The sequence below is a fragment of the Acomys minous genome, assembly GCF_964271855.1.
Source record: "Acomys minous genome assembly, chromosome: 15".
Lineage (NCBI taxonomy): Eukaryota > Metazoa > Chordata > Mammalia > Rodentia > Muridae > Acomys > Acomys minous.
In genome coordinates, this window is record NC_140497.1 from 81,495,625 (window position 1) to 81,565,391 (window position 69,767).

At 49.7% G+C, this 69,767-nt stretch overlaps 2 protein-coding genes across 3 annotated transcripts in view; both read right to left on the bottom strand.

Moving 5' to 3' along the window:
• Nucleotides 1-15,024: 15,024 nt before the first annotated feature.
• On the bottom strand, nucleotides 15,025-57,499 carry NOTCH3 (notch receptor 3). 2 transcript variants are annotated; one of them, XM_084759378.1, is made up of 33 exons: nucleotides 57,300-57,499; nucleotides 54,769-54,847; nucleotides 49,688-49,830; nucleotides 49,266-49,604; nucleotides 49,059-49,181; nucleotides 48,727-48,960; nucleotides 47,919-48,074; nucleotides 47,637-47,822; nucleotides 46,002-46,115; nucleotides 45,577-45,690; nucleotides 44,995-45,228; nucleotides 44,718-44,828; nucleotides 43,577-43,769; nucleotides 43,344-43,495; nucleotides 42,697-42,810; nucleotides 42,100-42,255; nucleotides 39,629-39,854; nucleotides 39,113-39,314; nucleotides 38,866-39,013; nucleotides 38,289-38,473; nucleotides 36,389-36,521; nucleotides 36,054-36,311; nucleotides 35,849-35,967; nucleotides 34,964-35,529; nucleotides 31,842-32,174; nucleotides 29,584-29,738; nucleotides 29,055-29,277; nucleotides 27,794-27,878; nucleotides 25,125-25,287; nucleotides 23,548-23,852; nucleotides 21,507-21,654; nucleotides 18,912-19,009; nucleotides 15,025-17,112 (listed from the first exon to the last, which is right to left on the bottom strand). In XM_084759378.1, exons 1-33 carry the CDS (start codon nucleotides 57,415-57,417, stop codon nucleotides 16,072-16,074), a joined length of 6,954 nt encoding a protein of 2,317 aa, XP_084615504.1. In that variant the 5' UTR covers nucleotides 57,418-57,499; the 3' UTR covers nucleotides 15,025-16,071. The 2 variants fall into 2 exon arrangements, with proteins under 2 accessions (XP_084615504.1, XP_084615505.1); XM_084759379.1 differs by lacking the exon at nucleotides 42,697-42,810.
• A 10,338-nt stretch (nucleotides 57,500-67,837) lies between these two features.
• EPHX3 (epoxide hydrolase 3) overlaps nucleotides 67,838-69,767 on the bottom strand; it is a 20,380-nt gene continuing 18,450 nt past the window's right edge. The window contains exon 9 of the mRNA XM_084759414.1: nucleotides 67,838-67,919. The gene's annotated coding sequence lies outside the window, so the exon portion shown is untranslated. The remainder of the gene's footprint in view (nucleotides 67,920-69,767) is intronic.

Sequence of the window (69,767 nt, forward strand, 5' to 3'; positions counted from 1 at the left end):
CCTTCATCCCTCCCTCCTTCCCTCTGTCCCTTCCTTCCTTCTTTCTTGTTAGTGTGGTTCTTGGGTGGTTGGTTGGCTGGTTTGGGGCTTTAAAGGGTTTTTTAAGTTGTTTTTTTCCCTCCACTGGTTTGATTTGGTTTGGGTGTTTGTTTGTTTGTTTGTTTGTTTTTCTAGACAGGGTTTTTCCATGTAGCCTTGGCTGTCCTGGAACTCTGTAGACCAGGCTGGCCTTGAACTTAGAGATCCAGGGCCTCTGCCTCCCTGAGTGTTGGGATTAAAGGTGTGCACCACCACCCCCAACCTTCCCTTCCTTCTTTTCTCGTTCTTTTTAGTGTACGCTTGGTACATGCACCATTTTGCACGTACAGATGCCAAGGTTTAACATTCTCCATCATAGTTTTTGAGACCAGGACTCGCATGGAGCCAGGACCCAGGAGCTCAGCATTGCAGACACGATCACTGGCCACCAACGCACTTCCCAACTTTATAGCCTGATGCTAAAGCTCTGGGCCTCCACTCACAGCTCTTAGCACAGATGCTGGAGATGCTAACGTACCAAGTGCTTTACCAACTGAGCCATCGCCCCAGCCCCACACAGCTCCCTTTATGTAAAATGTCAACAGTGTGTGCAGCCAGAGACCAGAGAGCAGTGGACAGAGGAGTGGCTTCTAGTGAAGAAGGAGTTGTACTCCTGTTTGTTTGCTTGCTTGTTTGTTTGTTTGTTTGTTTGTTTTGAGGTGATAAAATGTACTGATAGGAAGGAGAGGCAGGGCTGGGAGTACAGCTCAGTGGGATGCTTGTCCAGCATGAGCAAAGCCTGAGGCTCCATCCCCAACACCATCATAAAAATGAAAGAGACATGGGCTGGAGAGATGGCTCAGAGGTTAAGCACATTGACTGCTCTTCCAAAGGTCTTGAGTTCAATTCCCAGCAACCACATGGTGGCTCACAGCCATCTATAATGTGATCTGATGTCCTCTCCTGGCCTGCAGGTGTACGTGAGACAGATCACGTCTGTATACATAATAGTGAATAAATCTTTTTTTAAAATGAAAGAGACAATTAGAGGTGATGTTTGCATTACATCTACTTGTATGCATACACTTCAGCGACGGTGAATTGTCTTTTAACCCAGCTAATACTGTTGTATTAACATTGAAAATAGGCATTTTTAAACTATCAAAGTGAATTTGATTAGCTGGACACGGTGATTTAAAAAAAAAAAAACCAACTTGTAATTACAGCACTCAAGAGCTGGAGGCAGGAGGGTCGAGGAGACTAAGGTCATCCTCAGTTACTTCGTGAGTTCAAGGCCAGAGGCGGCCTTTAAAAAGTCTGAGCTGGGTGTGGTGGCCCACAACTTTAAGCCCAGAACTCCTGAGGCAGAGGCAGGCAACTCTTATCAAATTCTAGACCAGCCTCATCTACATAGTGAGTTCAAGACCAGCTAGAATTACATAGTAAGACCCTGTCTCAACAGAACACAAACACCAGCGTGCAGAGATTGCTCAGTGGTTAGGAGCACTGGCTACGATTCCAGAGAGCCTGGATTTAAAGTCCCAGCACCCACATGGCAGCTGACAACCAGCTACAACTCCAGGTCTGGGGAATCTGACACCCTTTTCCAACCTGTGCAGGCATCTGTACACACATGGTGCATGTACATGCAGCAAACATTTATACACATAAAATATAGACAATTGAGATGTAATATGAATAAATTAATAAAATATATTTTAAAAATAAATAAAGATAGATACATTTTGTTAAAAGCATTGCAATTAAGCTTTTCGTTTTTTCTTCCTTTTTTTTTTTTTTTTTTTTTTTTTTTTTTTTTTTTTTTGAGACAAGGTCTCTCTCTGTGTAGCCCTGGCTGTTCTGGACTTGCTTTATAGACCAGACTGGCCTCGAACTCACAGCGATCCGCCTGCTGCTGCATCCCGAGTGCTGGGATTAAAGGCATGTGCCACCATTCCCAACATTGTGCCTAAGCTTTTCAAAAACCTGGCATCTAATCAAAGCTGAGTTGTGTGAGCAGGCATGGACCTTACCCAGCAAGTCACAATGCCAACTCATCAGAAAGAAGATATTTGGGGACAAAAGACAGAAATTTCCAAGTGAGGTGATGGCTTTTTTTTTTTTTTTTTTTTTTTAAGGAAGGGTCTCACTATGTGCTCCAGGCTGGCCTGGGACTTGTGATATTCCTATCCACCAAATGCTGGGGTTACAGACATGTGCCACCTTCCAGTTTCTGAGGGAATAGTTCTTGGCCCCAATCTCAGAGCACGCTGAGAGACTGCCAATTTATAGATATACAGAGCAGTGGTTCGCAACCTCTGGCTCTTGACCCTTTGGGGGGTCAAAACTACCCTTTCACAGGGGTGGAATATCAGATACACTGAGCTCATAACAGTAGCAAAGTTACAGCTATGATGTAGCAATGAAGTAATTTTACGGTTGGGAATCACCACAAATGAGGAACTACATTAAAAGGCCACAGCATTAGGGCAGTTGAGAGCCACTAATATAGAGGAAAGGCCCTGTGTATATTCTCATGGGTCTCTCTCAGGCACCGCTTTAGGGATCTAGCTTAAAAGGAGACTTGGATGAAAAATCTTCCCTCAATATACACTAGGCATAGACGTGACTGTATGCCAGGCTTCACTGGCTCACCTCCACAGATGGGAGGGTCATTATCTAGGAAACAATCCCTTTTGCCTAGAGCAGAAACCGTGTGCTATGACAGACAGGGACAGTGGGGACAGCGAACTGCGTCCCTTGCAAGGGACACAATGATTCCTGGGCAACAGGGCTGTGCCCCTCCGAACCTCATCTGGGAACTCAAAGATAACGCTCATGAACTCACAGCTGAAGAGCAGTGCTGTGACCACATCTCCAACCCAAAGACCAAGAACAGGAAATCCTGCGGGTGGCTGAGCTACCAGCATTCTAGGGCCTTTCATTAAGATGCATGCTCATGATGAGCCGGAACACCAGACTCAAACAGAACTCAGGGTACCAGCATTTTGACAGGTAAAGGAACTTCGCCAGGAGGAAGTGAAAGCACAGGGCCAGATGCCTGTTCCCACCTATAATATAAAAAGAGTACCTAGTCCAAGGAGTCACTTGACGGGACTAGCAATCTTCATCTGCTCACGTGGAGCCCATGAAATCTGCACTCAATAAAAGTCCCAGAACAGTGATTACCTGCAGGGGTTATCTGTGGGTGCTGAGTTCAGGGACCTGCCAGGGTCACCCTCACTGTGACAGCCAGAGACCCACAGTCCTTCCTGAAAAATGTGGGAGGGCAGAGAGCCAGGAGTGCTGAGGAGAAGGTTTGGTCCCTTCTTGCCTATTTCTTCTCATCAGAAACCCCCAAGGCTGGAGCCTCTTCCTTCTAGCTCTTACCATACGAAATTCTGTGTGTGTGTGTGTGTGTGTGTGTGTGTGTCTGTGTGTGTCTGTGTGTGTCTGTGTGTGTCTGTGTGTGTGTCTGTGTGTGTCTGTGTCTGTGTGTGTATCTGTGTGTGTGTGTATCCATGTAGCTCTGGGCTACACACCCAGGCCCACCCATCTCTTTGTCTCACCACCACCTGTGGCCCCAGGGTTCTGTGTCAGCATCCCTCAGAGCTGGAGAGGGCTCCCTCCTCTTCCCTTCTAAGCACATCACAGATTCTTTGGGACCCCACAAACTCAACCCCAAATGCACTCAGACACCTTTGAAACAAGCTCCATGGAAGGACGTCACTACTCAGACAATCTGAGGACTTTTCCCTCCCTCCACTCAGGTTCAGATGGGCAGGTGGCTTCTGCAACCACAAGGTGACTCACCATGGCCAGGAGAGGCTCTCACGTCGCTCTGAGCATCCCTTTCTGACATCTCTCCCTTCCTAGGGAGGGAGGGACTGAGGACCCACACTCTCACTTTCTGGGGTCCCTGGAGCTGCTGTCCCAGAGGCTCTGCAGTCACTAACAAGCCCCCCAGGACCAGGCTGTGTGCTATGAGAAGTTCTCTCTCCTGGAACCAGAGACCCCAGGGTCTTCTCCCCCAGCACCCAACCCTGAGCCTCAGAGTAGGGAAGGATTAATTGGAATCTTCCTTTGGGGACAGCAGGTACAAGGGCCTCCCTCACTCTATCAGTGCTCCTGATGATCTTCAAGGGTCAAGGCTGCTTCCCAAAGACCCTGCCTTTGTGGGAGGAAGGAGTAGATGACTCAACGTTGTTAAGTTGTTCAGGACTAAATTAGGGTACCACAGCCTCCACATGTCTGTTCTTTCTAGCTAGTTTTTAGTCACTAAACATCTGGACTTCAACTGAAAGAGATCCAAGCCCTCTTGCCTCTGGAGTATAGGGATCAAAGGTGTGAACCACTACTGGCTGGCCCATTATTGATTTTGGGTTTTTTTGTTTTTGTTTTTGTTTTTGTTTTTGTTTTCCTTAAGAGTCTCACTCTGGAGCACAGACTTGTCTCAAACTCATAGTAATCCTCCTGCCTCAGTTTCTCCAGTGTTGTGCTGTCATGAATGCATTATCACATTCAAGTTTCACCTTATTATTAATCTAAAAAAAAAAAGGATGAATCAGGTTTGAGTGGAGCTGGAGCCATATTTCAGACAAAGGAAGGAGACAGAACATTGGATTTCCTGGAGCTGTACTTTTAACACGGGTATTGGGAGTTAAACTCGGGTCCTCTGGAAGAACAGCATCTCAGCTAGGTTATCTCCCCAGCCCAAGATGGAAAGTTTTTTGTTTGTTTGTTTTTGTTTCAATTTTTTACATATACTTTTATATTATTACACATATACACAATAAACTACCTATAGCAAGAAGAACCATGAAACAATCAGGAATTATATAAATGTTACATTCTTAGTGTTTTGTATATTTGTATTTGGCAACCTTGAAGAAAACAGCTTTCCTATCTTGTTGCATCTAGAATTCTGAATGTAAATCAATATCTATCATATCTCGGCATTATCAACTTAAAGCATCTATCTAGACCTAAAAACATCTTAACCCCTAAACAACTAAGCTTAATTGTAAAACTAAACTATCTGGTCTTCAACCCCATCAGAGACTTGAGAAGGAATAAAATTGACTACCTGAGTATACAGGCAATGAAGGTTAGTAGCTTCCCAAATGAGAAGATGACAGAGACAATTTGCTACCTGAGAAGTCACCCAAGACTATCTATAAAATTGGAGCATCATCTTCAGCCTTCTGGTCCAATATATCTGACAGGCATATTTGTGAGACAGGAACTATTTTTTTTTGGGGGGGGGGGGCGATTTGCTTACCCTGTCTTGGCAGACTTTGGCCTGCATCCAAGCTTGCCTTTTTTTTTTTTTTTTTTTTTTTTTTTAGGAAGAATTCTGTCTGTGGTAGAAATGAGAACATTTTGCCCTGTGGCTTGTTTGCCATATTTGAAGCCAACTCCATAAGGAGGTTCTTTGATGCTCATCATCCTCTTTGAGGTAGGCTGGGTATTGTCAGGAGTTAACCTGTCTCATTGTCAATGAATCTTTAAAATAATAAAAACACTTTTAAATGCCATATTCTGTATGTCTCTGAGGCTTTTAAAGACCTTATCTAACTATTTTACCTTATTTTTCTATAGAATCATATCTATCTGTTGCACCTAAGATGTATATCCTTGTGAGAAAAATAGACTAGTAATGCCGGGCAGTGGTGACATACACCTTTAATCCCAGCACTTGGGAGGCAGAGGCAGGAGGATTGCTGTGAGTTTGAGGCCAGCCTGGTCTACAAAGCGAGTCCAGGATAGTCAAAGATACACAGAGAAACCCTGTCTCGAAAAAAATAATAATAAACTAGTAATTGATATGACCATGATTTGATCAACTAACAATTAACTTGTATAACTGATTTATCCTAAACAGCCTGCAATATCACTTTCAAAGTATTGGAAGTAAACCTCAACAGAAGCAAGAAAAGGTGGGAAGTTTTAAGCTTTGCTGTGAGGGCAATGGTGAGCCAGAACAGCAAGTGCTGGCCAGCCAGAGTCTAGAATTCTAGAGCCAGTGCAGAGGATGGTCAGGGGGTGGCAGTGGTGGTGGTGCTCCATGCAGTCAGCTGCAGCAGATCACAAGATTAGCTAGCATGGTTCTGGGGGCATGGGGAGAAGTTGGGGAGACCCTGGATGAAAATGTCCACCAGAGACAGGGCGTGGCATTATTGAAGGTGTGGCCTTGTAGGCATAGATGTGGCCTTGTTGGAGGAAGTGTGTCCGTTGGAAGAGAGGGTGACTGTTGAGGTTTCAAATGCTCAAGCCAAGCCTAGCTTCACTCTCTTTTCCTGCTGCCTGCTGATTCAGATGTAGAACTCTCAGCTACCTCTCCGGCACCATGTCTGGCTGCACAAGGTCTTGGTGGGTGCCTGCAATGCTAACGAACTAAACTTCTGAAGTGTAAACCAGTACCAATCAAATGTTGCCCTTTATAAGCATTGTTGTGATCATGGTGTCTCTTCGCAGCAATAAAACCCTAACTAAGATGTTTAGTGACTAAAAACCAGCTAGAAAGAGCAGACATGTGGAGGCTGTGGTACCCTAAATTAGTCCTAAACAACTTAACAACATTGAGTCATCTACTCCTTCCTCCCACAAAGGCAGGGTCTTTGGGAAGCAGCCTTGACCCTTGCAGATCATCAGGAGCACTGATAGAGTGAGGGAGGCCCTTGTAACTGCTGAACCCCAAAGGAAGATTCCAATTAATCCTTCCCTACTCTGAGGCTCAGGGTTGGGTGCTGAGGGGAGAAGACCCTGGGGTCTCTGGTTCCAGGAGAGAGAACTTCTCATAGCACACAGCCTGGTCCTAGGGGGCTTGTTAGTGACTGCAGAACCTCTGGGACAGCAGCTCCAGGGACCCCAGAAACTGAGAATGTGGGTCCTCAGTCCCTCCCTCCCTAGGATGGGAGAGATGTCAGAAAGGGATGCTCAGAGAGACGTGAGAGCCTCTCCTGGCCATGGTGAGTCACCTTGTGGTTGCAGAAGCCACCTGCCCATCTGAACCTGAGTGGAGGGAGGGAAAAGTCCTCAGATTGTCTGAGTAGTGACGTCCTTCCATGGAACTTGTTTCAAAGGTGTCTGAGTGCATTTGGGGTTGAGTTTGTGAGGTCCTGAAGAATCTGTGATGTGCTGTAAGAAACACACTTACAGAATCTTCTATGGTGAGAGCTAGAAGCAGCAAGGAAGGGGCTCTCTGCCCTCCCACACTTCTCAGGAAGGACCGTGGGTCTCTGGCTGTCACAATGAGGGTGACCCTGGCAGGTCCCTGAACTCAGCACCCACAGGTAACCCCTGCAGGTAATCACTGTCCTGGGACTTTTATTGGCTGCAGATTTCATGGGCTCCAGATGAGGACTGCTGGTCCCTATGTTTTCACTTCTGCTGGACTAGGCACTTTTAGCTTTCAGGAAGATGGAACTTGAGTTTGGAAAGATTTGTTTGGTCCTACAGTTAAGAGCACTTGCTGCTCTTGCAGAGGACTTGAGTTCATTTCTATCACCCATAAGATGGCTCTTAACTTATTTGTTAATTCCAGTTCCCTGGAATCCTGGAACCTCTGTGAGCATTAGGCATGCACACAGAACATACACATACATGCAGCAAAATACTCATGCACATAAAATACAAATAAATCTTTTTTAAAAATTAAGATGATTGTAACTTGAATTGTGTGTTTATATCTGGTTTTCTGGGTCAACACATAAGTGTGTTTCTTAATTAAAGGCATTAGGATCTTGGTTGTCAGTAAAACTTCTTTCTTCTCTCTCTCTCTCTCTTTCTCTCTCTCTCTCTCTCTCTCTCTCTCTCTCTCTCTCTTTCTCTCTCTCTCTCTCTCTCTCTCTCTCTCTCTCTCTCTCTCTCTCTCTCTCGTGTGTGTGTGTGTGTGTGTGTGTGTCTCACTCACTATAGGTTGGTTGGTTGGTTGAGAGAGTGTTTCTCTTCACTGTCCTGGACTCGCTTTGTAGACCAGGCTGTCCTCGAACTCACATCAATTTGCCTGCCTCTGCATCCTGGCAGGTGCCACCATGATCAGGTAAAGGTGGGTTTCTTTGGGCCAAGGGTTCAAATACAGGGAATTCTACTTAGAGAAATCATTTCAATTAGGAGTTCTCGGCCAGCCTTGGCTACATACTCAATTCGAGTCCAGCCTGGGCTGCATGAAACTCTTGGGGGTGGGGAGAGAGAGAGAGAGAGAGAGAGAGAGAGAGAGAGAGAGAGATGCAAAAATAACTCCAAAGGAAGAGTAGGTTGCCTCCAAGAACAAGTGTGATTCACTCTCAAAGGATGTACTTCCTTTTTTTTTTTGTTTTGTTTTGTTTTTTCGAGACAGGGTTTGTCTGTGTAGCCTTGGCTGTCCTGGACTCGCTTTGTAGACCAGGCTGACCTTGAACTCACAGCGATCCGCCTGCCTCTGCCTCCCGAGTGCTGGGATTACAGGCGTGCGCCACCACGCCCGGCTGGTCAAAGGATGTACTTCCATCCAAGGACTGTGGACCAGCCTCAAAATGACCCTTATGGAGGGCAGGGAGACTGGGATATGTGTGTCAAAACTGCCGTGCTCTGGTTTGTTGAAGGCTATTCCCGCACATCTCTTTTATCTTAAACACCCTGAAAAGGCTCTCATGGTGCGGGCTTGGCCCCCTGCGCAGCAGCCTTCAAAGGCAGGGCCCTTGAAAAATTATGGGATCCTGAGGGCTCTGACTCATGGGTTGAACTGATGGACAGATGCAGAGAGGGGAGGGGTCTCATTTTAAAAGTGCGCTCTCATCTTTGTTGTAGCCGTTTGCTCTTGTGATTTCTGTTTGTTTTGCTTTTGAGACATTGTCTTTATATGTAGCCAAAGTTAGCCTCAAACTCAGGATACTCCTCCCTCCACCTTGAGTACTAGTTGCAGATGTGCAACAACCACCTCCTCCTATGTGTGTGTGTGTGTGTGTGTGTGTGTGTGTGTGTGTGTGTGTGCACATACATGCATGCATATGTATGCCTTAGTTAGGGTTTCTATTGCTGTGATGAAACAAAATAACCAAAGCAACTCGGGGAGGAAAGGGCTTGTTTGGTTTATCCTTCTGTATTGCTATTCACCATTGGAAGAAGTCAGGACAGGAACTCAAGCAGGACAGGAACCTGGAGGCAGGAGCTGATGCAGAGGCCATGGAGGAGTGCTGCTTACTGCCTTGCTCCTCATGAGTTGAGTTACTCATCCTGCTTTCTTACAGAACCCAGGACCACCACCTAGGGCCCATTACTTTGTATTTTGACCTAAGCAATTAATAAAATAAAAATTTTAGAAATAAAAAAAAAGCCAGAGCTGGGAAGATAGCTCAGCTGGCAAAGCACTTGCTGTAAGAATGAATGCCTGGGTTCAGACCCCCAGATTCCATGCAAAATCTGGGTATGGGCATGTGTAACTTTAGCTCTACAGGGCAGAACCAAACAGATCCTGGGGCTCACTGGGGCCACCCAGGTTAGAAGAAAGTCTCAAGCCCCGGTTTCAGTAAGAGATTATCTGGGGAGGATAGAGGAAGGCACATGACACAAACCTTCACATACATGCATATACAGGTGTACACCCATCCTGCACATACTCAGACACATACATATACTAAAGTACATGAATTGAAAAAAAAATTCACTCTTCTACAAACCTACCCACCTTTACAGTTATCCCACTCCTGCTTGGCAGTGGCAGCACACACCTTTTAATCCCAGCATTGGGGAGGCAGAGGTAAGCAGAGAGCTCTGTGAGTTCGAGGCCAGCCTAGTCTATAGAATTCCAGAACAGCCAAGGCTACACAGAGAAACCCTGTCTCAAAAAAAAAAAATTATCCCACTCCTAATTTTCATCTCCCATGTCCCACTGCCATAGGCATTAGTTAGAGCAGATGGTCCCGCCTCCCACTGCCTCGCTGTCAGGGGTCGAGGATAGTTTTAGTGATCATCGAACCAGACATGTGTTAAAAAAAATCTTACAGTACCCAGTAAAGGATGTTCCGACCCCCAAATGTAGAAAGTGCTGAGGAACCTGACCCAGTTGAAATCAATGGAATGTCAATCCCAAGACTAGAAGTTTCTCTCTGCTTTACAGAGTGCAACTTATCACTTCCATTCATTTTGCTAACACAGAGACGAGCTGGAGGTATATGGGGTTGAGAGCAGACGATCGAGCTGGGCACACTGAGAGAGCGAAGGCAAGAGAAACGCTAGAGAGACAAAGGAAAGTTGAGCCCTCATTCAATTCACTTGAACTGCTCAGCCAAGTCTTCTGTTTATTTTATGAACTAATCAACTCTTTCCTGAGGCGTACAACCAAGAACACACCAGCCAACAGAGGGCGGTAGTAGACATTAATGTGCCTGACTTTAACTCCCCAGGACCCTTGTAAAGCCTTAGCATGCCTGTGAAGCCAGCACTCTTACAGTGAGTCGGGAGGCAGAGACGTGGAAATATCTAGAAGCTTTTCAGCAAGCTAGCCTTGTTTATGAAGTGGTGAAGAAAAGACTCTGTCTCAAATGAGACAGAAAGTGAGAACTGACACTTGAGGCTCTCTGCTGGCCTCTCACATGTGCAGTGTGGCATGTATGGTGCATACGTGCCCCCACCCCAACACACAAACTACAGAGAAAGAGGGAGAGAGGAGATTTTAAAGATTCCAATAAGGTTCAAATTATAGGTCTGGGGATCGAGCTCGGTTGTAGAATACTTGCCTAGCGTGTATAAGGCCTTCTATTCAACCCTCAGCAAGCCCTTTTCAGCACACACACACACACACACACACACACACACACACACACACACACCAACTATCTCACTTACTTAGAGGATCCAGTGTAAACACAAGGCCACCTTTTCATTCACAAGCTATAGAAACCCAGGGCTGGCAAAATGATTCTAGGAGGTGAAGGCACTTGCCACTATGCCTGATGGCCTGAGTTTTCACCAAGTGCAATATGGTGGAAAGAAAGGCGTGGCGAGATGGGTTAGTGGATAAATGAAGGAGAGATAAAGCTGATTTTTAGGATCCCAAGTGCGGGATCGGAACGGTCTTGTGAGAGAACAGGTGAGGTTAATTCACTAGAAGAGCAACCACCTCGTGCAGGAGCTTGATTGTTTCCAGCTGAGAAGATCCTGCGAACAGACTCTGGGAGGAGATATATAAATGAGCCCAGAACTGGAGGCGGGGCTTTTTGGAGACTTGGGATAGTTTTGGCTGTTCATCGCTGCACTTCAAGACACTCCTAGAGAGAACCACTTGAGGGAAGACTTCGGGGCTCCGGCTCCTGCTGAGGTTCTGGGTTCTGGTTACCCCAGGTTCCAGCAGAAGAAATCCTGCGGCTCAAGCCCAGAGAATCGTTCCTCGGAACTGATATCCTTAAGGTTTTGTTATTGTGTCCATTAATCCTCGTTTCCTATAGTTTTGGTTAGTCGGGTTATAAGTGACGTATGCTCAGTCACTAAGTTGTTAATAAAATATATTGGTTAAGAAAATTGAGCCTACAAATAAAGATACTTGTTTTCAAGACTGGTCGTCTGAGCCCCATCACCAGGTTCCAGAGACCTCTGACCTCTGACCTCTGTCCTCTGATCTCCACATGCCTGTGCTGCTCCCCATTTCCCTACCCCACAAAATAAATAAATAATAAATGCCAAAAACATTTTTTTAAAAGATACAGAAACCTGGGGCTGGAGCAGTTAAGAGCACTGGCTGGCTGCCCTTCTGAGAGACCCAGGTTCAATTCCCAGCACCCACATGGCAGCTTACAACTGTCTGTTAACTCCAGCTCCAAGGGACCCCACACTCTCACAGAGACACATGTTCAGGCAAAACACCAAGGCACATAAAAATCAAAACAAATTTTTAAGAAAAGATACTGAAACTCAGCAAAGATGTATATGTAAAAAGAAAATAGTATTTGTTAACGTGCATGCAGGATTGCCTCCAGAGCGAGCTTCATGCAAAGCCAGCATCGGGCACTTAGGACCTAACAGTGCAGGTGGTCCCAATTGTCCCTGTGTGTTCCCTCCACAATTACATGTCTGCTTCATCATCTGTCTGATCCTCAGCACCCACTCGTACCTCCCACTAGTGCAAGGGGGCGGGGGTACAATCAGTGGGAGAACACATACCTAGCATGCACCCTGAGTTCCATCCCTACAGAAGAGAAGCGTTTCTTTTAAAATCTGCAAGGAGGACAGCCATAGCAACTCCCATCCGTACTCGTAGCACTTGGGAGGCCATCTCAGTTTGCTTTCTATTGCTGGGATAAACACCATGACCCAAAGTAACTTGGGGCAGAAAAAAAAAATGTACTTCCACCTTATGGCTTATACGCCATCATAAAGGGAAGTCAGGGCAGAAACCAGGAGGCGGGAATGGAAACAGAGACCATAGATGAGCATTGCTTGCTGACGTGCTCCTCCTGGCTTCTTTAGCTTGGTTACTCATACAACCCAGGATGACCTGCGTAGGGCTGGCACGGCCCGCTATAAGCTCAGCCTTCCTGAATCCTTCATTGGTCAAGGAGATGAGCCCACAAACATGCTGCAGGCCAGTCTAATGAAGGCCGTGTCTCAGCCAAGAGTCCTCTGCCCAGACAGGTCTAGATTTGTGTCATTGACAAAAAACAATCGGCAAAATGGCTAATACAGAAAGAGCAATACAGAAAGAGCAAGCACCCAAGGCCAACTTAGGCTGCATTGTAAGTTCCACGCCGTCTTGAGCTATGGTGTAAAAATCCTCAAAAACAAAAACCCACAGAAGGAAAAAAAGGTGCCCTCTAATCCAAATTGACTACCAGTTTCCCCAGGAACCCAGTACATGGTGCATGCCAGGCAAATGCTCTACCACTGAGCCACATCTCAATTTCACCATTTTTTTCTTTCTCTTCCTATGATCTTAAAAGATACCATGGATAGGGCATGGTGGATTGTGCCTGTACTCACAGCACCAGGGAGGTTAAGGCAGAAGAATGAGTTAAAGTCTAGCCTGGGCTATATAAGTAACACTCCACATCAAACAAAAAACACCAGTTAAGAAACTGGTTTCAAGGCCAGCCTGGTCTACAAAGTGAGTTCCAAGGCAGCCAAAGCTACACAGAGAAATCCTGCCTCAAAAGAAAATAATAATAATTAATAAATATTAAATAAAACACACAGAGAGAATAAGAAAGAAGGAAAAGAAACTTGTCTGTCTGGATGGCTGGTAAGAAATGCTTTGTGGTGGTAAAGGCACTTGCCACCAAGCCTGAGGACATGAATGAGTTCATCTCCAGAACTCACATGACAGAAGGAAAAAACTGACTCCCAAAATGTGCCCTGTGCCCTTCACATGACTCCCATGCCCCCCCCAAAGCCCCCATGTGTGTCCCCTCAGGTTCGTATACACAAATAAAAGAATGAATAAATAAATTTATAGCAAAACACATACTTTTACAATTTTTTCCTCAGGTAATTGAGATGGCTCAGCAGGTGAAAGTGTTTGCCTAGAAAGCCTGACCATCTCAGTTTGCTCCCTACACCCCAATGGACGGAGAGAGCCAGCTCCTAAATGTTGTCCTCTGACTTCCACATGCTCGTGTGTCACACTTCTGCCCACACACATCCACACACATCACCATCATCATCATCACCACTGCCACCACCATCATCACCATCACCACCACCACCACCACCACCACCATCATCATCAAGAAAGCCAGGTATGGTGGCCCATGTCTTTAATCCCAGCACTCTGAAGGCAGATGCAGGTGGCCAGCCTGGTTTATAGATGGAAGTCCAGGACAGCCAGGGCTACACAGGGCTACCCTGTCTCAAAACAACAAACACAATAACGATTATAATAATATTTTTTTTAAAGAATAAAGGAAGGTTCTCAAGCAAGGCACTCTATTGGTTTGTCTAAAGACAGACATCCACCTAAGAGCCAAAACTTGGAATCACCTGGTATTGTTTTTAAAATTATCTGTATTATCTGTATTATCTGTAGGCCCAGCTAGCAATCAATTAAGACACAAAACACTTGTTACATTTTAAAATAGTCTTAGTTAACCTGGGGCAGGGCAGATATCAATCCTCTAAACCACCTCTCATAGTGGGGCAGGAATGGAATCCCTGTCTCAATCCCATGCCATCCATTTCTAATAACTTCTATCACGTTACCTCTCCTCTATAATCCCATATACTTGTTAATGTTCTTCATCTGGGCTGGATTCTCCATCTACGTGTCATGTGCTTTTCCTCCAGCTAACCCTGGCAGCCTTCCTCTCTTCACTTTAGGTCTCTCTCCTTCCTCCTCCTGGTGGTCTTTCTTCTTCTCAGAATTTCTCTCTCCCCTAGCCACACCTATCTCCTGCCCTGCCCAGGTGGACTGGCTTTTTATTAAGCAAAAGTTGGGTCATAGAGACAGCAAGCTGTAATTAGCATCAAAATACATCAGACCAGCCCTGAACAACCTAGTGTGATGGTTCATTTTGACTTGACTGACCCTACACATCACCTGGGAAGTTGTCTACATCAGGTTTGGGTGAGAGCATGTTTTTAGGGGACTGTCTTAATTACCTCAGTTGATGTGGAAAAGCCCAGCCTACTGTGGGTGGCACCATTCCCTAAACAAGGGTTTCTGAACTGTGTAAGAGTGTGCAATCCAGCTGAGCACAAACAAGCAAGTGTATACACATTCACTTCTCTCTGCTCTTGACTGTGTTGTGACTGGCTGTTTTAAGTTCCTGCCTGGCCTTCCTCACAGTGAAGGACTGCAGCGGGCATAAAGGCCTCTCTCCTCTAAATTGCTTTTTGTTGTTGTTGTTGTTGTTGTTGTTGTTAAATGTTTGTTTAAAGCAACAGAAATGAAGCTAGGCACTTCGCCAAAAAGGAATGAAAGGTGGATTGGCAAACCACATACATGACTTTGCCCCAAGATAAGAGTTCAAGTTAGTCCTGTGGAGACAGAGGCCCAGAGATGCCCACTTTTGGACCTCACGCAGAAATCAAAGACACTGAGTGTTAACTATTCCTTTATTAGGTGGTGAGGGAACTGAGGAGGTGAGGGTTGTATAATGCAGGACCTGGGAATTTAGCTACAATGGACTGTGACCAGGTGCCATATTATAAAAAACAGCCTAAATACATTTTCTATCAGGCAGTGAGGCTGAGCCAAGGGAATGACAGGAAGAGGGAGTGCCACTCCCACTTTCCCCTGTATTTACAAGTACAAGTGGAATGCTTACGAAACACATCTCCCCTGACACCCGCCAGGCCCTACCAGGTGAGCCGGGCTCTGGGAAGGGGGCCTGGAGTTGGGGCTTTGGGTGGGAAAGACCCTTTCCTAGTGAGTCTACAAGTCTTATCTGGAATGCAATGAAGTGAGGAAGGAGGGTGGGGAAGGAGGCTCCCAAGTGTCCCCTAACCCCCAGGGGAGGGTGTGCCCAAGGCTGGCTACTTGGTACATACCAGGGCCGCATACTCAGTACACGGACGGGACCCTAGTCATGTCTGTGTACTCGGTACACAGAGTCCGGATTGGCCAAATGGGCCCACAGACTCAGCCCCATGGGGGCGCTGGAGGAATTTACAGCGGGGGAAGGGAGCAACTCCATATATATATTTTGTAAAAAATAATAATAATAATGTTTGTTTAAATGAATTTGTCTCTATACAAAATGTAAAAAAAAAAAAAGAAAAATAATAATTCACTCATGTTGGAGTGCGAGAAAATGAGAAGCAGAAAAAGAAAGAAAGAAGGAAGGAAGGAAGGAAGGAAGGAAGGAAGGAAGGAAGGAAGGAAGCAGGGAGGGGTGGAAACAGGCAGAGAGATCACAAGGAGGTCCCAGACCCCTTAGAGGGCCGAGGTGATAGTAGGTCAGCCCCTACCCATTATAAATAAAGGAAGCCTGGAGGTCTGGGCTGGTGACCAGCTTGGTCACACAAGACAGAGAGGTGCAAGAAGGCTGGTGCAGAGAGAAAGGGACGAGAATAAGAGTAAAAGGGAGGGAGAGAGAAGCCAGGAGTGGTGTCACTTCAACTCCCCTCCAAGATCCAAGAACTTTAGGCCATCACCTGCCTCTTGGGGGTGACTTCTGGCTGGGACCCCAGCTGGGTCTGGGACTGAGGGAGGGAGGGAACGGACATGGGGTGTGGCTGAGCAGGCAGGGCTCCAGCTGCTGTGGCACCGCTGCCAGTTGCTGGGCTAGGCGTTGAGTCGGACCAGTCTGAGAGGGAGGGAGGGGATGGGCTGGCCCAGTGCTCGGGGGACTCGGGAGATGGGGTCAAATAAGGGTGCTCGCTGGGAACCCGCAGGAAGCGGGCCTTGGTGGGGCTGCTGTGGGTCCCTGCGGCTGGATATTCTTCTCCATGTCCTGGGGCTGCCAGATAGGGTGGGGGCCGCTCCTGAGGAGAAACTGGGGTCCCCGGGTTGAGCAGCTGGGGTCCTGGAGCTAAGGGCAGCAGGAATGAGGGCCCTGGAGGGGCAGGTGGAGGCAGCCGGGCCCAGTCGAGGGGAACAGCCACAGGGTTGAGGAGACCCAGGTTGAGCACACAGCCCCCGGGAGGCTGGCGCCCCAGAGGGCCCGCCCGACTTGCACCAAGCTGTGCCAAGGACACCGCAGTGGCCGTGGTAGCATAGGGACCTTCCAGGGGGAAGCCTCCAGGGGAAGCAGGGGGCCCACCAAAAGGCCTTGGGGAGTCCAGAGAGTCCACAGGCGACAGTGTGACAGAGCTGTCTGCCAGGGGGCCTGGGCAGGCCAGCGTCAGCTTTTTGCCCCGACCCCGGGTTCCCTGAGGCCCTAACCCCGACTTGCCAGGTGGTCTTCTGCTCTTCTTGGTCCCAGACTGCACTGCCTTGAGGCCGGGAAGGAAGGCCCCTGGGGGGCAGAGCAATGGCCCCAAACCGTGGGGACCCGGGGGACTGCGGGGGCCACTGGGCTGGTCCAGCAACCGCACGATGTCCTGGTGCAGCCGCTCCTGGGCCACATCCCGGGGCAGCCTGTCCAAGTGATCTGTGATCTCCCGATTGGCAAAATGGTCCAGCAGCAGCTTTGCAGCCTCAAAGCTGCCCTCACGGGCGGCCAGGAACAGTGGAGTCTCCTCCTGGGGTAAGGGAGGGGCAGAACCCACAGACGTCAGTCACTCTGGCCAACATCTAGGTTTCTAATCCCTAGGGCAGGCTGAGAACGAGTTGAAACCCTGAGGATGGATGGAACTGGGTTCGGATGCCAGCTCCGTGGAAGAAATAAGCTCTCCTCTCAACCACATCCTTGCCACAAGTACAGCTGGCCAGGACTTACCTTAGGCACAAAACGTAAAAGGGCACCAAAACCTCCAGTCATCGCAATAAACCACATGCTGATGCAATGGTTTGTAAAATATTTAAAAAGCCAGGTGTAACAGCCAGGAGACAAAGGCAAGTGAGTCTCTATGAGTTCCAGTTCCAGGCTAGCCTTGTCTACATAGTGAGTCTTTGTCTTAGAAAGATAGAGAGAGAGGAGGGAGAGAGGGAAGGAGGGCGGGAGGAAGGGAGGGGGAAAGAGAGAGAGAGAGAGAGAGAGAGAGAGAGAGAGAGAGAGAGAGAGAGAGAGAGAGAGACCAAAAAGCCACATGTGTGGTAACTCAAGCCTATAATCCCAGCACTTGGGAGGCTGAGGCAGAAGACTCACCAGGAGTTTGAGGCCAGCTTCTGCTAAAGTAACCAGAAAGACCCAGTCTCAAAAAGAAAAGGAAACAAAGACTGACGAGATAGCACAGTGGGTAAACACATTTGTCACCAAGCCTGGTCACTTCAGCTCCATCCCTGATGCCCACACAGGCAGCTCACAACTGCCTGGAACTGCAGTTCCGAGGGGATTCAACAAACTCTTCTGACCTCAGGGAACCTGCAGCTCATAGCTACATATCTACACACACACACACACACACACACACACACACACACACACACACACGCTCACAGACACACACATAGATGCACACAGACAAACAGACACATACACAGATGCACACAGAGACACACACACACAGATGCACATAGACATACATATACACACAGAGATGCACAGACATACAAACACACACATGGATACATACTGACATACGTACACATACATACACACACAGAGATACACACATACATACATACATACATACATACATACATACACACACACACAGATGCACACAGATATACATATACAGACACATAGACACACACATATATACACATACAGATGCACACATACATAGATAAACACACAGATGCACATAGACATACACACACAGAGATATACATACACACATATACTCAGATGCACAGAGACAGACACACATACATAACACATAGATATATACAGGCATGCACATTCAGACTTGTGCACACACACAAAGACAGATAAACACACAAACATAAATACACACAGATACATATACACACAGACAAAAAGACACACACACACAATTGAAAAATGCATCATTGAAAAAAACAGCCAGGCATGACAACATAAACCAGCATTTAGGCAGCAGAAACATGAGAATTGCAAGTTCAAGGCCAACCTGGGGTACAAAGCCAGTCTCAAAAAGAAAGACTTCTGACCTCCACACACTTGCTGTGGCAAGTGCACACAAACATATGTGATAAATAAATGTAACAAAATAAAAGAGATTGTGGACCAGCCCTTTGGCAAGTTTGTCTGTCTGTCTGTTTGTTTATTTGTTGTTTTTGACAATCTCCCTAACACTTCCCTTTCCCTGAGAATCTGTCAGAGCTTTTAGGCCAGAATCCCACTCCTGAAAGCTGACCGCAGACAAGATGGATGCCCCAAAAGGCTTATCCCTGACCCTGCTGTGGTGTCACATACAGGGGCTGTGGCAGTGCTGGGCTGGCCCCACAGGCTCACCTTGCTGTCCTGCATGTCCTTGTTGGCTCCATTTTTCAGCAGAGCCAAGGTGGCTTCCATGTTGTTCACAGCTGCAGCCCAGTGTAAGGCTGATTTTCCTGTAGAGAGAGAAACATCCCATCCGGGTTCATGTCAGGTTTCCTAGGACAGGACAGGACAGGCAGAAATGTCTAGCAAACGGCCTGGCAACAGGAAGGACAGTTCCAGGCATGCCCTGAGCATCAGCTCATGTGGCTAGGTCCGGTACATGCAGGTCTATAGAACTCTCACAAGGAGTGCCCTCTGCCTGAGGGTGTGTGTAAAATGCATTAAGAACCAGCAAGAGCCAGCAAGATAGCTCAGTGGGCAAAGGGACTCATAGCACGCACCTGAAGACCTGAGTTTTTAGCTCCAAAACCCACATATAAGAGGGATTTTCAACAACAACAACAAAATAAATAACTCATCCCCAAAACTGAAACTTACTCTTCCAAGGATGCCATCGTGGGCTGGAGAGGTGGCTCAGTGCCTAAAAGCATGTGCTCTTTTGTCATGAAAACTCGAGTGTGTAAACTTTTTTTTTTTAATGTGTGGGGATGTTTTGCTCGCATGCATGTGCGTGCACCATGTGTGTGCCTAGTGTCCACAGAGGCCAGAAAGGACATCAGATCCCCAGCCCCTGGAATTACACACAACTGTGAACCACTCTGTGGTTGCTGGGAACCGAACCAGGTTTTCTGGAAGAGCAGTCGGTGTTCTTTAACCACTAAGCCATCACTCTAGTCTGAAATAACTTGGATCATGTGACTCAAACACCTGCAACTCCCACTACAAGGAACTCGATGTTCTTTCCTGGCCTCTGTGGGCATACATACACTCCTATATACATATATCTTACACAAACACATAGAAAAAAATAATAATGAATTTTTGATTTGTTTTGTTTTCTGAAACAGGGTTTCTCTGGTTGGTCCTGGCTGTCCTGGGACTCACTCTATGAAGCAGGCTGGCCTCAAACTCAGAGATCCACCTGGCTCTACCTCCCGAGTGCTAGAATCAAAGGCGTGTGTTGGCAAGACCCGCCTAGACTGCCTTCACCTGGGATATTGTCTACACTCCTTCCATAGGCATGTGCCACCATAACTGGATAAAAATGAATCTTTTAAACAGGGAAGATTGAGGCCGGGCGTGGTGGCGCACGCCTTTAATCCCAGCACTTGGGAGGCAGAGGCAGGTGGATCGCTGTGTGTTCGAGGCCAGCCTGGTCTACAAAGCGAGCCCAGGACAGCCAAGGCTACACAGAGAGACTCTATCTCGAAAAACCAAAAAAAAAACAAAAAACAAAAAAAAAAACAGGGAAGATTGGAGGCTGGAGAGGTGGCTCGGTGGTTAAGACCACTTGTTGCAAAAATCATCTTGCCCTGAGTTCAGATCTTAATGCCCAAGGAGCTGAGTGTCCTGTGTGTACCTGTAACCCCAGCTGGGGGTGGAAAGTAGAAACAGGTGGATCACTGGGACTAAGTGACTTCCAGCCCAACTGAGAAATGTGATATCTGGGTCCAGGGAGACACCTTGCCTCAAAGCATAGGGAGAGAAGCTGGGTGTGAGGACAGAAGTGGATCTCTGTGAGTCTGAGGCCAGCCTGGTCTACAGAGTGAGTTCGTTCCAGACTGGCTGCCGCCGCCGCGTCAGAGTGAGACTGTCTCAAAAAGCAAAACGAACTAACAAAAATAGGCAGAGAGTGACAAAGATGGACACCTGGCATGAAGTGTTGATGGGAATGCAATAGGCGCGGACACTACAGAGGACACTACAGAGGACACTGCAGAGGACACTACAGAGGACACTACAGAGGGTCCTCAAAAAGGTAAAGGTAGAACTACCCTATGGTCCACTAATGGCACTCCTGGGCTCCTGGGTCTGTACCCAGAAATCTGAGTCAGCATACAATAGAGACACCTGTACACCCATGCCAACTGCAGCACCCACAGTGCTATTTACAGCAGTCACACGATGGAATCAGCTGAGGTGCCCATCAATACCTCGTACAACGGAGTGTTACTCAGCCAAAGCAAAAAAAGCAAATCGAGCTAGGTACAGTGGCCAATGCCTACTAAGTTGGGAAACAGAGGCAGGAGGATCTTTGGCTACGTAGTGAGTCGGAGGCAAACCTAGGTTGCATGAGACCCTGTCTCAAAATGGAGTCAGATGACGCCGTTTTCAAGAAACCAACAGAACTGGAGGCCATCGCAGTAAGTGAAGTAAGCCAGACTCAAAGGCAAGTACTTCAGCTTTGATCAACTATTTGAACTCTATAACGAAGACTAGGAGGAGGGGGGGGAAGAAAGGAGAGGTAGGCTGTACGGGAGGAGGGGACAGAGTCAAGAAGGGGGAGGGGAGGGGAGGGCAAAAGAGGGGAGAAGAAGGAGAAATAAGGACTATGGGGAACCCACATTTTTTTTCTGAACTAGAGGCACCCTATGGGTCCTGTTCCATCCATGTGGGAGCCTTGATGTGCATTACCTGAGCGTATGCTCGGTGTCTGCACAGGTGTGAGTTCACTTTAAGAGGGCAGAAGCACCCACGGGCTCCGCCCATCGCTTTCTGAGCACTTACCCAGCTCATCCACTGCATTGACATCAGCATGGCTGGCAATGAGCTCTTCCACCATGCCCTCCACGGCCAGGCGGGCCGCCAGGATCAGGGCAGTAGAGCCGTCTGCCATACGGGCATCCAGGTCAGTGGATCGGTTCCTGATGAGAATCTAACAACAGCAAAAGCCATGGTAGGACGTCGCGCAAGAGCAGAGGCTACGTATTACGGCAGCGCCTGAGGGCCCCGAACCCCACAGCCTTGGAACCCATGAGCTGCAGATACATCTGGACTTGAAGTGGGGTGATTCCTGCTAAGCACATTGTAAGTCAATAATATCCTCGTTCACAATGGACTTAAATAACAGGCGGCTAGAGAGATGGCTCAGTGGACAAGGACCTGACTTCAGATCCCTTGCAAAAAGCCAGACTTAGCTATGTGTGCCTGTCACCCCAGGAGAAGACAGGAAGATCAAGAGAACTTGCTGGCCACCAGCCTAACTCCAGGTTCAGTGATGGATGCTGTCTCCAAAGAAAAAGATGGAGGACAACAGAGTGGGACATCCACCATCTACCTCCTGGCTTCTGCATGAGCCCACGCATGAGCACACACAGCCGCACATAGGCCACACAATCACGCACAAGCCACACACAATGCAACACACACTCACACACACACACACACTCACACACATACACATACCAGCACTTACACAAAAATCTCAAAACGAAAATAAAAAGTAATGCCATAATAAAACACATCACTCTCTGTATACTAAATTAAGAAAAACAATGGATCTTTGTTTCTGTCTAGGCAGGATCTCACTATGCAGCTCTGGCTGTCTTGGAACTCAACTACGTAGGCTGGCCTCAAACTCAGAGATCCACCTGCCTCTGCCTCTGCCTCCTGACTGCTACAATTAAAAGCATGTGCCACCATACCCAGGCAAAACAATGCGTTTAAAAACCCTAACCTGCTAAACAGCAGAGTGTAGGGTACCCAGGCCATCAAAACAGTCAGTCTACAGTTGAGCAAACTGAGGACGCAGCTCAGCAGTACAGCATCTGCCTAGCATGAGCAGGCCATGGTTCTAGCCCCAGTGAGGAGAAGAGAGGCCGTTTCTAAGTAGGAATGGTAGTGTGGGACCGCAGCATTTGAGGGCACTGAGTCATAAGGATTACATGCTCAATAGTAACCTAGGCATACACAAGACTACCTGGGGGGTGGGGGGGTGGGGGGAACAGAGCTGGGCATCATGTACTTCATCAAATATTTCACTGACTGAAAATGAAAGGGCAGAACAACTGATGCTACAAGTAGAAAAATCTCAGAGGGCCGGAGAGATGGCTCAGCAGGTAAGGGCTTGCTGCCAAGCCTGGAGACCTGAGTTTAATTGATCCTCAGGGTCTACATGATAGGAAGGAACCAACTCTTAAAAGTTATCCTCTAGGGGCCGGAGAGATGGCTCAGTGGATAAGAGCACTGACTGCTATTCCAGAGGTCCTGAGTTCGATTCCCAGCAACCACATGGTGGCTCATAACCATCTATAATGAGATCTGGTGCCCTCTTCTGGACTGCAGGCACACATGTAGGCAGAATACTGTATACATAATAAATAAATAAATCCTTAAAAAAAAAAAAGTTATCCTCTGGCCTCCACCTGTACTGTGGCACATGAGCATACACACACATGCACACACACACACACACACACACTCCACACAAAATGTAATTTTAAAGATATGTAAAAAAAAAAATCTGGTGGTGGCATATGCCTTTAATCCCAGCATTCGGGAGGCAGAGGCAAGAAGATTTCTGTGAGTTCACAGCCAGCCTTGTCTACAGAGTGAGTTCCAGGACAGCCAGGGCTACACAGAGAAACATTGTTTTGGGGGAAAAAAAATCTAGGTCAGGCACTACCTACTCTTGACAAGCAATGTGTCCCAAATATTTCTATTTCCAGATGCCAAAACAAGCTTTGCAAAACGGACCAGGGTTCAAACCAAGGTATGTCTTGATGCCCACCCAGTAGCTCTACAGTCTGAAGAGACAGGCCTGTCTCACCTGGAAGACACCCTGGGCATCCGCTGTCACTGCCGTGTGCAGAGGGGTCCGGCCCGAATGGTCCTGGGCGTTGGTGTCTGCCCCAGCATCCAGCAGCCGCTTGGCTGCATCCGCACGGGCATAGCGGGCAGCCAAGTGCAGAGCGGTCTCGCCCGTGCGGTCAGTTCGTGCCCCAAGCTGGGCCCCCTGGCAGATCAGATCTGATATAATGCTGGCTGATGTGTCATCCGCCTCATCCTCCTCTGCTGGCATCGGCTCCAAGGCTCCCCCACAGAAGGAGGCCAGCATAAGTGGGGTGAAGCCATCTGCAGGGACCAGGAGGGTGTCACAGGCATAGGGGGTCTTCCTGGGGCATACTAGACACCAAGTGGGACACACAGCACCTCAAGACAGACGTAAACTCTCCCAACTGCAAAGCCACCCCACAAAGATTATGTGATTTATCCCAAAAGCAGAGCATTTAGAATAAAGGGAAAGGTACCATTTCCCCTGGTTTTACTTTTCACGCATTCCCCAGTAGCAAGCCCCACTTAGACCAGACAGGCACTGGTTTCTCTGCATATTTTAGCCCCTAGCTATATTGACTGGCCCATTGACAAGTATATGGTTCTTGTCTGCCCAGCCAGAACTACTCTGAGACTTTCCCAACAAGTTGTACAGCTGGAGCTAAGTTAGGGGGAAGGGGGCGGGCGAAATCAAACATCCAGGATCCAGGAGCTTGGCGGGGAAAGGTTCCTGCCACCAAACCAGCTCGCCTGGACTCTAGCCTAGGACCAGACTGTGACAGGAAATAAGCGACTGCAGCAAAGCGTCCTCTGACTTCTGAGTGCACTAGTACACAAATGGGTGTGATTTTTAAATAAACGTGAGAGTAGTGGCACACACATTTAATTCTAGCACTTGGGGGGCAGAGGCAGGAGGATTTCTTTAGTTCACAACCACATCTATGGAATGAGCTCCATGCCAGCCAGGGCTACATAGTAAAATCCTGTTCCAAGAAGAAGGAGGAGGAGGAGGAGGAAGAGGAGGAGAAGGAGAAGGAAGGGAGGAAGGGAATGAAGGAGGGAGAGGCGGGGAAGAAAGAAAGAAAAAAGAGTGAGCTGGGAGGTAGTGGCACACGCCTTTAACCCAGCACTCAAGAGTCAGAAGCAGGCAGATCTCTGGGTTCAAGGCTAGCCTGACCCATAGAATGACAGCCAGGGCAGCACAGAGAAACCCAATCTTGAAAACAAAAAGAAAAAAAAAGGAAGAAAGGGAGGGAGGGAGGGAAGAAATAATAAAGAAAAGAAAAGAAGAAAAGAGAAATTCTCAATCTCATTTTTAAAAAAAAAGTTCAGGATCCAAATTCCTTCAAGGTTTTCAGTTACATGCCAGCTTACGTTCTATTTTACTTGAGCTGCTTTGCACTGGGTTCTTATTACTTACAACCTGAAATCTGGCTTCACACACACACACACACACACACACACACATGCACACACGCACACACACACACCAGGCACTCCCAGAACACAGCCCCATATGTGATCTCTCACAGGTAGGACCAACAAGGGCCCTCTTTGGGGAGGGACACTCACCGGGGCCACGTACGTTGACATCCATGCCATCAGCATCTGCATCACCCTGAGGTGGAGTCAGGGCCATGGCTGGTGCCACCCGGATGTCAGCAGCAACCAGGTGGTGTTGGGTCCACTGGCGACAGTCCACAGGCTCGTCAGCTGCCATGCCTGGCTCCTCTACCTGGAGGGACACAGATGCATGCTCTGGTCTCCCACTTGGTGGTGGGAGAGGCAGTACCAGAAAGGGGGCGGGAAGTCCCACGGGTGTTGTTGATGGAGCTGTATCCAGGTGTAGGAGACAGTTGACAACCACCGTCTCTAAAAAACAAATGGACTTGGGAAAAGAGCTCAGCAGGTAAATGTACTTGCAGATTAGATGTGACCCTCCACACACTGCCATGGCACACATGTGCCCACACACACAAACATGTATACATATACACAAAAATAAATATTTAGCCGGCTGTGGTGGTGCACGCCTTTGATCCCAGCACTCAGGATCTCTGAATTTCAGGCCAGCCTAGTCTACAGAGAGAGTTCCAGGACAGCCAGGGCCACACAGAAAAACCTTGTTCAGAGAAAAACAAACTAATAAATATTTTAAAAAGAAAAAAACCATATATTTTTAATTAAATTATCAAAAAAGATAATTCACCACCAAGCCTGATGCCCTGAGTTTGACCCCTGGAACCCACACAGTGGAAAAAGAGAATAACTCCCACAAGTTGTCCTCTGACCTCCACACACACAAAGATAAGTAATAAATAAATGTAAAATTTTTAATTAACACAATAGAGCTGTCATGGAGGCACACTCTTTTACTCCAGCACTCATGAAGCTGAGGCAGAAGGATAGTCTGCAGCCAATCTGTCCTACATATTAGGACAAGAGGAAGAGGAGGAGGAAGAGGAGGCAGAGGAGGAGGAGGAAGAGGAGGAGGAGGAAGAGGAAGAAGAGGAGGAGAAGGAAGAGGAGGAAGAGGAGGCAGAGGAGGAAGAGGAGGAGGAGAAACACTGGGCATGGTGGTGACACTTTTAATACCACTAGCACTTGGAAGGCAGAGGCGGAGGCGGGTAAGCACACTTGCTGCTAAGCCTGATGACACGATTTGAGCACAGGGGACTCACGTGGTATTAACTTCCAAGTTGTCCTCTGGCCCCCACACAAACACTGTGGTGCCTGTACCCATACATACATGAAATATATAAAATGCGATTTTTTTTAATGTGCTTTAAACTATGTGCATGGGTGTTGTGCTTGAATGTCTCTGTGTCACACGCATGCCTGATGCCTTCAAAGACCAGAAAGAAGGCATCATATCCCATCTGCTGGAACTGGACTTAAAGATATTTGTAAGCCACTGTGTGAGTGCTGGGAATTAAACAAGGGTTCTCTAGGAGAGCAGCCAGCGTTTAATTGTTGAGACATCGTTCCAGCTTCCAGTTTTTGAAAATAAATATAAGTAAGTAAAAAGGGCAAAGTGTTTAAAATTTTTTTAAAAATTAACTGCGGTTCTCCTACTCTGGGAACTACAGGTCCCTAGTGAAAGATATATGGAGGCTGGACGCCATGACACAAGCCTGTAATCCCAGCTGCTGTAGAGGGTTAGGAAGGATGACTTCCTCCTTATATCCAGCCATCAATAGTGTGTGTGTGTGTGTGTGTGTGTGTGTGTGTGTGTGTGTGTGTGTGTGTGTGTGTCTCCATGTATATGAAAGCCAAAGAACCTCCCATCTTTTGTTGCTGCTGCTGCTGCTGCTGCTATTGTTGTTTGAGACCGGGTTTCTTGGGCTGGCCTCAGACTCACAGAGTGCTGGAATTAGGGGCGTGCGCCACCACTGCCCTACCCTGTCCTTTTTTTTTTTTTGAGTCAGGGTCTCACTGACAAGGAACTTGCCACGAAGCTAAGCTAGCTAGGAATTTGCTGGTTTGTAGGTTCTAGGGATCAAGCTCAGGACCTCAGCACTTTACCAACCCAAGACCAGCAGGGGACACTTTCAGGCTGGGCATGCTGGACAAAGACCAGAAAAAGCAGTCACTCTGTAGACCAGAGTGTTCCCTCTACTTCCTCACGGTGTCGTGACCCCTCAACTATAAAATTACTTTCGTTGCTACTTCATAGCTGTACTTTTGCTACTATTATGAATCATAATGTAAAACTCTATGTTTTCTGATGGTCTTAAGTGACCCCCTGTGAAAGGGTAGTCTCACCCCACAAAGGGCTCACACACAACCCCCAGGTTAAGAGCCACCGCTCTAGGGTGACCTAGGCAGGCCTGGGATCAGGAATCTATGTGAGGAAGAACCAGACAGAGAGGGGAACCCCTATCCATCTGGGGACCCACGGCCAATCTCTGTTCCTCCTAACAAGGCAACAGAGCCACATTAAGAAGAAAACGAGGAGCTGGATATGGGTGGTGCACGCCTTTAATCCCAGCACTCAGGGGGCAGAGGCAGGCGGACCTCTGAGTCTGAGGTCAGCCTGGTCTACAGAGTGAGTACCAGGACATCCAGGGCCACACAGAGAAACCCTGTCTCGAAAAACCAAAAAGAAGTGGTAACATAGACGTGGCAATTGTCTGGAGCTGTGGCAGTAGGGAAAACAGAGACTTCCCTGAGCTCTCCAGCTGACCAGGGAGTCCCAACCTGGGACCCTTCAGGGAAAGAGTCGGAGAAGCAGGCAGTACCTTCAGTCGCTTGGCCTCCGGGCACTCTGAGTCCATCCAGTCCGTGGCCACCTCCCCCATCAGACTCTCACCCCTGGCCATGCTCCTTGGGGAAAAACAGGAAGAAAAGGGCGTGAGAACGTGCACTAGAGACCTGGGAGAAGAGACTCAGGATTCGAGTCAAGCAGAGGTCACCGAGGCAGGGAAGTGAGGAGGGTCTTGGGTTGTTGACAAAGATTCCAATGAGGGATAGAAGGAAAGAGATGAAGTGGCAGGTGGCGATCAAGATGTTTTCTTTTTTCCATCTGCGTGTGCCTGTGTGTTTTGGGTGCGCAGGTGTGCATGCAGGTGTGCAGGGCTGGGGCTGATAAGTGAGAATCGTCTTCAGTCTCTCTCTTCAGTCCTGGTCATTGAGGCAAGGTCTCTCAGTCAAATCAAGAGCTCATTGGTACAACTAGTCTCACTGGTCAGTCTGCTCTAGGGATCAGGAGTCCACCTTCCAAGGCAGGCTGCCATGCCCACTGAGCAGTTAGGGACCCAAACTCTGGTTTTCACACCTGCTCAGGAATCACCTGGAGCCCCGAGCCATCCCTCAAGCCCCAGGCAACCTGACCCTCGCGGTGAACTCAGAGTCAGGGGCGCCACACACAACGGAACATGGATATAGGTGAGGCTACGTGAGGCAAGCTGCAGGGCGTAGAGGATAGCGTCAAAGGTCACAGAAGAGAGAGCTCCTCTCATGACAAATGGGATGGATGACCAGGATTGAAAAATGTCACGATGAGGAATCAGGGGTCTGGGAATCATAGGGAAGCATTAACCAGAATATGGTTATAGGTATTGGGGGATAAGTCAAGCTGGAGGGCCTGGGCTTGAGGATTACAGAGGAACTGACAGTGGATTGGATGGAAACCAGGGTCTGAGCTGATGACGAAGGGACAGGTGAGCTGAAGCCAGAGCTGATTACAGGAACATCAAGGATACAGGGACAGATGAGATGATGACCAAGTCCTGCGGTCAGCAGTCATGTGAGAACGAATCAGGATGACCTCTGTGTGGCTAGTTCCAGATAGGGTCAAGGAAAGACATGAGTCAGGAAATGGATAGAAACAGAAAATAAGGTCAAGGGTCAGAAACCAGGGAGCACGGAGTCACAGGTCAAGATGATTAACATGGAAGTCACAGGTGGAGTCTGCAGTTAAAATCAGGTTAGGGTCAGGGGTTAGAACATGACCAGAGCTTGCAAGGGCCCCATAGTTGGGCATATAGATAAGTTTCTCACTTCATGCCCAGTGCATCCTGTCCCACAGGCTCCCTCCGGCCCTTGTGGCCAGCTGCTATGTCCTTGTGTAATGCAAAGCCCTCAGGGAACCAGAGGGTGCTGTGTTCCCGCTTGCGCCTGGCCACCATGACACCCAAGACGAAGATGACCAGTAGAAAGACGGCTCCCGCCACCAGCAGCGGCAGCAGCGGCACGCTCTGCTCTGGAGGCTCCAGCGGCTCTCCTGTAGGAAGGAAAACCACAGATGAGCCTTCAGCCAAGTAGCAGGGCAGGAACAACCGGCTGGTGTTTCAGTCGTGAGTGACGCTAGCTAAGAAGCGGGGCTTTAGCCAAGGAGCAGGGCTAAAGGTAAGGTTTCAGGTTTGAGTGGCTCTTACCCATGGGTTGGCTTATCTATGGGACAGGACTACAGTCATCAGGCTGGGCTTCAAGCCAGCAGATGGGCTTTTCCTCACAGGGCTTCGACGGTAATCTAGGGCTCAACCACTCTCTGGAGCCACAAGCTCTAGTGCTCCTCTCCCCTCCTCACCTCGCACATCCCGAAGCGGGTATGGGAAATCGAGCCGCTCCACTGCTGACAAGGCTCCAAGGTAGTCAGCAGCGCTCTGGGCATCAGGGAAGCAGTGGTCATTCTCAGGTGACTGCAGACAGAGGCGGTTGTCAATCTCCAGCATCACTACCGAGCTGTGGGAACAGAGCAGAGGGGGCCCAGAGGCTCAACAGTTGCCTATAGCATCCTAGACACCAGAGCTCGCAGAGCTACTTCCGCCGTCCCCACTCTCCACGCGTCCACCACCCACCCAGCTCCCAGCGGGTATCCAACCAGCTGGTCTCTAACAACAGGCCTTGCTGGGCACTGGCGCCTCAAAGCTGGGAATTCAATGTCTTCCTTCCCCCCTGGTGGAGCCTGTTGATATAGCCGCTTGCTGGGACAGTCTACCCACGTCATGGCTTCTCTGAAGCTTTCTCCTCTATCTCGGTTTTTCAAGACAAGGTTTCTGTGTGTAGCCTTGGCTGTCCTGCACTCACTTTGTTGACCAAGCTGGCATCGAACTCACAGCAATCCAATTCTACCTACCACTGAAGCTATGCTCTAAAGTCCCTCAATCCTCAGGTCTCTGTGCACCGGAGTCCTCATTTCCTTCTCTCCTGCTTCCTTGAATCTCTCTTCTTGCCTTCCAATGACCTCCAATACCCAGCTGCTGTGTATCTGTCTTCAGCCCTCAGTCATCTCCCGGGGGTGTCCCCTCCCCATATCTCGAGACCCCCTAAGGATAGCAAGCTCCAACGTGCCCTCTGTTTTTCACCCTGTGTCCTCATCACTAAGCCACTTTAGCCCAAGAGGCACATCATGCACTACCTCACCCATCTCCTCCACTTCTGGCTGCATCCAATCAGACCGTGCAAACCACAGTATCCTTTCCCTTGTCAGGGCCCAATCGTCAGGCCCCGGTCCACCCTCGACAAATGCCTCTCCCACTTGAGACTCCCCTTAACCAGGTCACCAGTGAGTTCTTTAACTTTCACAAGATGGGAAGAGGGAAAGGAAGAGGAAGAGAGAGAGAGAGAGAGAGAGAGAGAGAGAGAGAGAGAGAGAAAGAGTGTCAAGGGTGATAGTCTATGCCTGTAATTCTAGTAATGGGGAGGGCCAAGATAGGCGGGTCATGAGTTCAAAGCCAACCTGGGCTACAGAGCGAATTTCAGGCCACTGCCTATAAAATACAAACAAAACAAGGAAGAAGGAGGAGGAGGAGGAGGAGGAGGAGGAGGAGGAGGAGGAGGAGGAGGACGACGACGACGACGACGAAGAAGAAGAAGAAGAAGAAGAAGAAGAAGAAGAAGAAGAAGAAGAAGATGACTAGACTAGCAAAGCAAAACATCCCAGTGAGCAAAGTGCTTACCATACAAGCCCGGCAACCTTATCTGAAGAGCTAGCAATGACACAAAGATTTAAGAGAGAACTGACAGCGCACAACTGTTCTCTAACCTCTACATACCTGCAGCAGCATGAGTGTCGTGGCACTTGGGCATATACACACATACATCATACACACAATAATAAATACTTGGGGAAGGGGGGGGGGTGAGACAGGGTTTCTCCGTGTAGCCTTGGCTATCCTGGACTGACTTTGTAGACCAGGCTGGTCTACAGCACCACCAGGACCAGCTTAATTAAAGCTAAACGCACACATGACCAGGCACGGTGGCACACACCTGTAACCCCAGCATTCTGGGAAGCAAAGGCAGGCGGATCTCTGTGAGTTTGAGGCCAGTCTAGTCTACAAAGTCAGTCTAGGGCACCCAAACCCTGTCTCGGAAAAAAAAAAAAAAAAAGAGTCCGGCGTGATGGCATATGTTTATAATCCCAGCACTCAGGGAGGCAGAGGCAGGTGCAGGTCACTGTGAGTTGGAGGTCAGCCTGGTCTACAAAGTGAGTCCAGGACAGCCAGAGCTACACAGAGAAACCCTGTGTCAAAAACCAAACCAAACCAAAAACAAGACAAAATACCCACCTAGTAGCGCTAGACCTGAGGTGCGATTTTGTCCCATCCTGTAGCCTCCCTACTCTCTCCCAAGGGACACTCTCTTATCTGGAGACATTTCTCATTGTCACCGCTAGGAGGTGCTGTCACCTGCATTTGATGGGCACACCACCACCCACAACAGAGGTGCTGGGGAAGACGCATTGCCAAGGAGCGCTCTCAGCTAAGAAGCCTGAAACACACACAAGGTCTGGGTCACGAGTTCCCTGCCCACTGTACGGAGCCCTGGCCCACAGTTACTCACCCGATCACCTCCGGACCCAGCTCGCGCTGCACCCTGGATTTGGAGACAGGGCTCGGCCTGTGGTAGGGGAAGACCATGGCCTGGCCGTGTGCATCCAGGCGGAAGCGCAGCGAAGTGCGCAGAATAGCGCTGAGCCGCTGCAGGAAGTCAGCGCTGGAGCGCAGCAGCTCTTCAGGCGGCAGAAGAACGGTGAGAACCAGAACTCCTCGTGCCAGAAGGGCCGGGACCTCCCTGGCACAGTCCAGCCCGTCCCAGCCGCACTCCTCAGTGTTGCAGCCCTGGTCACAGCGGCCATCTGCAAAGTGGTCGGCGCAGTACTTCTCGTACACGGGGCTGTGGACAGAGAGCGTAAAGTCAAGAAATTGCCCTGGCCACCTAAATACACACACGGTAAAGAACAGCACTGGCCAGTGCTTGCACAGGGGTTGGGGGTGGGGCTTAGAATGTTCTTGCATAGGTCAGGCTTTCTGCAAACGCAGTCACTGGCTGCCTAAGCACAGGTTCTGGGTTCCTGATTTGAAAATACTTAGGACTAAAACTATTTCAGAGTTCGAATTAATTTGGGTTTTTAGAATGTTTGCATACATCCTTAAATCTTATATACACAAGGAAATGCAATACCTTTTTTATTTTTCTCCAAGATAGGGGTTTTTCTTGAACTCACTCTGTAGACCACGCTGGCCTCGAACTCACAGAGATTAGCCTGCCTCTGCCTCCCAAGTGCTGGGATCAAAGGCCTGAGCCACCACCACTTGTGGCACAAAGATGTATTTATTTATTTACTTTGGTGCACTCTGCCTGCATGTACACCTGCATGCCAGAAGAGGGCATCAGATACCAGTATAGATGGTTGTGAGCCACCATATGCTGAGAATTGAACTCAGGACCTCTGGAAGAGTAGACCTCTCCTGCCCCCGCGATACCTTACAAATACTTTAACATAAGATTTCATGCATCTCAGGGTGGCTTCAAGCTCCCTGTGTTAGCCAGACATCGTGACACACCCCTCTAATCCCAGTACTCCAGAAGCAGAGACAAAGATGTCTTTGTGAGCTTAGGGCCAGCCTGATCTACATAGCCAATTCCTGGCCAGGCAGGGATACATAGTGAGACCCTGTCTTGTTTTGTTTTGTTTTGTTTTTTTAATAAATAAATCTGTGTAGCTGAGGGTGATCTGGAGCTTATCCTCCTGCTGAGAGCTGCTCTCACAGTTTAGGTGGTGCCTGGGACCAAAGCCAGGGCTCTGAGCATCTTAGGCTGAGCTGCATCCCCGGCCCTCTATACGCAGTTTACATAAGGCACCTCAGAGATGAGGCCCCAGTGTAAACACAGAAAAGCACAGGCCCAAAAGTAACTATATATGTTTAGTGTGCCTGAGTTTGGGGTTGTTTTATTTCCCATGCCGGGGATCAAACCAAGGGCCTCGTGCCATCCAGGCAGGTACTTTGCCACTGAGCTACATCCCAGCCCAGCCCAGCCCAGCCTGTGCCTGACTTTTGACTGCAATTTGTCCATGAGGTCAAAGGTAGGATTTTCCCACTGTGGCATCATGCCCATGCTCCGCACAACCCAGGGTTTCGGGTTTGGGATTAGGGATGCTCAGCCTGGGTATCAATATTATCAACGAGTAACTGAGCTCGTGCTGCGTACTTTCATAGGCACGAGGGTCCCTCCCACAAATCCGCGGTGCCCCAGAAGGACTGGCCTCCTTGTGGGTGGAGACAGATGTCATAGGAGACATTTCCATTAGGTGGCAGTAAATGGTAAATATAAACATACACACAGTACTATTTGGAGTTAAATACTAGGAAGCAAGGGAAATGCTGGGGGGGGGTGTTGCCTAGGAGTAGTTAACAGTGTAGATAACGCCATCTAAGCAAAGGCCTGAAGGAAGTGGGAGGAGCTTCTTAGGGAAAGGACAGTCCAGCCAGTAGGAGTAAGCGAAGCATTCCCAGGGAAGCGAGTGTAGGGCATCTGAGGAATGGCAGGGCCGGGGTGACTGTGGTGCTATGAGGAAGGGGAAGGGTGAAATGGAAGCTAATATGGCGACAAAGGAGGGCTGGAGTGATGGCTCAGCAGCTAAGAGCACTGGCTGCTCTTCCAGGACCCCTGGGTCCTCCAATCCCCAGCACCCACACGCTATCTCACAACCATGTACAATGGGACCTGATGCCCTCTTCTGGCCTGCAGGCCTTCATACAGACAGGGCCCTCCTGTACATAAAATAAACTTTAACGTTGAAAAAGGAAATAAGGAGACAAAGGTAGAAGAAGATCCCAGACAAACAGAGGGCCGCACAAGAGGAGGCAGAGATACAAAACGTACGGGACAGAGCAAGGAGATGGGACAGACAGGGGAACAAGGAGATGGCAGGCACACGGAGGGAGACAGAGAATCCACCGGACAGGGGGGAATGACCAGAAGAAAAGGCCGATGGGTGAGCAAGTAGAGCAAAGGAACAAAGACAGATGGCACACACAGAACAGACTAAACTAACAATCAGACAGACGGACGGACAAGAAAAGGTACAGAGGTGGACATACGGATGGCCTAGGACCCACAGTGTGAAAGCAACGGGTAGACTCCTACAAGGTGGTTCTCTGACCTCCCCAGACATGCACGCAAATAAGTAAATGTTTTGCCTTCTGGTTTTTGAGACAGGGTCTCACTGTGTAGCCTTGGATGGCCTGGAACCCACTATGTAGACCAGGCCACCCTCCAGTTCATACAGCAATCTGCCTGCCTCTGCCTCCCAAGCACTGGGATTAAATGTCTGAGCAACTATACCCAGTTTAATTAAAAAAATTTTTTTTAAGCAAGACATATGAACAAGTCTTAAGTGTGGACAAACGGAACACGTAACTGCAGGCAGACAGAAGCAAATGCGCAAGATATGTAGATGAAAATATAAATGGTCAGTGAGGAGGCACATAGATAGAAGCGGGTAGATGAAACTACAAGTGTCCCGGTGGGAGCAGGTGTGAACAATGAAGGGACAGCCCACTAGACAGTCCAAAGATGCACTGACAGCAAACAGTGCACCATATAGATGGACAGAGGGGCGGAGTCTGGAGGGGGTTCGGGGGGGGGGTTCGGGGGGGGGGAAGAGGGGGGATGCTCACTTGCAGGTGCGTTCTCGGCCACCAGAGTAGCAGTCGAAGTTGTCATAGAGGCAGGCTGGAGAGCTGCAGGCTGGGTCGCACTGGCTGTTGTTGAAGAGACGCCAGCACTGCAGTGCCTCACACTGCCGCCAGGGGTCGTCTACGCTCAGAGAGCAGTCACCTCCGTCCCAGCCACAGCCGGGGCTGTTGCACTCGCGGTCGCAGTTCTGGTCCCCTCGCTTGGCCTGGCAAGCGGCTCGCGGGCACCGTGGCTCCTCCGGGACTTCAAGGTCTGTGGAAGGGGTCTCGCAACGAGGGCCAGCCCAACCCGGAGCGCATACACAGCGGAAGAAAGGGGCACTCTGTACAGGCAGGCACGAGCCCCCGTGCAGACAAGGGGAGGCTGCACAGCTAGCGTTAGTAGCTCCTGAGGGTGATGCCCTAGAGACCCGGCAGGAGGGCCCGGACAGGCCAGGAGGGCAAGCACAGCGTGGCCCGCGGGCCGTCTGCTGGCATGGGATACCCACTGGGCACTGCAGCTCTCGGCAGGTCCGTGCCACCCTCTCACAACGCATACCCCAGAATGGCTAGTGATGGGATGAGGGAACCAAAAGAGGAAAAAAAAAAAAAGTGAAGGTTAAAACTTGAGAAATGATGACCCCCACCCCACCCCAAATCTCTCCGATTCCAGCAACCTCCCCTTCCCTCTAATGACCTCACTTTAAAAAGAAGCCATGCCTTTCCTAGGAGGCCAAATGGGCAAGCTACAATTTCATTAAGTCAGACACTCCAAACAATAATTCAGCATCTCTCAGAAGCCTTTTGCCTTCCACTTTTCCCTTATAGAACTACCCTTCTCCTTCCCCAAGCCCCCCCCCACCACCACCACCACCACTCAACACCTACCTGGACACAGTGACAGGTGAAGGTCAGCCCACCACCACGGACTGTGCTGGAACGGCACTGGCCTCCATGCTGACAAGGCTGGGACTCACAAGGGGACAGGGCAGTCTGACAGCGAGGTCCTGAAGAAGCAGATGCAGGAAGCTCAACCACCCCAGCAGATCAAACACAGTCAGGTTCCTGGGCAGTGTGCATGTGTCATACTGACCTGTGAAGCCAGGATGGCAGAGGCAGCGGAAGTGGCCACCTGGATCTTGCAAGCAGTCCCTGGTATGTGCCGCATGGCAGGTACCTGGGCGACACTCATTGATGTCCGCCTCGCAGTGCAGACCTGTGTATCCTGGGGGACAGTCACAGCGGAAGCCACCCACCAGGTCCACGCAGGTGCCATTGTGCAGGCACCGGAGACCCGAGTCCAAGGATGGGCCTGGGCCACAGTCGTCCTCGTTAATCTCACAGAGAACTCCTAGGGGATGGGAAAGCGGTCAGTGGAGGCCAGAGACAGCCTTTCATCCTGTCTCCCTAACCCTGGCCTTGACGTACCCAGTGTGCCGGGGGGACAGGAACAGAGATAGCGGGCCACAAGGTCAATACAGGAGCCCCCATGCTGGCAGGGCTGAGAGGCACATTCATCCACATCGTCCTCGCAACTGTCACCGGAATAGCCAGCTGGACACTGCGTTGAGGAAGAGAGGAATTCACTCAGCCCTGGGGAACACGGACGTGCCTAGGCATAGCTGTGAGGACCCAGAATCCCAGAACAAAAGGACACACATAGACCTTCAGCCACCCAGCCAGTACAGAGGGTAGACTTACCCCAGACAAGGAAACACTGTGTTTGCTATTTTTATTTATTTATTTATTTATTATTATTTATTTATTTATTTTGGTCTGGGAAGAGGGGCTCTCGCTTGAGAACTTGCCTCCTTCTGATTGGCTTGTAGCATGTCTGTGGGCTATTTTCCTGACTGCTGATTGACGTGGGAGGACCTAGCCCACTCTGGGTGACCCCATCCCCCTGGGCAGGTGGGCCTGAGCTGTATAAGAAAGGCAGCTGAGCAATCTAAAGGAAGCAAGGCAGTAAGCAGCATCCCTCTGTGCTCTCTGCTTCCGTTCAGGCCTTTCACTCCCTGCCTTGAGCACCTTCCATGGCATCCCTCAGTGATGGCCTGTGACTGGTAATCTGAAGTAAACCCTTTCCTCCCTCAAGTGGCTTTTGGTCCGAGTGAGACTGGGAAGGCCACCAGCACACTCAGGACAGACTGACATATGCTCCCAGGAAAATACCCAGGTACCCCAAATCACACATCCAGACAGAGACACTGACAAGTCACTCTAACCCCACAGAGAGACACAGCACTGAAGACAGAAGCCCCCACAAGCATGCCCAAATCCACCCACAAAGACATGAGGCTGTGGAGCTGAAAGGGCAGGCGGTTCAGTGGGTAAGAGTACTTGCTGTACAAGCGTGAGAACTCGAGTTCAAATCCCCAGCACCCCAGCCAGCTGTGGTCTTGTGTGCCAGTACCCAGCTGCTTACGTGGTGGGGGCCATGACACACAACAACAGGAGGATCACTGGGGCTCACTAGCTACCAGCCTAACTTGAGGTTCAGTGAGAGAACCTCAAGGGGACAGAGCAGAGTGACAGAGGGGGACACCTGATGTCTTCCTTTAGCCTCTGCACACACACTCCTGTGTGCGCCCAGTGCACATACACAGACATATATCCATAAGAGGAAAAAGAGAGAGAGAGAGAGAGAGAGAGAGAGAGAGAGAGAGATGGCTGCCTGGCTGGTTGCGCACTCCTTTAATCCCAGCACTCACGAAGTAGAAGCAGATACATCTTTATTAGCTCCAGCCGGAGCTACATAGTGAGACTCTGGGGAACACAAAAAAGGAGAAGGAGGAGGAGGGAGGAAAGGGAGGAGGAAAGACTAGAAAGACACGCAGACAGATATGGTGGCGCATGCCTGCCTTTAGTACCTGAGAGCCAGAGGCAGACAGATCTCTGTGAGTTGGAGGCCAGCTTGGACTATATAGCAAATTCTAGGACAGCCAGGGCTATATAAAGAGACCATGGCTCAAAAAACTAATGAAAAAAAAATTACAAACAAGACATGCACCGGGTGTGATGGAGCACGCCTTTAATCTCAGCACTTGGGAGGCAGAGGCAGGTAGATCGCTGTGAGTTCAAGGCCAGCCTGGTGTATGAAAGCAAGTCCAGGACAGGCAAGGCTACACAGAGAAACCCTGTCTCAAAAAAAAAACAAAACAACAAACAAACAAACAAAACATGATATGCAGACAAGGGATGAAGCTCAGTTTTACAGAGTGCTAATCTACCACACATGAAATATTGCTGGGGGGGAGGGGGGGAGCTCGCGCAGGACAAAGAAACACACCGAATTGGCTCCTCTCCCTTCTCCCTAAGATCCACTTACCTCACACACATAGCCCCCCATGTAGCCACGGCAGGTGCCCCCATGCTGGCAGGGCTGGGCTGTGCAGGGGTCCACCTCCCGTTCACAGTGACTACCTGTGCGGCCCTCTGGACACACACAGTAGTGCGAGTGGTCTTTGTCTATGCACTGTCCACCTGCCTGACACAGCTGCTCCAACCGCACCCCTGAGAAGCAGAGAGTGACATCAGGCCCAGGGGTGGCTATGCATCCTTCCCTCTTCCGGCCTACGTCATACATACACCCAACACCCCTGCTGTCATCAATCCCTAGTGTCTCCTCCACACTCCAAAGGGCTCTCAGGCAACCTTGTCAGCTGGCCTGGCCTCCTCCCGCAGCACACGGCGATGCCTCTACCAGCTCAGTCACGTGCACCATTCCAGCCGTCCCACCGTGGTAGATACAACCGCCATCCTGGCCAGCTAGTCTGCAGCCACGCACATACTGAGCCACACACTTCACTGGACCCATGTGTCGTGTGACAACCCCACTGGCCTTATACCAGCAAGAGGTGCGTGCCACCCGTCAAGCCCCCACACGCACCACGCGCTCCCCTCACCCATCTGGGATGCAGCCTCCCTGCAGGGTAGGCTTCGTATGTCACACAGGCGGCCACTCCACCCAGGGACACAAACGCAGTAGGCCCCAGGCTGGACACAGCGACCGCCATTCTGACAGGGTGCCTGGCTGCACCAATCCACTGGGTTCTGCAAAAGAAACCCTCAAGGTCAGTGCTGGGAGAGATGCCCCCACAAGCCCCCACTTTATTTCTAGACTCTTCCCCCAGGACCTCAGACACCACCCACCTGACACTGACTCCCAGCAAAGCCCTCCCGGCAGGTGCATTGAAACCCTGGGTGGGTGGGATGGCAGGTGCCCCCGTGCAGACAGGGCCGGGAGAGGCAGGGGTCTGCCTCATATTGGCAGTGGGTGCCTGTGTAGCCAGGGTGACACAGACAGCTGAAGGAATTCACGCCATCTACGCAGGTCCCTCCATTGAAACAGGAACTAGAGGGTAGGACAAGAAGGTTAAGCTCCACCACTTGGAAGACCGCCCCGACCCTCCCGGATTTAAGTGCTTCCCAGTTGCTGACTCTCGCTGCCCTCGGCATGCTATAGCCTTGTGAAGATCTCACCTGATTCTTTCACTACGGACCCTGCCTCAGTCTGGGCCTCACAAGGACTGGAGTCTGTAACTTCCAACCAGCCTCGGCCTCTCTTCAGCCACGTGCACTCGTCATTCGACCCCTCAGACAGACTCCAAGCCCAGTGAAGCCCTCTCTCTGGTCCCCATTCCATCACAGGCACCATGCCCCACCCACCTGGGGCTGCAGTCTTGCAGGTCACTCTCACAGTGGAAGCCTCCATAACCAGGCGGACAGGCACAGGTGAAGGAGGCCACATGGTCAGTGCAGGTGCCGGGTCCACAGGGACTGCTCAGACACTCATCCACATCCCGAGCACAGCGAGGGCCAGCAAAGCCAGGGAGGCAGGAGCAGGAAAAGGAGCCCACACCATCCTGGCAGGACCCACCATTGAGGCACGGGTCTGCAGAGAGCAAGAAGGAAACCCAGTCATTCCTTGGGTGCCCCTTACCTAGCTGGGCATCACACAGGGGAAACACTCAGGAAGAAGACAGAGGGGAAAGCCCTTTTAGTTTGCTTGCTTGTTTTTGAACCAGGGTCTTACTAATAGCCATGACTGGCCTGGAGTTTACTATGTAGACTAGGCTGGCCTCAGACTCCGAGATGAGCCTATATGCTGTCTGCCTCCTGAGTGCTGAAATTACAGGTGTGCACCACCACACCCAGCCTGCAAGGGACACTCTTGGTCAGAGACCAAAGTTTGTCGCCTTCTGTGGTCAAACCTCCCCCTCCAACTTGTCCTCTGATCTCCACATGAATGCCATGGCACACCTGTGCAACAGACATAAATAAATAAATTTTAAAAATTTTATTTTAAAAAGCCTCTTTGATCTATAGAGCTGGCCCAATCTGTAGGTTCAACCAGCAGATGAAAACTAGTGAACGTCAGAGATTGCATAAGATCGAACATGCACACTTTTTTTCTTGTCATTCCCTAAACAATTGAGTATAAGAAACACATACGTGGGGCCGGGCGTGGTGGCGCACGCCTTTAATCCCAGCACTTGGGAGGCAGAGGCAGGCGGATCGCTGTGAGTTCGAGGCCAGCCTGGTCTACAAAGTGAGTCCAGGACAGCCAAGGCTACACAGAGAGACTCTGTCTCGAAAAACCAAAAAAAAAAAAAAAAAAAAAAAAAAAAAGAAACACATACGTGGCATGTACATTGTGCTTGTTACAGTGAGGTGGCTTAGCAGGTTAAGGGTGCTTGCTACACATGACTGCCTGCCTGAGTTCAATCCCTGAAACCCACATGGTGGAAGGAGAGAACCAACCCCTGCAAGTCGTCCTTTGGCCTCCACGCATCCAAAGCAGCATGTGTGCATGCACACACATGCATGTGCACACACACACACCATACATACATACATACATACATACATACATACATACATACAACAATTTAAATTCAAAATGGAAGTCTAGGTTGGTGAGGTGGCTCAGCATGGTTAAAGGTACCTGCCAGCAAGCCTGACATCCTGAGTTTGGGAGCCCTAGGTCCCACAAGGTAAAAGAACAGAATCCCCAAAAACTGTCCCATGACCTATACACATGGCACTTACACACCCACACCCATACACACAATAAGAGTAAGTAAATGTAGTCAGGAATGGTAGTGCATGCCTTTAATCCCAGCATTCAGGAGGCAGAGGCAGGCAGATCTCTATGAGTTTGAGGCCAGCCTGGTCTACAAAGTGAGTTCTGGGACAGCCAGCGTGGTTATACAGAGAAACCCTGTCTCAAAAAACCTATTATTGTTGTTGTTGTTGTTATATAATTAAATGTAAAAGCTTTAAATAAAAACTTATCTAGAGATGATTTAAATTCTCTGAGAGCCAGGCTTGGTGGCGCACACCTTTAATCCCAGCACTCGGGAGGCAGAGGCAGGCAGACTGATGTGAGTTCGAGGCCAGCCTGGTCTACAAAGTGAGTCTAGAACAGCCAAGGCTACACAGAGAAACCTTGCCTCAAAAACAAAACAAATAAATTCTCTGGGAGGATACACAGAGGTTATTTGCAAACATTAAGTCATTTGATAACAAGGGATCTAAGTACCCATAGAGTCTGGAATCCAATCTCAAAGTACCAAGGAATATATGTCCTAACACTGCCTGCTGTGATTCATGAGCTCGGCACAGGCCTCTCGTGACCAGTGTAGCCACTACTAGCCCCATAAGCTTAATGGGCCCTTGCTATAGCTGCCAGTCCAAACAAGATAAGCTACAAATGTAAAATACATCGAGCAAAATACAAATTTTTGAAGGCTTATAAGTAGAAATGAAAATATCTCTATATTGGCTGACATAAAACATATTTTTAACTTTTCATTACATTTTTGGATTACTATTATTATCATTGTATGGGTGTGCATGGGTGTGTGTGTGTGTGTGTGTGTGTGTGTACATATGGCATTCATGTAGAGTCAGAAGACAGCATTGTAGGATTGAACTCGGGTCATCAGGCTCAGAGGCAAGTGGAATCATACCACCAGCCCGCTGCTTATTTATTTGGTGGTTCTGGGGACAGAACTAAGGCGCTCATACAGGAGAATAACATCTGTGAGGGAACAACACCACAGTGCCAGGTACATAGGATGACTTGATGGGTGGGTTCCCTGCAGAAGCGCCCCCAAGGCTCCCTGTGTACTTACTGGGGTCACAGTCGTCAACGTCCTGATCACAGAAGGGGCCAGTGTATCCCCCGTGGCAGATGCACCGGAAGCTCCCTGGCAGGTTGGTGCAGGTACCACGGGGGCCGCAGGGTGAAGCCTCAGCACATTCGTCCACATCCTGCTGACATCGTGGGCCTGGAGGTGAGAGGGGAGGCAGTTAAGGTTACGGGGTAAGGTGGGCACTGAGGATGCCTGCAGCTCAAGGAGAAGCTGCAGGCTGAGGCAAGGAAGGACAAATACAAGTTGCCCTGGGCACTTGGCACATGCCACTCCTGAACTAGGCTCTGCCTATCTCTTCAGCTGGTGACTACACACTCTGAAGTCACTTCTTCAAAAAGCTGTTCATCAAAGCTCAGGTATCCCAGCATCCTCAGCCCCATATAGCCTCCTCTTATCCAGGCTGTGAAATATCTGGATCCGGTAGTCTTTTCCCAGAATGAAGGACCTTCGAAGGCAGAGCAGGGGTGGGTCCTCTTTGGGCTCCCTAGCATCACCCAATATGGAGTAAGGGAAGAGGAAGAAGGAAGAAAGGAGGGGAAAAGCAGGGGGTGGGGGGAGAGGAGAACACTGGTGTACCTTGCCAGCCTGGGGGACAGGAGCAGACAGTCAGCTGGCCAGGATCAGACTCACAGTGGCCTCCATGCTCACAGAGGCTTGGCGTGCAGGGGGAGAGCACCTCACACTGACGGCCTGAAGGGAACAGGCCGGGTTTAGTCTTAAAAGACTCACTACTCCCATCTCCCCCATCCTAAAGTCCCCACCGTGACAGACAGACAGACAGACAGAGAAGAGAAAGTGGAGGAAGAGGGGGAGGGAGGAAGGGAAGAGGGGGAGGGGGGAGGAGGAGGAGGAAGAAGAAGATGATGATGATGATGATGATGGACAGTAGGGGCTGGACAGATGGTCCAGGAGTTAAAAGCCCCTCACCCCCAATCATGAGGACCAGAGCTCAGACCCTAACATCTATATAACAAACTATAACCCCAGCTGTAATTTGGAAGGAAACAGGAGGTCCACGGGGGCTCACTGGCTTCCAGCCTATCCAAGAAAGCACAAACCCCAAGTTCAGGGAGAGACCCTGCCTCAAAGGAATAAGTAAAATGATAAAGGATGGCAGCTACAGCCTCTACACACAGGACACACGGGACAAAAAGAAGTAAGCAACACTTTTTAAAAAAAAAAATGAGAAACAAGGGTATCAGAAGCCCTGGGGAGGAACACACCCTGGAATCCGGGGGGACAGGTGCAGCGGAAGGCTGTTCCATCACTAGTGCAGGTGCCACCAGCCTGGCAGGGCTGGGACTCACAAGCATCTGGAGCCAGGCTCTGGGTGCAGCGGGGGCCACTCCAACCGGGCTCACACACACAGCGGAACCTGGTTGGGGGAGGCAGTCAGGTGTGGCAGGCGATGGGAGAGACAGGACAAGAGGAGTCAGGAACTGGGGAGGGGCCTCACCCGCCAGGTGCGTCATGGCAGACTCCGTGGCCGCAGGGCTTGTGGGCACAAGGATGGTTTGCAGGTAAGCAGAGTGGAGGCAGGGAGCCAGGTGGGCAGAGGCAGCGGAAGCCATTTTCCCCGTCCACACAGGAGCCACCCTCTCCACATGGGCTGGATGCACACTCGTTGATCTCCACATTGCAGAGGGGCCCTGAGAAATTTACAGGCAACTTTATTCCAGATCAAAGACAGTGGTGCTGACTTCAGGAGGAGATGCACCTTGCTCTATATCACACAGCTGTGTCTCTATATGAGGACCTCATTCTGCTGACAAGGCGACAACTCCATCCAAGTGCAGGGTACCACAAGATAGGGTCATTGTGTTCATTCTCTCTCTCTCTCTCTCTCTCTCTCTCTCTCTCTCTCTCTCTCTCTCTCTCCTCCCTCCCTCCCTCCATCTCTTCTTTCTTTCTCTGCTTTTAAAAACATGTATTACTTATTTATTTTATGTGAGCACTTGCATGTATGTTGGTGCATTGTGATGTGTGCCTGGTGCCCATGAAAGCTGGTGCTGAGGGTGTCAGATTCCTGGGACTGGAGTTAAAAGTAGGCTGTGAGACTCATTAAACATGGAAAAGTCAAACCTGTGACCACACAGAGCCTTCTGTGTCCTAGGGTCTTTGGGACAGGAAAGTACTCTGCATGCTACCAAAAGAGAAACGTACATACCAACCTAGCCACAGATTTTTTTTTTTATCTACAGTGGTTTCCTGTCTTCAGGATGTGCTAGTGCAGTGGTGGCGCAAAGCTTAAGGGAGTAACCAACCAATATCTGATTTGACTTAAGGTCCACTCCACAGGATGGAACCCACACCCAATATTGCTTCAGTGACCAAGAACCTAAGGCTAGATAAGAAAACCCACCCAGAGCCCGGCATGGTGGCGCACACCTTTAAGCCCAGCACTTGGGAGGCAGAGGCAGGCTGATCTCTGTGAATTCAAGGCCAGCCTGGTCTACAAAGTGAGTCCAGGACAATCAGGGCTACACAGAGAAACCCTGTCTCAAAAAACCAAAAAAGAAAACCCACCCAAAAGAGACCTGTGGCTTAATCCCTGTCTTACAAGGCCCACCCCCTCCACGGCAGCCACCTGCCCCCACCTGTGAATCCAGGTTGACAGACACAATCGTAGCGGTTGATGCCATCACGGCAGACTCCAAATGTACAGGGGTTGCTGGCACAATCATCAATGTTGACTTCACAGTTCACACCTGCAGGGAGAGAGACACGGCAAGGAGCAGCTGCGCTATTGCCAAGGACCACTCGCAAACTCATCATGGACATGCACAAACACACACACACACACACACACACACACACACACACACACATACCTCACAAGTACTGTTCCTGTCATAGCCCAGCCCCAAACCCCACCTGTGGTTCCAGGAAGACAGCGGCAGAGGTACTTGTCCACCAAATCTAGACATTTGCCCCCGTAGCGGCAAGGCTGGCTGCGGCATTCATCCACCTGGCTCTCACAGCGTATGCCCGTGTAGCCTGGGGCACAAGCACACGAGAAGCTAGCAATGCCGTCGACACAACTCCCATGGTGGCAGGGGTCCGGAGAGCAGTCGTCCACATTTCGCTCACACAGAGTGCCCTCAAAGCCTGCAAGAACAGGACGTCAGAGTCCACCCACTTGCCCATGGTCACAGTCTCAGCCCAATTCTAGCTCAGCTTTCAGGCCTCATCCCTACCTGGTCTCCATTCCACGCAGCTCCAAGCTCTGCCCCTGGCACAGAACCTCCCCCTTTAAGTCCCACTGCCAACTACACCCTGCCAAGACCTTTGCCTACCTCTACGTCAGCTTCATACCCCCGCTGTTGCTGGTCCTTTCCTGGCCTCATTAAACCCTGCTCTGAGGCTATCCCCACGTGTGTCATTGGTCCTTGATACCCGTCAGCCCGCCAGCCCACCTTCTGGTTCCTGCCACAGCCTCATGCCCCACACCCTCACCCTCTGCACAGCGACACTCATAGCCGTCAGGCTGGTCCACACACTTGGCACCATTCCGGCAGGGCGTGCTTGCGCATTCGTCCACATCCAGCTGGCATGTGGACCCACTGAATCCTGGAAGTGGATGGCGGGTGAAAGGTAACACAAATAGTTAAGCCCTGCCTCATTTGAGTGGGAAACCCCCTTTGCTTTTTTGCCTTAAGTCAATTTCAATGCAGACTAGGCCAGGGAGACAGCTCAGAAGATAAAGGCGCTTGCCAGCCGACCCTGACCACCTGAGTTCAATTCCCAAGATGTATACAGTGGAAGGAGAGAGCCCACATACATGCAAAAAAAAAAAATTATGTATTTAATTAGCTAATTCCTTTCTTGTTTCAAAGCTGGCACCATCTGACAGGCCAGGCTCCCTGCCCCCGGGTCCTCACCTGATGGGCAGGTGCAGCTGAAGCCATTAACTCGATCCTTGCAGATGCCACCATTGACACAAGGACTGCTCTGACATTCATCGATGTCCACTTCACAGTAGGTCCCCGTGAAGCCTGGAAGGGGAGGGCACGGGGCATTGGAAGTTCCCCTCAGAAGGTCTTTTTCACTTTAGTTTCAGGGCTTTTGATTCTGTTGTTGTTTTGCTGGCGATTGGTTCTCGCTAAGTTCTTTGGGCTGGCCTCGAACTAATGACTCTGCTGCTTCAGCTACTCCAGCATTGGAATTACAGGCGTGGACTAAAGTTTATAGGGCTCCCTTCAATGTTATCCCTGCAATGTTCTGCTCTGGCCCTGCGCCTGCCTTATCCAGGGTTACAAGGTTTCACCCAAAAGCACAGAACTCTCTCCCTCTCTCCAGCCAGGAAGCATCACTTTAAACCCAGTCTTGGTTTAAAAGTTGAAAGCCAGCAGGGCGTGGTGGCGCAGGCCTTTAATCCCAGCACTCGGGAGACAGAGGCAGGCAGATCGCTGTGAGTTCGAGGCCAGCCTGGTCTACAAACGAGTCCAGGACAGCCACGGCTACACAGAGAAACCCTGTCTCGAAAAGACAAAAAAAAAAAAAGTAGAAAGCCAAGCCTGTCCTCTCATGACCAAGCTCACACCATTCACTCATCTATACAAGCACACACACACACACACACACACACACACACACACACACACACACACACGCAAACACATGAAAGAGAGAGAGGAACCAATTAAAAAAAAAATATATATATATATATATATGGTAGGTGCAGGGCCAGAACAGAATATATATATATTTACTAGGCACAAAAAGCACATGCTTTTCAATCCAGTATTTAGGAACCAGAGGCAGGTAGAGCTCTGTGAGTTCAAGGCCAGCCTGCTCTACATACTGAGTTTCAAATAGGGTCTCAGTCTTTAGCCCTGGCTGGACTGCTGTTCCCTATGTATTAAAAATATGTGCCACTACAACAGGCTTTAAAAAAATTTTGTGTGTGTGTGTGTGTGTGTGTGTTGCACACATGGGTATCTTCAGAGGCCAAAAGAGGGCAGAGGATGCCCTAGAGCTGGAGTTACAGGCAGTTGTGAACTGCCCCATATGGGTGCTGGGAACCCAACTCAGTCTTCTAGAAAAGCAGGAAGTACTTTTAACCACTAAGCTATCTCTCTAGCCCATTTTATTTTATTTTATATTTTATTGAGACAGGGTCTCACTTTCTAATCCCACTCATCCTGAAACTCACCATGTAGACCTGACTGGCCTCAAACTCACAAAAATGAGCCTGCCCCTGCCTCACAAGGGCTGGGATTGCAGGCCTGTGCCTCCATACCTAGCTTTTTTTGGTTTTGGTTTTGGTTTTGGTTTTGGTTTTTCGAGACAGGGTTTCTCTGTGTAGCCTTGGCTATCCTGGACTCGATTTGTAGACCAGGCTGGCCTTGAACTCACAGTGATCTGGCTGCCTCTGCCTCCCAAGTGAGTGCTGGGATTAAAGACGTGCGCCACCACGCCTGGTCCCTAGCTTTTTTTTTCCCTAAGTACATAAAAATAAACCAAATTCCACCCCTTGGCCTTCAGGACCCACCCAAGGCACACCCACCACCCACCTGCCATGCAGATGCAAGTGAACTGGCCAATTCGGTCGAGACATGTGGCCTGGTTGCGGCAGGGCCCGGATAGACACTCATTGACATCAGTCTCACATCGAGGTCCAGTGTAGCCACGTCCACATTGGCACAAGAATGAGCCCTGTGTGTTCACGCACCGACCCAGATGTTCGCAAGGGTTAGCGCCTGCGGAATGGGGGCACAACCAGTATGGGCATGGCCAACCGTGGCCCCCCACCCCTTCCTGTTCTCAGGCTCATTTCCGGAAGGTGCCCTTCTCACCAATAGAGCACTCGTCCACATCCTGGTCGCACGCCCCTCCAGTGAAACCCGGTGGGCAGGTGCAGATGGCCCGACCACTCACAGGGTTTGTGTCACAGATAGCATCCTCATGGCAGGGGTTGCTGACACACGCATCATCCAGATGACACAAGAGGCCTGAGAACAGACAGGTAAACAGAGATCAAGAGTTGGTCCCCAGGTTGGCCCAAAGTTCCCACCCACCTAGCATTTGAGGAAGATGGTTGGTACTGGGAACGGACCCCAGGACGGTGAAACTCAGGCTGGCAGGCTTACTCAGCGAGCACCTTACCCACTGAGCATCTTGCTGGCCCATCCCTTGCTTCCTGTTTCTTGCTTATGTCACCCAGCAGTGTATTTAGCATTTGTTTTTATTTTTAAGCCATTTGTCATGAACAAAATTGAAACACACAGGGTATGTTTCACATATGGAATACTTGGTTCACTATTGTTCATCTGCTGATCTGCTTCTTCTAAACCATTTGAAAATAACTTGGGGGAGGTGGGGGTGGGGGGACTGGAGAGATGGCTCAGAGGTTAAGAGCACTGACTGCTCTTCCAAAGGACCTGAGTTCAAGTCCCAGTAACCACATGGTAGCTCATAACCATCTATAATTTGATTTAATGTGTACTGTATACATAATCAATAAATCTTAAACAAAAAAAAGAAAAAGAAACACCCCCAGCCCCACCACAGTCTTGCTGTACTCAAATCAGAGTCTGCCTTCACCTTTCACTCTGAAACCATCAGATGCGCACTCTGTTGCCTACAAAGAAAACGGCCACTCACCTGTCTTGCCCATAGGGCAGGCACAGTAGAAAGAGGCCACCCGGTCATGGCAGGTGGCCCCATGGAAGCACACAGCTGTAGCGCAATCATCAATATTCTGACTGCAGCTCTCACCCGTCCAGCCATTGACACACACACAGCTGTGGCCACCCAGGAGGTTGAAGCAGGTGCCTCCATTGTGACAGGCATTGGGCTGCAGCTGACACTCATCCACATCCTCTGTGCAGAACTGGCCTAGGGCACAAAGACGTACTAGTCTGTGTCGCGCATGTGCCGCCCCCCCCCCAGGTCAGCCCCCTCCCCCCCCCACTCCCTGCAGCCCTGATGCCCACCTGTCCACTCAGGAGGGCACTGGCAGTTGTACGTATTGACACCATCCACACACGTTCCCCCATTGAGACACCGATGTCCAGGGCAGTCATCCACGTTGATTTCACAGTTCTGGCCCTCAAAGCCTAGCAGGGGAGGACAAGGTAACAGTGGTCACAGGGGGCTCACTTATTGTCCCCAGGTGCCTCCCCTGGGTACCATGTACTCACCAGGAAGGCAAGCACAGTCATAAGTGGCATCACCACTCTGCCTACAGGTGCCACCGTTTCGACAGGGGGAAGGAGCACAGGGCACTGTGGGGTTCTCACACAGCAGCCCAGTATAGCCAAGAGGACACTGGCAGCGGAAGGATCCAGGTGTGTTGAGGCAGGTACCTCCGTGGCGGCAAGAGCCACCAGCTCGGCACTCATCTATGTCACTTCGACAGCTGCGACCCTGGTAGCCGGGTGGGCAGGAACAGACGAATCGGCCGTCCGACCCCACTGAGCAGCGGGCACCATGAGCACAAGGGCTGCTGAGGCAGGGGTCTGGTAGGGAGCAGTCTGGGCCTGGAAGGACCAGGAGAGGGTGAGCTTGGGACTGACCACATCCTTGCCTGTCATGGGTTCCCATTCCAAGCCCACCCCTTCACCTCGGAAGCCACGGGGACAGCGACAGGAGAAGCGAGCAGTGCCCGCCACCACTGAACTCTGGCAGACGCCCCGGCCAGCACAGGGGCCTGAGTGGCAAGGGTCTTCCAGTTGGCATCGCTCACCTACCCAGCCTGGCAGGCACCTGTGGGAAGAAATATGTGGTGGGGACAGTATAAATGCCAAACAGGTAACACAAGACACACTCACTAAACAGCACACTTGCCAAACTGTCAAACACATCAGTTTCCTTCCTTCCTTCCTTTCTTCCTTCCTTCCTTCCTTCCTTCCAGATGGGGTTTTACTATGTACCCCTGGCTAGCCTTGAACTCACAGAAGTTCACGTACCTGTGCTGGGCTTAAAGGTGAGTGCCACCACTCCCAAGCCACACCCACTTATTCTGACAAATATTATTGACACCTACTACCTACTAAAACACAGCAGCAAACAAAATAAAAGTGACTCTTACCCTCTTGGTCCTCACAGCTGGGTCAGGCAAAGAAAACACGGACAAGTAACACATTAATATGAAACACGCCAGCAATAGCTTGTATAAGCCACGAGGCTTGTGAAGGATGCGGTACTCGCTGAAGAGCGTGCCCATGGCCCAGGATCTGTGACTATCGCCTTAGTTCTTTAAAAAAGGAGATGGGCCAGGCAAGGTGGCGTACACAAACCTGACAGTAGGGAGGAGTAAGCAGGACAGTAAGGAGTTCAAAGACAGCCTTAGCCACATTGCAAGTCGGAGGCTAGCCTTGACTACATGAGACTGTGTCTCAAAAAAGAAAAAGAAAAAGAATATATATACATATATGTATATGTATATATATATGTATATATATACATATATATATATACATATATATATATACATATATATATATATAAAACAAATAACAAGAGGACTTGGACTAAAGCTCAGTGGTTTAGTCTTGCCTAGGATACACGATGCCCTAGGTTCAATTCCCAGCACAAGAAGAGAGAAGGAAAAAGAATTTTTGCCAATGTAATTGTGAAGAATGTCAACACAAGTTCACTTTGGATTATTCAAGCCATCTCAAATGGCAGCTGGTTTTTTTAGTTGGTTGTTTGTTGGTTGTTTGGTTGGTAGGTAGGTAGGTTGGTTTTACTCCCCCACCACCACCACCACCCCCCCGAGACAGGGTTTCTCTGTGTAGTCTTGGCTGTCCTGCACTCACTCTGTGGACCAGGCTGGCCTCGAACTCCCAGTGATCCGCCTGCCTCTGCCTCCCGAGTGCTGGGATTAAAGGTGTGCGCCACCACCGTCCAGCTAGTAGGTTTGTTTTTCAAGACAGAGTTTATGTAGTCTTGGCTGTCCTCAATTCCCTTTGTAGACCAATCTGGCCTCAAACTCACATCAATCTGCCTGCCTCTGCCTCCCTAAGTGCTGGGTGGGATTAAATGCGTGCACCACCACGCCTGGCTCGGCAGCTGTTTTGTTTTATTAAGATTTCTTTATTTTACTTTTATATGAATGAGTGTGGTTTTTTTTTTCTGCATGTATGCATGTGCACAATGTGCATCCTTGGTGCCCACAGAGGTCTGAAGAGGGCACTGACACTCAGCGTGGTTGTGAGCCACTAGACAGGTTCCGGGAACCAAACACAGGTCTTCTGAAAGACCACTAAGTGCTCTTAGCTGTAGAGCCATTTTCCAGCCCCTGTGTATTTACTTACGTGTATATGTGTGTGTGGCTGTGTGTGGGCACGTGTGGGCCTGAGTACAGTGGACTCAGAGGCCAGAAGAGAGCATCAGAACCCCCGGAGCTGGAGTTAAGGTGGGTAACCATATGAGTGCTGGGAATCACACTTGGGGTCTCTGCAAAAGCACTAGGTGTGTCCGTTCACCGGCCCGGACATACCAGCATCTTTAGAAGACAAAGGCTAGGGATGTGGCCCAGCAGCAGCTCTTTCACAGCATGAGTTCCATTCCTAGTACACAAGAGAGGGGAAAGTCGGGGTCGCGAGAGAAGAGGGGGAAAGAGAAGGAGATAGAAACTGACCGATTTGGAAAACAGAGAAGAAAGGTCGTGTGCAGGCAAAGGCAGAGAAAAGGGTGGGGCAGCAGCCATCAACGTAAGAGAGCCTTCCCCCTGGACCAGCTATAGAGAAAGCCAGTTACAGCAACGCCCTCCAGGATTTTCCAGAGTACATTTCTATTGTTTTAAGCCAACCCTGTTTGTGGTAATTTGTTACAGCAACCACAGGACACTCACAACCAGCCTATGGGTGTTGGAATGAGTGGATGTTACATTTTCACACACTAAAGAAGGTTTAAAAAAAAAAAAAGGTGATGTGGGGGAAGGGCATTCCAGGTAGTGGGAACAACAGACGAAAAGCCTCCGACTCCAGGAGGCAGACACACCCAGAAAAAGACCCAGAAACCACATTGACACATTCAACTGGGCATACTGGCCTGGCAAACACAGACACCAAGCCACAGCCTCCCACGCGTTTATGGGAAACTCTCACTCACATGGACAGGCGGCAGATAGCCACAAACCCTAAACTCCTTTCTCCCAAGCACAAGCAACTCTCCACGCACGGATTGGGTGGGGCTTGGCAAGGGCAGTTCGGCCCTGCAGTCTGCAGCCCCTTCCCCAAACCCACCAAGGTAGTCCTGAGTGTAAGAAAACAAGAATTGGAAGACAGCTTTAAGCTTGCAGTTTTCCCAGGGACAGAAGTGAGGAGGGCTATGGAGGGGGATTGGAAAAGTCAAAAGGTCCTGGCTCTGCAAGGACACAGCCTACGTCATCCCTACCTCAACCCTCCTCTCCTCCACCCTACCCTTCTGGCTCCAAGCGCCGCAGATCCCCTAGCTCCGTCTTGTCCCAAGTGCCAAGGGCAGAACTCAAAGCAGGTGACTCAGTTCTTAGCGTCACCCTACAATATTCCCCCCGAATTCCAGTCCCAGCTAAACAAGTCGAAGCTCAGCCCGGGAGGGATGTGGGTATCGTTCGAAGCCAGGGGGATGATGCTTTGAGGGGGGACCTAGGGGAGGTCCCCTACCCAAAGACCTGCAGGGCGGCGACGCTTAGGCGCCAGGAGGGGGCGCTACGTGCAGGGCGCTGGGAACCGCGGGTATCAACGCCAGGCTGGGCGCGGCCCCCTCCCTGCGCCGCGGGCGGGTTCCCACGCTCTGCGCCCCGCGCCCCCGCCGACCGGTCGGGCCGGTTCCAGCGGGGGCCCCCGCGCCCCGCCCCGCGGCCTAAGCTTGGTGGGGGGGGGGGGGTGACGGGAACATAGCGGGGTTGTGGGGGAGCGGCTTCCAAAGAGAGAAGCGACCAGCAAGACAGACAAGGACCAAGCGACAAAGAGCTCCGGAGCCTTCTTCGAGAAGGGAGACTTTGGGGGGCAGGGTGGGTCGGTGGGAGAAACTGACATTTGGGAAGTCACTCCTAAAAAGACAGGAGGATTTGAGAAACTGAAGGAGAGGGTTGGAGGATAAGAGGATAAGGGGGACATAGGCTGAGGTCCCCCCAAAAGATCTACTCCGGAGCCTGAGCGGGCTCCACTCCGCGCAATCCGGGCTCCCGGAGGCCGCGAGAGCCGGTGATTCACCTGTCGAGAGGCGGTACGGCCTCGGGCGTATTCACCTGTCGGCAGTAGTCCAGACTTTTTTTTTTTTTTTTTTTTTTTTTTGTTACACTGCGCAGGCGCCCGCTAAGCGGCTCAGCCTTTCTTCCAAGCGACTGCTTCCAAGTGAGGGCACACACTGGCCTTCCAGCCTCAGGATGCCCCTCGACCAGTAATCCCTAAATGAAGTTAACTGGGGTTCCAGCCACTTGAGTTTATCTGCCAGTGTAAATTTCAAAGGAGGCTTTTCTATAATCGAAAGTCATCCTGGCCCCTCCTAGCTTGAGACTGCCCCACTGGCTAGTCCGCACGGTATTGAGTAAATGAACACATTGATGAACTAATTCATAGCTGCTGGATGGACTGCAATTACTATTAAAAAGAAAACAAGCCCAGTAACCGCACAAACCTTAAGGTCGTCCCCTCCAACCTAGAGCCTTGTAAACACTGGGCAAACACCACTGAACATCTCCAACCTCCAAAGAGTTTCAAACGTCTATCTTATTTTTTAATACATTTTTTTTTTTTACATTTGTTTGTGTATGTATTGGTGTGGAGGTAAAAGAACAGCTTGCCAAGGTTGGTTCCCGTCTTCCACCTTTTTGGTCCCCAGGATTTTAACTCAGATTGCCAAGCTTGGCAGCAAGAGCCTTTACCTGCTAAGCTATCTCACTGGGCCCGTGGCCTTTGGAAACAAAATGAAAACATTTTTGAGACGTCTCATTCCTAGGACTCAGTGTGTAGTGCACACTGGCCTCCAACTAAAGGCAATCCTCCTGCTTCTGCTGGGAAATACAAGTGTAAACCACCCAGTTAAGGGTTCTTTTCAAATCTTCACAGCCAACCTCATGAAAGAAAAGCCATTCCAGATGCAAAAGTGGCTCAGAAGGTCTCCCCAGCACTTTGCTCCAGGTGCCCCCGAATCCAAAGCTCTGTCTGCCACCTGTTAGCTCTTTCCCAAGCCCTGCTCTTCTTCCCTCTGTGTTTCCTTGTATTACTGAACAAATAATCATTGGGCACCTTCACAGTCATACTCCAGGGAAAGCATACTTATTTCACAGCTGCAGTGAGGTTCAGAAAAGTGACTAACACAAGGTCACAGAAACCAGAGCACAATAAAACAGGACTCTAATACAGCGGCCTACATTCTGAGATACGGGAGGCTATGGATTGCGCCACTGCTGTCAAGCCACTGTCATTGGCCTCGGAAATCAATTTTCCATTCCAGAATACTGTGACTTAACGGTTTAAGTCTCAGCCACTTAGCAACGTGATGTGAGATTTGAACCCAGGCCAGAGCGACTCAAGAGCCTCTAGTCTTAACTCTCTCTCTCTCTGATTCCCAGTAGGGAAACACAAGAGGTTACCCAAGCCACACACATGGAGGAAGTGATACCAGCATGCCCCAAGAGACTCAGAGACAGAAGAAGAGGACGGATTCCCTCCCCATGCAGGGCCCACTGATGGCACTGGGCCAGACACTCACAGGCAGGCAGCCTCCCGGGAGGGCTGCTGAGTGCACCGACCTCCGTTTGCACATGGGCTTCCATCCAGACAAGGAGGGGCTGTAGGGGGGGGGGCAAAAGAAGGTGGGGAGGTCAGAAGACAAGACACCCAGAACCCCAAACCCTCTTCTCCTGTCTGCCAGGCAACAGCTGCATTGGGCTAGGAGGGTATCTCTGTGGGTACTGAGAGGCCCCCCGATCTACAGTTCCCACGCCCCCCCCTCCGGTCCAGCTCCAGCTGTTGGGGCTGCAGCTGTCCCTGCCAACTCAAGCCTTGGGAACCACAAGGCAGGGGTGGGTGGGAAGGAGGAGGAGTTGACTTTCACTATGTGCCAGATGTGGGGGCTCAGGAAGTTGCCCTGACTAGGACATGCTTACTAGAAAGGAGGCACCGAGTAGGAAGTGGAGGTGTTGTGGGCTAAACAGAGGCTGCAGGTTCAAGCCCATGTCTTGGACTTGACGGAGGAAGCAGGGAATGTTGAGCCTCTGGGCCTACAGTCCCTGATAGCACTTGAAAGAGTAAGCAAAGCGTGGGCCCCAAAGAGTAACCAACGACAGCAGCAGAGAGATGGCTTTGGGTGCTAGATGGATCGGATGTGTAAGTGTAAGGGAAAGCCAGCTGGGGCAAGACGTGTGCTGCCCTGTCCAGTGTCCCCATCCCTCCCTCAGGGCTGTATCCCTCTTGGGCGTGGCAGTCTTGTCAGATGGGTGAGAGGTGTAGCCAGGTCGGAGCTAGTGGAGGAATTATGTGCTCAGGCAGGTGTAGGCCCCTGTAGAAGCTGTGTTCTTCACGGAGAGAAGGCAAAGGGGCCGAATTGGGAAACGGGGGTGGGGGGGGGCGCAGATACAAACCGAAAGGAGAGAGACACTGAGAGAGTGAGCCTATTCATTTTGGGGGACACCGCACCGGAAGCGGTGCAGTGAAAAACACAACTATGTGAGCCGTGTTTGTGTGTATGTGTGTGTGTGTGTGTGTGTGTGTGTGTGTGTACCTGTGGATTTGTGTGTCAGTCTGTGTAAGGACTTGAGAGTATTATTAGGCCACTGTGGGGCTAATAGTGAAAGCGCATGGGCATGCTACCATGCTGGTATCCGTGAACAGAATAGCCGTGTATTCCATCCATATGCACACAAGCGGCATGCCCTGTGCACCTACCCATATGAATAGCGTTATTCAAGCATACAGCTCGGTGGCCACGGGTATGTCTGGGTTGGCACCTATGAATGCATACCAGAAGTCTTGAGTGACCTATGCGTGTGTGATCGTATTTGACTGTATGAATGCACATGTGAGCAGCGAACACGTAGAAGTGTCTTGTGTGTGCCAAGTGTGCATCTGTGAGTGTGCTAAACCTGCACACATGCACATTTGCACCTCTCTATGTGTGACAGGCCATGAGTCTGCACTGGCCCCTGCGGGGGCGGCGGCGGTTCCTGCCCAGTCCTGCCTTGCTGAGCCTAGAGGCTAGGCTAGGGACGCCTGTCCCTCTATGCAATTCTCACCAACTCTCAACAGGCCCAGCACTGAGTGCCTCCATGGGCGCACTAGAACCCCTGGCCCGGGCCAACGTTCTATGCCCCTCCCCCGTTGATCAGGCCTCCCGGGGCAGGGGTGGGGGCGCCCCCTCAGTCCCCTCTCTGGCCCTCAGTGGGTCCCGCTTTGTCTGGCAAAGAAAGCGCGAGGCCGGCCGGGGGGAGGGGGTGTCTAGACGGCGCAGCCATTGTCCCGAGCGGGGGAGGGGAGCGAAAAGTGGAGAAGGAGGGGCGGGGGCCCCAGACCTGCTGGGGAGGGCTCCGGCCTCAGGGAGGGGGCCCAGAAGCCGAAGGGGAGCACGTGGGCCTCGCCCCTTCTTCCCTCCCGCACAGATGTGGGATCCTGAGATTGCGGGACCCCGAGATTGCGGGACCCCAGTAGGCAGAAGAGGGAGCCAGCGGCACGTGGGGGAGGGGGCGCGAGCGCCGCAGGAGCTCCGGCTCCGGCTCCTCGCATTTCAGCGCCGGGTCTTGCAGCTCTCCGGCCTGAGAAGTTTTCGCCGAGTTCAGAGCTCCTAGAACTTCGCGCCCCCTCCTCTCCACCACCCCCACCCCCACCCACCCCCGCCTGCCTGGGGTAGGGGAGGCGCTTTTGTGCAAGTGGTCCTAGGCCTTAGGGGTTCTTGAGCCCCTATCCTAAACTTCCCAGGACTCCGGGCAGGATAGGATGGGGTGAGCCTGAAACTGTTGGTACACCTCGCCTCCAAATTTCAACCCCAGACTCCCACCCACATCTCGAGCTACTAGTCTCGGATTCCAGGTTCATTCAAGGGTCTCGATTCCTTCAGCTTCTAGGGCCCTGCCTTCCCATCACGAATCTCTGCGCGCCCCGTGACTGGCATGCAGCCCCCAGGTCCTGCACCTCTGCCCCGGCTCTAGTCCTGGACTTAAAGTTCCTCTAAGTCCCAAACTTAGGGAGTTTTGTGCTCCCCCGCCCCTGCAGCCCCAGTCCCACCCTCCAAGTCCCTGATCCCCTCACCTGCAGCCCCCGGCCCCGCTAGCAGCAGCAGCAGGGACAGCGCCCGCATGGGCGGTGGTGGCGGTGGCAGGGCCATCAGGCGAAGACGGTGGAGGCGGCCCCGGGCCCCCAGCCCCATGGCGGCCGGGCGCGACCCTCCCTCCTCCCTCCTCCCTCTTCCCTCCTCCCTCTTTCCCAGGGCTCCGGGCGCGTCCCGGGCCAGCCTCCGCGCCGCCAACTTCGCCAAAGTGAAGCTGCCGGGCCGCCCCGCCCCCAGCCCTGGGAGGCTCGCCCCGCCCTGGGGCCGGCCCTTAGCGCCCCCGCCCCCTGCCCGGCCTCCTGGGGTCCTACCCTGTACCCGCCTAGCCTGGGACCTGCGGACCTTAGTACTCTCACGTCGGCCACGAGAGATGCCGGCCTAACCTGCGTGGCATGACAGGCACTCAACTCATGAACGCACCATCCTCATCCTCCAGCACACAACCAAAGCCAGGCCATATATACACATCCAGGACACAAACGCAACCGCCCCACCCCACCCCACCCCCGATCTCCAAACCCTCCAAACCTAGGTCTAGAGAGGCTGCTAACCACGTTAGCAGCCTCTCCACACATACAAACTCATGCAGAAGTTTCGTAGGGACACTAACATCAATCAGCTCAAAACTCGGGGCCCCATCGGGCCGTAAACATAGGGCAGCGTTTACACTCTGGCCAGGAGTCGCATGCACGTGAGTTTCATGTGCCTGTGCGCAGGTCTCCTAGGAAACAACCTCCTTTTCTCCTAAGTGTGCTGATCACAGAGGTCTTCCGAAGAGGGAAAGGTACTTGCTGCAAATCATGAAGACCTGAGTTCAATTCCTGGGACGCCCATGGTAGAATGAAAGAACCAACACACACAAATTGTCTTCTGGCTGCCACATGCTTCCTATGGTACATGCACCACACACACACACACACACACACACACACACACACACACACACATATATACACAGGAAATAAATAAGATAAAAAACGTCTTAAAGGTCCACACCAGCTCCTGGCTCACTACACACTACACACCCTACACGGTTTTACTGTTAGACCTAGGTTTTCGTTGTCATTAATTTTACTACCAGTCAACTTGCAAAGGCTTCTAAAAGCCCCCTCTATGCGTAAGAGTGAAAACTCTAGAGGTCCAAAGCCCCATCCAGGGGGGAATCTCGAGAGAGGGAAGGGGAAGCTGGTCTTGGACATCCTCAGCCCTGGGAGACCGTAGAACCCTGGGGAGGCATACACAGACACCCATGTGCTGGAAGGAGAGAACCAACACCCGCAAGTGTCCTTTGTCCTCTACAAGTGGAACACATGCCCTCGACAACACTGGACACACAATAAATAAATGTATTTTTTTAACTGGGCAGGGTGTCATAACATATACCTTCTCACCAGGCAGAGGCAGATAGATCTCTATGAATTCAAGGCCGGCCTGGTCTACATAACAAGTTCCAGGACAGCCAGGGATTTTTTTTTTTTTAAAGATTTATTTGATTGCCAGGCATGGTGGTGCACGCCTTTAATCCCAGCAGTAGACAGAGGCAGCTGTGAGTTCAAGGCCAGCCTGGTCTACAAAGCAAATCCAGGACAGCCAGGGCTACTATACAGATAAACCCTATTCAAAAAAGCCAAAAAGAAAATACATACTTCCCGTGTGTGTGTGTGTGTGTGTGTGTGTGTGTGTGTGTGTGTGTTTGCGAGCGCGTGCGCCACCACACCCGGCAGACATTAAACTTTAATTGGGCACAATTGGTGAAGTTTTTCTACCTCTTCATTATTTCTTCCTCAATGTTTTGTTTACTAATTCATTAATTTTGCAGTGCTGAGATACTGCCTAGGGCCTCCGAGTATGCTGACTAAATGTTCTACCACTAAACTACATTCCCCAGCCCTTGGTGTTTTGAGACAGGGTCTTTGTATGGAGCTCAGGCTACCCAGTGAACTCACAGTGTAGCCCAGGCTGACCTTGAACTCTTGAATCTGACTCTACCTCCCTAGCACTGAGACTGTAGGCATGTGCTGCCATCCATGACGTGGTGGTTTGAATAGGAATGGCTCCCATGAATTCATGTGTTTGACCGCGTGGCCCACAGCACTAGTGGGAGATAGGTGTGGCCTTGTTGGAGAACATGTGTCACTGTACAGGTGGGAATTGAGGTCTCCTTTACGCAAGCCACTGCCAGTGTGGCACACAGTCTCCTTCTGCTACCTTTGGATCAAGATGTGGAACTTTCATCTCCTCCTCCAGCACCATATGTGTCTTCACACCACCATCTTTCTTGCCATGATGCTAATGGATTAAACCTCTGAAACTGTGACCCAGCCCCAATTACATGTTTTTCTTTATAAGAGGTTGCCGTGCTTACTGGTGTCTTTTTACAGCAATAAGACACTAAGACACACGGTATCTTCCACAATAACAAGTAGTTATACCAAAAGGAGATATTCTGAGGCTCTAAATGTCCTGGTGCCCATTAAACTTTTGCCCACTGGATTTTTGCACTTATTGGTGATTTCTTTTGATTTGTTTTGTAGGGTTTTTGTTTTGTTTTGTTTGCTTGCTTGGTTTTTTTGGGGGGGTGGGGGATGTTTGTCTTAGTTATATTAGTGTTTTAGGCAGTTTCGTTTTGTTTTGTTAATACATAATTTTACTATATAGAACTTGCCGGCCTGGGACTGGCTGTGTAGATCAGGCCAGCCTTAAACTCACAGAGACCCAACTGCTCTAGCCTATGAAGTGCTGGGATTAACAATGTGTACTACCACACCCGATTCTGGATTTTTTAATTTCAAGGTGAGGTATAATTTACACTACGTAAATTTACCTATTAAATTTACCTGTTTGCCATTTTGATGCTGACAGTTCAGTGCCACTTAATATATTCTCAGTTTTGAGTAATTATGGCCTCTCTAGCCCCAAGACATTCCATTATCCTGGGAAAAGGGTCTTGGTTCACCAGCAGCCACCTTCCTCTCCCTGCCACCAGCTTCTAACAACTACGAATCTGCTTCCTGCATCTATGGCTCTGATTGCTTTGGATGCTTATTTTCTATAATTTTATTTCACTTATTCCTGGGCGTGGGCGTGCCCAGCGTCTGTGTGGAGGTCAGAGGACAACTTGTAGGAGTCGATTCCCCTCATCTTCCATGTGGGATTGGAATCAAACTCAGGCCATCAGGTTTGGCTCTGCGCCATCTCTCCTGGCCCTGGTAGTCCATATAAATAGAATCCTGACCTTTATGCCTTTTCCCTTTTTTGAGGGTGTGCCTGGAGACAGGGTCTCAATATGTACTTTTGAGTGACCTAGAACTCACTCTGTAGGGCAGGCTGACCTGGAACTCAGAGAGAACTGCCCGCCTTTGCTTCCTCATTGCTGGAATTAAAGGCATGTGCCAGCACAACACGCCATGGCTTTTCTTTTCTTTCTTTTTTTTTTTTTTTTTTTTCGTAAAATTTGAAAGTTCTAACCAGGTATGGTGGCACCTGCCTTTAATCACGGGAGACAGAGAGATCAATGTGAGTTCGAGGCCAGCCTGGTCTACCAAGTGACTCCAGGATAGCCAAGGCTACACAGAGAAACCCTGTCTCAAAAAACAAAAAGAAGAGAAAGAAGAAGAAGAAGACAGAAGAAGAAGAAGAAGAAGAAGAAGAAGAAGAAGAAGAAGAAGAAGAAGAAGAAAGAGAAGGAGAAGGAGAAGGAGAAGGAGAAGGAGAAGAAGAAGAAGAAGAAGAAGAAGAAGAAGAAGAAGAAGAAGAAGAAGAAGAAGAAGAAGTTGATTTGGAAGCGCTGTGATCTGTCAAAAAGATTTTATATTTGCCGGGCAAGTGTCTTTGCACTGAGCTAAGTCCTCAACTACAATTTTAATTTTATTTGTTTATTTGTTTTGAGATGGGAAGGACTTAACTGCATTGCCCAGGCTGGTCTTCTTAAATAATCTTCGAAGGCCAGGGATGTTGCTTAGTTACTGCAGTGCTTGCTTATTGTGCACAAAGTCCTGGGTCGGATCCCTACCACCACAGTTTAAAAACAAAAAGCAGTCACAGTGCCACATGCCTGTCATCACAGCACATGAGGGACACAGACACTCAAGGTCATCTGCACCTAAGTAGGGAATGCCAGGCCTGCTTAGAACATGAGATGCTCTCTCAAAAACCAAAAATGGGGGCTAGTAAGATGGCTCATCAGATCAAGGCACCTGTTCCCAGAGCTGGTAACCTGATTTTGATCCCTGGCATACAGAGTGAGTTCCAGGCCACTAAAGGGTACGTATGGAGACCTGGTCTCAGTGCGTACCCTCAAAAAAAGAAAAAGAGGCAACCAAGTCCAGCATTCTATTTATATGGAATAAAATACTGAGGACTAAAGATGGCTCAGAGCCAAACCTGATAACCTGAGTTTGATTCTAAACCCACATGGTAGATGAGAATTCACACACACACACACACACACACACACACACACACACACACACACCAAGCAAATAGACATTTAAAACATTCTTGTTTGTTTTTAAGATTTCTTTATTTATTTTATGTATGAGCGCTCTACCTGCATTTATACCTGTATGCCAGAAGTGGGCATCAGATATCTGTACTGAAGGTTCTGAGCCACCCGGTGGTAGCTGGGAATTGAACTCGGGACCTCTGGAAGAGCCATCTCTCCAGCCCATTTGAAACATTTTTTAAAGACTAACTGATCTTCCTGCTTTAAATAAATTATTATTTATTTACCAGAGATTGAACACAAGGCTTCACATGAGCAAGGTAGGCCCTGAAACATGGGGTAGGCATGAGTGTGATCACACAATCTCTTTCAATCCCCCTGAGGTGACTTTTAAAGGCTGCAATAGGAGGAAGCGATGGAAACTGAAAGGGGATGTAAATGAGAAAGGAAAGCATAAAGAAGTAAAAGGGAAAGCTGGGTGACCAGTTAGAGGCTGGTGTCAGAACTGCCCTCCAGGCTGCTGCCACTTCCCTTTCATGGCTCTGCCCCTTGTATGGGAGAAGAGCCTCGCTTATGGATGAAGCTGAATAACTTTGACAAAACACATGATTTCATGGATGCTCTGTAAAAGAGCTGAGTTTGCTCTGGGTGTGTGTATGTGTGTGTGTGTGTGTGTGTGTGTGAGAGAGAGAGAGAGAGAGAGAGAGAGAGAGAGAGAGAGAGAGAGAGAGAGAGAGAGAGAGTTCATATATTTCATAAAGTGTGGCGTCAAAGGGTAGCTTAGTGACATAGATTCTCGGCATAGCTTCTCCTCTTCCTTTGAGTGGGTTCTGTGGATTGAAATCAGGTCACCTGGTTTGCCTGGCAAGGGTCTTTATCCCCTGAGCCATCTCACCAGCCCTATTGCTGTCATTAGTTTTTTTTTTGTTTGTTTGGTTGGTTGGTTTGTTATTTTGAGACAGGGTCTCTCTACAGAGCCCTAGCTGTCCTGGAACTCAAATCTGTAGGACCAGGCTGGCCTCGAACTCACAGAGATCTGCCTGCCTCTGCCTCCTAGGAGCTGGGATTAAAGGTGTGTGCCACTATATCTGACATGTCACTAGTTTGATTTTGTTGTTGTTGTTGTTTTTGTTTTGTTTTTTTCCAGTTCTGAAGATGGAACCCAGGACCTGATTGGTGCATGCCAGGCAACCAGCTGTACCAATTAGCTACATCCCTGGCATCAAGAGATCAGATTTGAACTGGGGTCTAAGGGACTCCAGGCCATGTGGATTGCAAGGGAGGGATAAGGAAGGAGTAAAAGTTAGACAAAGAAAAGAAATGTTGCATAAGACGGAGGGTAGGCCAATTCACTGCAGTGTGCTGAGTCAACTGCCTGTCAACTGACTCAGCTGTGTCACTTTAATCAGCCTGGGCAGGTGCAGCTCAAGTTCTTCCACTGCTATGAGCCCAGGAGGAAATCCAAGCCCCGCCTCCCCATCCTGTTGTGCAGTCCTCTCTAGCAACACCCGTTAAAAAAAATTTTTTTTTAATGCCCATTGGTGGTGGTGGCACATGCCTTTAAGGCCAGCACTCAGGAGGCAGCAACAGGACTGGTCTACAGACAGAGTTCCAGGCCATCCAAAGCTACACAGAGAGACCCTGTCTAGGAAAACAAAACAAAACAATTTTTTTTACATCTTATTGGTGCTAGAGAGATAGCTCAGGGGTTAAGAACACTACTGTTCTTGCAGAGGACCCAAGCTGGATTCACAGCACCCATGATAGGATGCTCACAACTGCCAGTAACTCCAAATCTGGGTAATCTGACTGACAATTGCAGTCCCATGCATAAATTCTTTTTTTTTTTAAGGTTTACTTATTTATTATTATATTTACAGTGCTCTGCCTGCATGTACACCTGCAGGCCAGAAGAGGGCATCAGATTACATTATAGATGGTTGTCACCATGTGGATGCTGGGAACTGAACTCAGGACCTTTGGAAGAAGAGCCGGTGCTCTTAACCTCTCAACCATCTCTCCAGCCTCCATGCATAAATTCTAAACACTGACACCCATGATCAACATTAATAAAAGTACATCTAAATTGCATTTTTTGTTTGTCTTGTTTGTTTTTTGTTTTTTCGAGACAGAGTTTCTCTGTGTAGCCTTGGCTGTCCTGGACTCACTTTGTAGACCAGGCTGGACTCAGAGCCATCCACCTGCCTCTGCCTCCTAAGTGCTAGGATTAAAGGCGTGTGCCACCACCGCCTGGCTCTAAATTACATTTTATTTACTTTGCGTATGTGAGATGTAATGCACGTGCATTTGCCACATGTGTATAGAGGTCAGAGGACAACTTGAAAGTCTGCTCTCTCTTTCTCCTCTGTGGGTTCTGGGAATAAAACTCAAGTCACCTGGTCTGACACTAAGCCATATCTCTTAAAAAACACTTTCTTTATTGTATCAAACTCTCTTGCAAGGTTCTGGTTTGAAAGGCAGGCTTGGGCTGGAGAGATGGCTAAGTGGTTAAGAGCATTGTCTTCTCTTTCAGAGGTCCTTGAGTTCAATTTCCAGCAACCATATGATGGCTCATAACCATCTATAATGAGATCTGGTGCCCTCTTCTGGTGTGCAGGTTTACAAGCAATCAGAAGTCTGTATGCATAATAAATAAACAAATCTTAAAAAAAAAAAAAAGAATGAAAGAAAGAAAGAAAGCCAGGCCTGCACTTTCATGGCCCTGGCCCAGATTTTTCTCTCTGTCTGGGATGGGAGGCCTCTTTGGCTTCCTCTCCAGGCAGGAACTGACTCACAACAAATGTTTTTAAAATGCAGTCTTAAAGGGCTAGAGAGATGGCTCAGAGGTTAAGGGCACTGTTCTTCCAAAGGTCATGGTTCAATTCCCATCAACCACATGGTGGCTCACAATCTATATGAGATCTGGTGCCTTCCTCGGGCCTGCAGGCTCACATTTGGGCAGAATACTGTACAAATAATAAACCTTTTTTTTTTTTCCCAGACAGGGTTTCCCTATGTAGCCTTGGCTGTCCTGGACTCACATTGTAGACCAAGCTGGCCTCGAACTCACAGAGATCCCCCTGCCTCTGCCTCCCGAGTGCTGGCATTAAAAGTGTGCACCACCACACTCGGCCTCTCCTTTTTTTTTTTTTTAAATGAACTCTTAAAGCCAGGCATGGCGGCACACTCCTGTAATTCCAATGCTCAAGAGATTGAAACAGGAGGATTATAAATTCCAAGCCAGCCTAGGCCACATGGTAAGTAAATAAAAGCAGGAGGCTGGGGATGTAACTCAGTTGGTAGGATTATTATCTCATATATATGGAGCATTGGGTTGATTCCTAGAAAGTCACATGGAGCTGAGTGCAGTGTGAAGCTGGAGAGATGGCTCAGTGCTTAAGAGCAACGACTGTTCTTCCAGAGGACACAGATTTGAGTCCCAGTACCCACACAGTAATTCACAACTAACTGCAACTCTAGTCTCAGAGGATCCAAAATGCCCTCTTCTGAACTCTGTGGGTACTGCACGCATGGTGCACAGACATGCACACAGGCAAAATATCCATATAAATGAAATAAAAGTAAACAAAATCTCAAAAAAATTAATTAAAAAAAAACAGAAAGAAAACTAAGTATGGTGGTGACACCTAATTCTAGCACTCTGGAGGTGGAGACAGCAGGATCAAAAGTTCAAGGTAAAAAGAAAAAACCCAGGCGGTGGGGGTGGGGGGGGGTGCACTCCTTTAATCCCAGCACTTGGGAGGCAGAGACAGGTGGGTCTCTCTGAGTTCAGGTATAAACAAACACACACACACACACACACACACACACACACACACACACACACACACACACACACATACATACACCACATGGAGGAGGAGGAGGAGGAAGAGGAGGAGGAGGAGGAGGAAGAAATACTTTTAAAAGAAAGAATCCATCTCCAGGAAGTGCTTCCTCCCCGCCCACTTTGAAGTCTTCTCCCACCCCTGAGCTCTCGCCCTATGATTCAGCCTTGTTCAGAAGTGGGTGGGGATGTCTCTACCTCCCTCTGTGGCCACAGCCTTCCCACAGGAAACTGAGGGGAGGGCGGGCTTTGTTTGTACGGTTGCTGTTGTTGTTTGTTTGCTTTTTTGTTTTTTGAGAATCAGATGAAAGATGAGTGTCCCCGAGGGCCCCCAACAAGGAATAAGTACAAACCAGGTGTTAGGATTCTGCTTCAGTCAGCCTACCTATGACGTCATTGCCGACCTCCCACTGGGCGTGGCCCTGCCCAATATATAAGAAGACAGACCCACCTCACCCCCCCCTCCCTCTGTCCCTCCCTCCCTCTGCCTCTCTCTCTTTCTCCTCTCTCCCTTCCTCCTCTCCCCATGCTCAGTTAATAAACTCCATATAATATAGTATCTGTTGACTGGCATCTTATTTTTATATCATCAACACAGGAAGTGACCAGAGGGGTTAGGATGCCAGTAAAAGCTGTCACCCGCTTCAGAAAGCACCCAAGGAATCTGTTAATCCCGCAGCTCCTGTTCCACAGGAAATTGTGAGCACATCGAGTGAAGATGACGCGGGGCAAGAGGAGACTAAAGGAAGACAGACCTACAAAACAGGAATTGGACAGAAAGAAGAGTCTCCATCGGCGTCAAATCCCTGCTGCCCCTTCTCTAGCTATAGCGGAAGGTTCCGGGGTCTCAAGGGCACACAGGACTGGCTCAGTGGTCATTCCCACAGCTTTGCCGCCTTTGGCTGCTCAGACCTGTATGGTGTGGACGCTCAAGCGCTTCCTCCTCCCCTGACCCTGCTGGCTGCCTTGGCTACGGACTATGGACTACGTTTCTCTTCCATGAGCTCAGTCCCTGGGGACTTAGGACCTGGGACCAGGCCAAAGACACAGCTGTAGGCACGCTGACTAGGAACCTGAGAACGTGCCCTCAGTCTTTCCTCCCCAGACCGCCCTCTGTGTCGACTCTTGAGCTAGGGCCTCACACCCAGAAAGGGTACCATGAGAGCCCAGTGTGATGTAGAGAGACAAGAGCTGTGTGTGTGTGTGTGTGTGTGTGTGTGTGTGTGTGTGTGTGTGTGTGTGTGTGTATGTGTGTGTGTGTGTGTGTGTAGGTCAAAGAACAACTTGCAGGAAGTTGGTCATCTCCTATCACGTAGATTCTCAGAACTGACCCAGGTCCTCAGCCTAGTGACAAGTACTTGCTGAGCTATCTTACCAGGCCTATTTATTTGTTTGCTTTTGAGACAGGTTCTGAGGTACTCTAGGCTGACTTTGGGCTCACTCACTCACTGTATAGCCAGAGATGGCCCTGCTTTCCTGTTCCTCCTGCCTCTACCCCCCTCCCCGACCCTCACCCCCAAGTGCTGGGATTACAGGGGTGTAACAACACACCCATTTTATGCAGTGCTGGGGATAAAATCCAAGACTTTATGTCCGCTAAGCAAATCACTGTACCAACTGACCTACACCCCAACCCTGTTTGTTTGGGTTTTTGTTTGTTTGTTTGTTTGTTTGTTTGTTTTGAGACAAGGTTTTGACATGTAGCCCAGGCTGGACTTGAACACTTGATTCTTCTTCCCTCAGCTTTCCAATTACTAGGATTCTAGGCAATACACCCAGCCCGACTAGGGCTTATGCCAGTTCCTCTAATGAGAGATAGACAGGAACAGAGATGCTGGGAACAGAGATGCTGGGCATAGTGGCAGATGCCTGCAACCACAGCCCTCAGGGCAAGCAGAAGGACAGTGAATTCAAGAGCAACCTGGCCTACAGAGTGACACCCTGTGCCCAAACAACAAAGACCCTTATCTTAGTTTGCGGTCTTCCTTTTTTTTTTTTTTTAAGATTTACTTATTTTTATGTACATTAATGTTTTGCCTGCATGTCTGTTTGATGCTGCCAGATCATCTGGCACTAGAGTTACAGACAGTTGTCAGCTGCCATGTGGGTGCTGGGAATTGAACCCGGGTCCTCTGGAAGAACAGCCTGTGCTCCTAACTACTGAGCCATCTCTCCAGCCCCTTAGTTTTGCTTTCTATTGATGTGATAAAAACACCAAAACCAACAGCCACTTGGAAGGAAACAGGTTTATTTCATCTCGTGGCGCAGTCCGACATCACGGAAGCCAAGGCAGGAACCTAGAGGCAGGACCTGAAGCAGAGACCACAGGAGAATGCTGTTTACTGACTTGCTTTTCACGGCTTCCTCATCTTCCTCTTTTATGCAACTCAAGACCGCATTCCCAGGAGTGGCACCTGCCACAATGGGCTGAGCCCTCCCACATTGATCATTAATCAAGAAAATGCCTTGCAGCCTTGCCTACAGGCCAGTCTGATGGAGCATTTTCTCAACTGAGGCTCCCTCTTCCAAGATAACCTTAGCTTGTGTAAAGTTGGAAAAAAAAAAAAACAACTAAGCCACACATAACCGAGCAAACAAATAGCTAGAAATGTGGCTCATAGGTATAGTATTGCCTTGTGTTTGGTCCCCAAAATATAAATAGAAACAAAAAATAAATACATTTAAAGTAGGGGGGGGGGAGGACTAGAGAGATGGCTCAGAGGTTAAGAGCACAGGCTGCTCTTCCAAAAGTCCTGAGTTCAATTCCCAGCAACCACATGGTGTCTCACAGCCATCTATAATGTGATATAGTGCCCTCTTCTGGCCTGCAGGTGTACATGCAGGCAGAGCACTGTATACATAATAAAAAATAAATCTCAAATACACACATATATTTAAATATGTATATATTTAAAAGGGCAGAGAGGAGCCCCACATGCTGGTGTACACCTTTAGTCCTAGCATTCAGGAGGCAAAAGCAAGCAGAACACTGAGTTCAAAGCCAGCCTGGTCTACATAGAGTTCCAGGACAGCCAAGGCTGCATGGTGAGATACTATCTCCAAAAACAAACAAACAAGAAGAAACAAAAGACAGAGGAAGCCTGGGAGAGATGGCTCAGCAGTTGATATCACATCTTCCTCTTGCAGAGGACCTGAGTTCAGTTCCTAGCCCCTACATGGCAGCTTACAACTGCCTATAACTCCAGTGCCAGGGTGGCCTATCACCCAAGAGCACCTACATGCATGTGGTTCACATACAGACAATCAGGCAAAACATACACATAAAAATAAATGAATAAGGGAGCTGGAGAGATGGCTCAGTGGTTAAGAGCACTGTCTGCTCTCCCAGAGGACCCGGGTTCAATACCTAGCACCTACATAGCAGCTCACAACTGTCTATAACTCCAGTTTCAGAGGATCCAACTCCCTCACACAGACATACGTACAAGCAAAACATCAATGCACATAAAATTAAAATTTTTAAAAATGAATGAGTTACCAGGAAACTGAGACAGAGGAGAGGACATTCTAGTGGGACTCTAGATGAGAGAATCATGGGAGAAAGGCAAAGTAGAAGGACCCAGAGGGTCCTAGAAGCCTACAAGTAGAACATTATGATAGGCAGATTTGGGCCCAGGGGTCCCGCTCAAACTAAGGCACCAGCCAAGGACAATACAGGCGGTAAACCTTAAGCCCCTACCCAGATCTAGCCAATGGACAGAACACTCCCCACAGTAGAGTGGAGAGTGGGATATGACTTTCTCACATACTCTGGTGCCTCACCTTTGACCATGTCCCCTGGAGGGGGAGACCTGGTGGCAATCAGAGGAAGGACAGCAAGTTACCAAGAAGAGACTTGATACCCTATGAGCATATAGAGGGGGAGGTAATCCCCCTCAGGAACAGTCATAGGGGAGGGGAATAAGGGGAAATTGGGAGGGAGGGAAGAATGGGAGGATTCAAGGGATGGGATAACCATTGAGATGTAACAAGAATAAATTAATAAAGGAGGAAAAAAAATAAAAAATAAAAATGAATGAGTGCCGGGTATGGTGGCGCACGCCTTTAATCCCAGCACTCGGGAGGCAGAGGCAGGTGAGTAGCTGTGAGTTCAAGGCCAGCCTGGTCTACAAAATGAGTCCAGGACAGCCAAGACTA

Bases quoted from the DNA above. Each gene is read 5' to 3' on its own strand.
- NOTCH3 (XM_084759378.1), bottom strand. From the start codon at position 57,417: ATGGGGCTGGGGGCCCGGGGCCGCCTCCACCGTCTTCGCCTGATGGCC. The intron at 49,182-49,265 runs GTGAGTACATGG...CTCCCCTGCTAG, and splicing joins TGACTGTGCTTGCCTTCCTG to GCTTTGAGGGCCAGAACTGT. The intron at 29,739-31,841 runs GTGAGTAACTGT...CTGTTCCCACAG, and splicing joins CTGGGTCCGGAGGTGATCGG to CTCGGTAGTGATGCTGGAGA.